We start from the raw sequence: 72,089 nt of genomic DNA, 5'->3' as shown, positions 1-72,089 counted from the left end.
TCCCATTCCCCATACCATATGGGTACTTAAGTACCCATACCCGCACCCATTACCCGCACTTTAACTATGGAAAAACAAAAAAAAAAAAACATCACAAATGAAATAAAACTAAGATCCCAATTTTTTAAAATTAACTCATAAAATAATATGAACCGTGGTATTTAGTCAAATAGAAAACATCCGAAATATTCCTAAAAAATTGTACATCGGCATGATGGAGTTGTTATTGTATTAAGTAGTTGTTTGGTTTAAGTTTAGGTTTAGGCTTAAATAGCTAAATAAATTAATTAATTACTAGATTTTCCACCCGTGCTGCCGCACGGGTCATATACATTGTAGATGTAGTAGATAAAAACAAATCTCAATGTATATCAAAGAGAATGAAATATGTGGTCCCAAATATATGCAGATGTTGGAATTCGAACCTCAGACACCACACTTATTCACCTTAAAAATATTAATTTTTATCAATCGTGTGTTACTTCATTCTTTTGTTAAAATTATATGTCAATGTTATATAATTGGTATGTTACTTCATCTTTTTTTTTTTTTTTGACAAAATGTTACTTCATTCTTTTGTAAAAATTGTATGTTAATGTTATATTATGTACCTAAAAATAGCTCATTCTTAACCTCAACATGTCAAATGTTTTATTTAAATCATTTTCCTTTTATCGAATATTTGGCCTTTACCGTAAATGATACTCTTTAACTGTTTGTTAAAATGTTTCTTCCACCTATTTATATAGATTGCAAAATTCTAGTGCATTTTGTGGTAGATATTTAACAAAGAGAGTTCAGTTCTAATTTGGATGAAAAGTGTAATATTAACAAAAAAAAATGTTGATATAATCTTTCAAAACCTTTTTATTCCAATAGGGCGATTTGTTTTGTTGAAGAAATAGGGCGATTTGTTTTGAAGAAATAGGGGAAATAAAGCGATGCCGATTTGTTTTGTTCATGAAATAGGAGATTAGGTATGAAAATTAGGGTTGTTCGTGAAAATAGGAGATTAGGTGTGAGCATTAGGGTTAAAAGAGTAAAATTATGCAATAGGGTTTAGGTTAAAATTAGGGCTTACGGGTTAACTTTAATATATAAGAAGATAAGAAGATTAGGTGAGAGCATTAGGGTTGTTCATAAAAATAGGAGATTAGGTGTGAGCATTAGGGTTAAAACAGTAAAACTATGCAATAGGGTTTAGGTTAAAATTAGGGCTTACGGGTTAACTTTAATATATAAGAAGATTAGGTGTGAGCATTAGGGTTGTTCATGAAAATAGGAGATTAGGTGTGAGCATAAGGGTTAAAACAGTAAACTTACGCAATAGGGTTTAGGTTAAAATTAGAGCTTACGGCTTAACTTTAATATATAAGAAGATAAGAAGATTAGGTGTAAGCATTAGGGTTGTTCATGAAAATAGGAGATTAGGTATGAGCATTAGGGTTAAAACAGTAAAATTATGCAATAGGGTTTAGGTTAAAATTAGGGCTTACATGTTAACTTTAATATATAAGAAGATACATAAAAAATAAATAAATAATTTATGATATTATATAAATATGTATATGCGGGTCTGCGAGTTTGGGCAGTATAGTACCCTTACCCGTGCCCATATCCATTTAATTTTGTGGATATTATCCGTACCCGTGCCCAGACCTATAAAAGCGGGGTTTTACCCTACCAATTGTGGGTATTTTTTGCGGGTATCCATTGGGTCTGGGTCTAATTGTCATCCCTACGTATAATAGAGCATCTATTTTCAATGGAGAAAATTACGACTACTAGAAATAATGCATGAGCATTGACATCCAATCGGTGGATATGGATGTGTGAGAAGTCGTTGTCTAGGGGTGTTTGCGGTGCGGTTTGGTTCGGTTTTAAGGGTAAAAGGTCATCCGAACCACAAGAAAAAAAAATGTGGTTTGGTTTGATTCAGTGACTTTAAAATTAAAATTCGAACCAAACCAAACCAAACCAGTGCGGTTTGAGTTAGATCGGTTGGTGCAGTTTTTTTCAAGACGATACAATTTTTTTTCCCAACATTAAAATCAAGTTAAAAAGCCGAAACACAACAAATTTTCAGCAATGTTTTAAATTTCATCAAATATTACAATTTCATTTTCATTTTACAATGTTTCCAACAAAATAGACCAAGTTAAAATCATGGACAAATCGTAATCCTATTTTGTAAGAAATGCAAAAGATTAAGATTTTATCATTCTATAAAATTTCAAGTAGCACATAAATATGTTTTTTAAATAAAAAACAAAGAAGGAATTAATCTAACAAGAAAAAAAAAAGTCATTTTATAAAAGTTTCCATTGAATTTCTATGAGTATTGGTCTAGGTGAGATATGTTTAATTAACATTTTTCTTATGTTGCGGTTTGGTTTGGTTTGGTTGGTAAAATGAAAATCGCAAACCAAACCAAACCATGCGGTTGAGCAAGAAAATGATCTGATTACATCCGAAACAAATACGGTTATTTGCAGTTTCGGTTTGGGTTGGTTCAGTTTTAAACACCCCTGCCGTTGTCAACGAGCGGTTTCAACCGCAAGTTGTTGCCAACTGTGTAGAATAATAGGTTTGGACATCCAGAATGCAAAATATATTTTTTATTTACTCTTTTTTGAAGAATATAAATTTTATATTAATATTAATATTACACAAACACGGGAAAATAATAGGTTTGATCCAAAATATATTAAAAAATTTAAAATTATTGTATGAAAATTATCGATTAATTTTGAAACATATGTAGTCATAATATTATAGATTAAATTAGTGCAATATATAAGATTAAAATTTAACAACCAATATAATAATGCAATATATAATGCTAATAAAAGAATAAATAAGTATTAATATTTATTTTTGCGGTTCGGTTTGGTTCGGTTTTGAAAAAGTGATTCGAAATCTGATCTGATATTAGTGGTTTTTACAAAACATCCAAACGCCTCCAAATACATTCGGTTTTTTGCGGTTTTCGATTTTTTGGATCGGTTTGCGGTTTTATTTTGGATCGGTTTGGATTTGAACACCCCTATTGTAAACAATTTGCAAAACATTGGTAAATTAATTTCAAACCATGATTGCCCTAATTAAATTTTAAGATGTATGACAAAGGAATGGTAACCCAAGGTTACCGCTATCAAGGAATCGCAAAATCTCAATGTGCTTAGCATGATCACACTCTTTGGAAAGCTAAAGGAACATGAGCATGAGATCACTCGGTTCAAATCTAGTGAGGAAGAGGGAAAGTTGAAAGACAAGAAACCGGTTGTGTTCAAGGCCTCTTCGTCCAAGGCAAGTTCATCAATTAATGGAGATAGTGACTCCGGATATGATTCACCTAGTGAAGAAGAAATGAGGTTGTTTGTGAGATGCTTTAATCTCTACATTCAAAAGAAAGGGTTAAGGCGTAGTGACAAAAGTATGGTGAACTCTAGGAAGACTCAAATCAAAAGGGAAGGTGCTAAGGAGGACAAAGGTCCAAATTGCTATGGATGTGGAAAATCCGCTCACCTAAAAAGTGAATGTCCTGAACTACTCAAAACAAGAGGAAAATCCAACTCAACGGATAAGTCAAAAGGAAGAACAATTTATATAGCGTGGGAAGATGAAGAAACTTCCTCTACACGAAGTGACTAGAAGAACGATGAAGTTGATGACCTATGCTTCATGGGACAACATAAACTAACAAGACCAAAGAATAAGCTTCTTAAGGTTAGTGATTCAGACTCCGACTCTAATCCCTCTTATGATGAATTTGAAAATGCTCTCATAGAAATGCATGGAGATTCTATGAATGCCTTTAAAAAGATTGGTTCCCAAAAGAGAACTATCCTCAAATTAGAATCTGAAACTTTGAAAATTAAAAAGGATTTTGAACTTTTCAAAAAGGAGCATGCATCTTTAATGAATGAGCAATTTGAAATTCCTACTAAAGATTCACCTAATATTGATGTATCAATAACAACTAAGTCTAAAGATATAGTTCTTCAAAAAAACTAAGTCTAAAGATATTGATACATGTGAACCTTGTCCTAAGTTACAAGAAGAGATCACCTCTCTAAAGAGTAAAATAGAACAAGCCTCAAGTGTTCCCATGACCTTTGCTAAAAGATCAATTAACTTTAACTCTCATTTCAAAAACCCCTCTAAGAGGAACTTATAATATTAACTTTGTTAAAAAAATTGAGAGATACTTATAATATTATAAATATGGTTGATTGAAAAGCATGAACCAAAAGTAGTGATAAAAAGTTTTAAAAGACTAAAAGTCGAAGAAAAGTTTTAAGGGGCAAAAACAAAAAGTTAAACTATTTATAGGGATAAAAAACACATATTATTATTATTATTATTATTATTATTATTATTATTATTATTATTATTATTATTATTATTATTATTAGTATTATTTTTATTATTACATCAATAAAAGAATGTTGTGTTTTAACCAACAACTAGTGATAAAAAAAATTATTGACTTTTAACTTTCGATCAATAGATTGCACCAGATGTACCTCTTCACCAAAGTCAAACGATGCAAATGAACCCAGACATAAATTAGTATCCAATTCAGTTGACTAGCATACTAATCATCGTTAAGATTGCCATCTTAATTCAGTTGACCAAACAAAAGTTTTCTTCCATATTATAAATTAATTACACAACATATAAATTAGTATCCAATTCAGTTGACTAGCATATTATAAATTAATTACACAATTTCAATGCATTAACTACTATATAATTTCCTTTTTCACATCCTTAACCAGTGCCCCGAAGGCACAAGTTAGCATTTCCCTATTAATATTAACTAAAGAAAAACCGCATCAAAGTGAAAAATCAAACACCACTGCACGAAGACAACTACACAAATAACATTGTATTGAGACTACAAAAATCATGTGACTATTTTATTTTTTTCATCATATGCTATGACTATTTTATTTGGTTACATAGGAAATCTTAAATTATTAGGACAACAATTTTCCATTGGAAATCCTAAATTATTAGGTCTCCACTAATCAAAATATAACAAATTCTAATCTTCTTGAATAACACCAGCAAATTATCATTATTATTCTCAAATTTGCATAAGTATATAATTGGAATGAGAAAACGTCAACAAAAAACGACATATTTCTTTATATATAGTATAGATATAGATAATAACATGGCGAAAAACATTTGTGAAAAAAACATGACGCAAAACATGCTGTGACTATTTTATTTGCTTACATCGGAAATCCTGAATTATTAGGCCAACAATTTCCATCGAAAACCCTAAATTATTAGGACTCCACTAATCAAAGAGATGAATTATAGATAAAGAAGCTATTACATTTACAAAAAAGATCTCATTGTTTCGATCTTGAATTGTGTCAAGGACATACTTCTCCGGTGGATTTTGAAGAGCTTTGTTACAATTATCACCTCCAAAACCAGCAGTTATTGCATCTTCTCTTGCACTTTTAGGGTCATTATCCAACTTAATCAATGCATTGTTCACTGCTCCAACGCTATTGTTAAATTCAGTTAAACATTGGCCAATAGCTTCATTGGTGGGAAAATATTTTGCCATTACTTCAAGATAAATATGAACTGATGTCACCTTAAATAATGCCATCTCTAAGATATAATGGGAGAGGTCATGATAATTTGTGGCTAAGGGGATATTTGGGTCAGTTTTCATAAGATTCAAACATTTTGGGATGTCTGCTTCAGGCTTGTACTCATTGCATAATGCTTCATACAAGCTTGTACATGATGATGGAAGAGGGGCATAAAAAATGATGCATAAGAAAAAGATGAACAACAAGGATGCTGGTGTTGTGGATTTCATTTTTCTAATGATGACTATGGGAACCTCAAATTGATTTTCTATGTCAATATACCAACCAGCAGTTAGATTTATAGATAGCTAGTTCAGATTTTGATGATACCATGTGTCAATTTTTTTATTTTTTATAATTGTGTAGACAAAATATAATTAGCAAATTGAAAGAAAAATTGTTTTTGAGAAAAATATTAAATGAGAATTAAAAATTTATAATATCTTTGATAAATATTAGTAGAAAATAATGATAAAAAAATAGTGTTCTTTGGTCAAAGAAATTTAATTTTTAAAAATATTATTTTTAGCAAATTAAAGATATTTAACTATATAATTGACCATCCTTCCTTCTAAAAAAACTATATAATTGACCAATATTTTGAAATAACTTTTCTTTTCGATCATTGTGAATTCAGCATAAGATCATCCATACATATCATAATCTAGAAAACTTAGCCATCGTTTGGTTCAACAGACGAGATGGGAGGGGAGGGGATGCATGGGAGATATTTTAATTAATTATATGTTTGGTTCAAAAAAGAGGAGGGGATGGGAGGGGAGAAATTTTAATTAAAATTGTGTTTGATTCACAAAGGGAAGGAAGGGATTTTAAAATTAATTTAATGTTTTACCCTTACATTTAATGTAATTTATGATAATGTTTCTTTCACTACAAGGAACATTGCCTTTTGCCAGGGGCAAAATCCCTGTCAAAAGGACAAAAGCCCTGGCAAATGGGACATTTGTGAGGGAAAAAACGAGGGGCAGATGGCCTGGCAAAAGCGCTCATCGCAAACGCTTTGCCAGGGGCTACACCCCTGGCAGAAAAACGAGGGGCAGAACCCCTGGCAAAAGGCAACGCTTTCTCCCTGGCAGAACCCCTGGCATGTCCCCTCACTTTCGTCTGCAGCTTTCCTGCACCACTGACACGACTGACACCTCTGCGCCGGCACTGACTGAAGTGACAACAGCAAAAAACGAGGGACAAAGCGAGGGGTTTAACCCCTGGCAAATGTCCATATTTTTTTTAAAAAAAATATTATTTTAATGAAAACGTTTTTTTTTTATTAATTAATAAAATATATTTAAATTAATTTAAAAATCGTTTTTTTTTTAATTGTTTTTTGTAATACAATTAAATGGTTAAAAAATCAATTTAATTAAAAAATATATATTTAAAAAATTAATTTTTTTTAAAACACAATTAAATGCATATCAATAAAGTTTAATCACACAAACACTAATAAATCTAATTAAAATGCATGAAATAGAAAGTGTACTTAATAATATTACAAACCGTGCAGGAAAATAAATATTGTGCCGGGAAGCATGGAAAACCTCCCAAAATCATACAAACCATAATATAATAGTAAAGAAAACACACAACAAGCATCATAAGCATCAATCATCCATCTCGAGGTCGTCGACATCATCATCCTCTTCGCCCTCACCATACACTTCATAGGGGTCATCCGCATCATCATCACACACTGGAGGAGCCCTCACACTCTCTCGGCTTCCACTCTGCTGCCCAACACCTTGCTCATTCATATTCCAGCCTTGCTCTTGCCTAAATGTGTCCAACTGAGAGTCTAGGAATTCTCGTTGCTTCCTAACCACCTCATGGATCAGGTCCTGCTGGGTTTGCATATGGGCAGCAAGCTGTTCTTGAGTCAACCTAGTGATCAGATCCCGCATTTCTGGAGTGAGCTCAGGTTGCCGAGAAGAGCCCTCCCCAGCATTAAGGGTCAACTTTAGAGTGGTAGCAACACCCTTGCGGTAGTTTCCAGCTAGGTTTCCTGCACCGTACAATCGCCCCTTCTTCTTCTCACCAGCAACTTTCGTCCATGCACGAAGTGTGAGAGCTTCATCAACAGAGCATCCACGGGAGAGCGCCTCCGATAGCTGACGATCATACTCCTCCTAAAATAAATAAGAATAAAAGTAGAAAAAGATAAATAAACATTAACAAAAAATTATAACCACTAATAAAATTAATTAAAATAGACTTAGGTAACAATTACCTGGCATATCTTGGAGCGATCATCAACATACTGGCCTGATCGATATGTGTGGGTCTTCTTGTGGAGCTCATTTATGTATGGCTCCCTACCCAGCTTCTTTGCCTAATTGACAAGAAACACAATTATTAAGTAGTTAGTAAAACATTAAACTACATTTAACCACAAAATATTTAAAAACATACATTCTATAAAATTAATTAACAGAGTTATTATTTTTAATTACCAGTCGACGGGCATGCTCTGCTGTGCTTATGCAGCCTCCCGTGTGGATGCATCCCCCTTTCTCTGATGCTCTGTTCTTCTTTGCCTTCTCTGATTTCGCCTTAAACTCTGGACTCCCCCAATAGTCCACCAACTGCCTCATAAGTGGCTCCCCGATCCAGTAGGGCCTCTTTCCAGCAGTTTCGTGACGAAGTCGGACATGTCGCAACATGTCGGAGAGGCGGGCAGAAGCTCTAATGTGAAAGTTCCTCCTTATCTGAGCATAGTACCTGGGGTTCCAGGTACACTTCATCTGCATATTTGTTAACATATTTTAGGAAATTAGTAAATTATAACATATGTGCAGATAAGTTAAAATATATTATGATAGGTATTAATGTTACCTCAAAAAGACCAAACCATGCATCCTTTTCATCATCTGGGATATCACCATAAGTCTTCCAAAATCCATGAAACCTTCCCTGGATGATGTCTCTAATGGCACTGGCGGCTGGCTTGCAGGGCATGAAACTACAAACAATAAAAACTCATATAGTTAAACATTACATAAATTTATAACAATATACATATTGAACAAAAATACATAAAGACTTACGAGTTCCCGCTAGGCACAATGATGTAACGCTCTTGTTCATCTTGCGGATAATCTGCCATCTCCTCATCATCATCATCAGCACCCTGTTGGGGTTGGGGTTGGGGTTGGGGTTGGGGCGGGGGTTGTTGATGTTGGGGTGGCGGGGGTTGTTGATGTTGAGGGATCATAAAGCCGGTCTGCCCATGAGGAAATGATGGTGGAGGAGGCAACTGGTAACCTGTAGGGAGGATAAAACCAACAGGTGCATAGGCACTAGCTTGGGATGACCCAGTCGATCCCTGGCTAGAAGAAGAAGGTTGTCTGGGAAAGGGAGTCAGTGTGGCAAGTGTGGCTGGATCCGCAATGTGTGTTGTGAACCGCCTCCTGGGGTCCTTGCTCTTGCCTTTCTCTTTTTGTTTCGGAGGCATTGTGAATCTGTTAAATAACAAAAAAAGTTATATTGTAAAGGACTCAAATATATATACATCATTAAATAAGCGATATCTTCATTCAAACTCAAATGTATTCAAGATTACAATAAATTCAAATTCAATCATTACAAGGGTGGATAACAATATACTTCAAGTGTTGTTATCAGACGCATAGTTATATTCATCTACATCACCATCATCAACTTGATTGTCTTGCTGGTCCCCTTCATTATTATCATCAACAACGTCTTCATTCTCATCTTCAACTTCATCACGCATCTCCAAAATAGAAGGATCAACCTGATCCCCTTCAACGTGAGAGTCTTGCCAACTTGTCACTTGATCTACTTCAATTATCTCATTTACATGTGTCATATCATCGGCTTGGTAAGCAACTTCTTCGTTTGGTTCTTCAGTCTCGATGCGGCCCCTCGGTTTTGTTTTGATTGCAACAGACCAACCTCGTTTGCGTGGTAGAGTTGGGGGATAAGGAACATAGTACACTTGCCTAACATTGTGTGCCATGATAAACGGGTCATATTCTTTATATTTTTTGTCGACTCGAATATCAACAGTGTTGCATAATTTATTAATTTTAGTCCATCTAGGCGAGGGATCAAACCAGTCACAATAAAACAACACAACTTTATTGTCATTATATGAAAGCTCATAAATGTGTTTGATCACGCCATAGAAATCATCTTCACCTCCATCTGTAACTCCTTTTACATAAACACCACTATTAATAGTCTTTTTGCCTTCCGTCCAAGAGTGGGTATGAAATTTATATCCATTCACGAAGTAGGTGTGAAATTCATTGGCACATTGTAAAGGACCCTGAGATAATTGCCGTAAACGAATGACTTCATCAGTTGGCTCGGCATTATACACTCTTTGTTTAAACCAAGCTGGAAAATATTCATGTATCGAACCAGCTGTCGATCCTTCACCAAACTCCGCATAAAAAGCAATAAATTCCCTAAAAAGCAATAAATTCAATACGAAGTTGTTAACCGCGTTAAAACTTATTGTTATATGGACTAGTAACAATGGGTAGGAATAAATTTACTTACTCAAGGTATGGTTTAACTTCCGCACAATTAATCAAAACATGAACATGAGCAGACCGCATCTCTTTCTGATCTACCATCCAATATTGAAGCACCTTGCCCGCGTGTCGACCATGAAGATTGAATACGGATAAGGTTGACGGATCCCGAACATCGTTAACCTCAACTTCATTTCTTGTATTTGATGGAGTAAGTAGACGATCAACGAAATAATGGCCGATAAAGTATGTGGTTTCCTTGGCGGTGTAAATAGCAACAATTGATCCTTCCACTTTGGCCAGATTTTTAACTGCTCGTTTTGAGTCACCCATGAATCTTTCAAAAGGGTACATCCACCTATATTGAACAGGTCCGCCAAGTATAGCTTCATATGCCAGATGCACAGGAAGATGTTCCATAGAGTCAAAGAAACCTGGTGGAAAAATTTGCTCCAACTGACAGATAATGATTGGCATATTCTTCTCCATTTTCTCAAGTTCATCAACTCTCAAGGTTGAAGCGCACAAATTTTTAAAAAATTGACTAATCTCAATAAGTGGATCTAGCACATGTTTGGGCAATGAACTAAATGCAATTGGGATAAAGTTCTCCATGAAAATGTGAGAGTCATGACTTTTCATCCCATGCAACCTTCCCGTGTTGACATCGGCACACCTGCCTATGTTAGAAGAATATCCATCGGGCATTCTCAAATCCTTCAACCATTGACACACTAATTTTGCGTCTTGGGCAGATAGGCTGTAGTTGGCTTTCGGTTTCAACAACTTCCCATTCGGTTGAGGTTTCAACTCCAAATCCTTTCTTTTGCAATATATTTGTAAGTCTTTTCTAGCCTTCTCATTGTCTTTTGTTTTGCCTTTGACATCCATCACTGTGTTAAATATGTTGTCAAAGACATTCTTCTCAATGTGCATTACATCAAGATTATGTCTGAGCAAGTTATCTTTCCAATATGGGAGGTCCCAAAATATACTCCTTTTAGTCCAGTGATGGTCTACTCCGTATCTTGGTATTGGGACAGCTCGACCATAATAAGTGACTTTTGGATAATCACAAACTCTTGTCCACACTTCTTCTGATGTAATTTTAGGTGGAGGACCAACAAAAACTCTCTCATCCTTCTTGAAACCATTCTTAAGTCTTCTAAACGGGTGATTATGAGGCAAGAACGGACGATGACAGTCAAACCACGAACTCTTCCCTCCACTTTCCAAAGTAAATGCCTTTGTATTTTCCATACAATGTGGACATGCAAATCTACCATGAGTACTCCAACCGGACAACATGCCATAAGCGGGAAAATCATTAATGGTCCACATCAAAGCTGCTCTCAACTTGAAATTTTGTTTTCTAGAAATATCATATGTCAATTCTCCAGCCCACAATCTCTTCAAATCATCAATTAACGGTTGTAGAAACACGTCTATGCCTGCTTTAGGGTTATCTGGTCCTGGTACAATACAACTCAAAAACAAGTATGGTTTTGTCATGCACATTTCAGGAGGGAGATTATACGGGGTTACAATGATTGGCCAACAAGAATATGGTTTTGCCGAGGATTGGACATATGGCTGAAAACCGTCAGAGCATAATCCAAGTCTCACATTCCGTGGATCTGCTGCAAAATCAGGATGTACTCGATCAAAGTGTTTCCACGCTTCACCGTCTGAAGGATGTCGCATCACTCCGGGAATTCCATTTGAATGATGCCACGTCATTTGACTAGCAGTTTTCATCGATGCAAACAGTCTTTGTAATCTTGGTATTATCGGCAAGTAAAACATTGACTTAACCGCAACTCGTTTCTGCTTGCTAATACCGTACCTCGGGCTTTGACAAAATTTACATTCCTCCAATGCTCCATCATTTATCCCAAACTCATTGTCATAAAACAACATGCATCCATTTCTACAACAATCAATCTTTTTAACTGATAATCCCAACTTCATCACCAACCTCTTCGCAGCATGATAATTCATTGGCAGATTATCTTTGAACGGAGTCACGGCCTTCAACATCTTCGTAATATCATCCATACCATCATCAGGATTAAGATAATTCGACTTATGAGATAAAAGCCACACACACATAGATAGCTTAGAGTGCGAAGACCCTTCATACAAAGGTGTATTACTTTCACTCAACAATCGGTAAAATCTTTGTGCCTTCTCATTCGGGGGTTGTTCCTCTTCATCATCTTCAACATCTTCACCGTAAGACAATTCCACCCCTAAAGCATCCGCAACCATATCATCCATCATGTTGAATTGTTCTGTGTTGACATCTTCATTGTATTCCACATTTGTTTCCACATTTGTTTCACCATGGCTAGTAGAAGCTTGTGCATTGACCCCTACCCCAAAATTCTGAAACATTTCACCATTATATGTCCAAACCCAATAATTAGGCATAAAACCAACTTTTTTTAGGTGTTTCTTCACATCTCCAGGATCGGTAATTATATGTCTACACCTACATTTTAGACACGGACATCTAATTCCTCCCTCATCTCTACATATTTCTTGCTCCCATGCCCATGAAATAAATCCGTCAACTCCTTCGACAAATTGCGGTTTTAGTCCAGTTCTTCTCGGAAACGTCCTATCGTACATCCAACGACGATAATATTCATAATACTCCATCTTCTACACGTTCCGCAACTTCATTGACATATTCCACGTCGTCAAAAATAAATTATTACTCGACGGAGATAACTAACATTACGCGCAAAAAAAAAAATCCCGCTCAAACAATAAAATATAAGTTTACGCGCAAACAAATTAAATTTTTAACTCGCAAATTAAACATATAATAATTAATTATTAAATAATTGTAACATAGTTTTAATTTTCATCGATAAACAACTTTCTTGTACTATACTATTTTTGAGTCCCTCCTTTTTAAACAATATGCATTATTATATTATATTGTTTTATTTTATAAAAATAATAATTATAACATTTTAGACACGAATATCAAACATATTTTAATTTATTAAAAAAAATTACATTTTAACAAAGTTTTAATTTTAAAAAAAAACTGATTTTTAATACACTATTTTAATAAATCGTTTTCCAAGAAATTTTTAGTGTAGTATTTTTTATGTAGTATTTTTATTTTCCTACGCTTTAATTAGTTTTAATTTATAAAAATAATAATTATAACATAATTATAATTTCAATATAAAAACAGATTTTTAAATATAAAAACATATTTTAATTTCATAAAAAACAGCATTAGGTTTAAAAATCTATTTTTATAATTTAAAAACTGGTTTTTATATGGTATTAACTAAACTAAATTATATTTATAAAAACCAGTTATTAAAATTTAAAAAAAATATATATTTTTAATAACAGATTTAGTTTAACAAACAATTTTACTTTTAAAACAATATTCCCTTATTTTGTTATTTTAAAACAGTACCGAAAGGTACACTTGCTAAAATTAATTAAATTGGTCCTATTTTTCTTTCTTATTTTTCTTTTAAACAATTAAATAAGTTTATTATTTAAAAAAAATACAGAATATAAGCAATAAGTGTTTGACCATATTTTTTTTAACATTCTACTACAACATACATATATATTACATTTTATAAAAAAAAAAAAAAAAAAAAAGACAGCATGCATATATTTCATTTTATCACAATAAAAACAACATGCATATATTTCATTTCATCACAAAAAATAAACATGCATATATATATTTCATTTTATCACAACAAATAAAAAAACATGCATACATATATATATTTCATTTTATTACAACAAATAAAAAAACATGCATACATTTCATTTTTTCACAAAAAAAGCATGGATATATTTCTCAAATTCGAATAAATAAACCAACAATATTCATGCATAATAATATATATGAAGAAAAAAAAATTTACATGATTATATTAAATATTTTAAATTTTCGGAAAAAAAAAATACCAAACAGTCATCATATATTTTTACAACATATCATCAAAATGTATAATTTTTAGGCCAAAAAAATTACCAAACAGTCAGCATATATTGTTATGAGGAAAAAAAATCACTAACTTGTTGAAGCTTTACACTAGAAGATCTCCAATGCAATCCAAAAACAACAACAGTTGAAGCAATAGCTGACCACAGGAGGCAGATAAGTAACACAACTGCAAATAACATAGAAAATAAATAAGATTAATAGGTGTTAAAAATTAATATCATGATAAAACATATAAGAAATGAAGTATTTTTTACCAAAGAAATGAAGTTTGATGAAAGTGTTGAGTTTTAAGAGAAGAAAATTTTCTAACTTGCTTCCCTGAGACCGGTGCAACTCTTATATAGGGAGGGGAAAAAGCCACGGCTTCTGCGACGGCCTGACCCCTGGTTTATCCGGTCAAATCCTACCCAGCTAGGCGCAGCGGTAGGGCACAGAACGGCTTGCAAAAAGCCACGGATTTATGCAATTTCCGACGGGTTCTGCCCCTGGCAAGCCTGCAGCACATCACCTTTCCCAGGCCCTTGTCAAGTCAACTGAAAAAGCAGCAGGAATCTTTGAAAACGCGTGCATCCGAGGGGCTTTCCCTCGCATAAGCCCTCGGTTTTTTTCTGAAATTGCAGAATTTGCACAGCTTTTGAAATTTCAAACTGGCGCCTAAATGTTTGCCACGACTTTGGACAAAAAACGAGGGGCAAAGTCCCTGGCTTTTTTGCCAGCGGTTGTCCCTGGCATTTTCCCTGGCAAATTTGCCAGGGGTTTCAAACCTTGACAAAATCCCTGGCAAAACGCAATGTTTCTTGTAGTGTTTTTACGATTTCATCGATTGCCGAAACACAATAATACATCTATCTAATAATAAAAGTTGTTAGAAGGATAATATAACCTAATAATAATAAGGTTTAATTGATATCCAGAAGTCCTAGCTCAACTGGGAAAATGCCGAAATTGTTAGGCTGGATGCCATGACCGGTGTTCGAACCCCGATACCTCCACTTGTGTGTGTGAGTTTATAATGGCTTTGCCATTTCGTCCATCTATCAAAAAAAAAAAAAAAGGTTTAACTGATCATCCGGTCCATTAACTTAATTCTTTATTTCACAATTGTCCCAGAACTGAAAAAAGGTTTCAATTTGATCCATTATGTCTTCTGTCGTTATCTCTTCTAGTCATCTCTGTTAGTTTTTAACATCAAATGTTTAAGGTGAACCATATTTAAAGGTGGTCCACATGGGCTTTAATAAAACCTCTAATTTTAACCCTTTGATTTTTTCTTTAAAAGAAGATTGTTGGATCATGTAGGGTCAATTGTATATTTTTGCACCGGATCCACCTATTCTCCAAAGTCAAACGATGCAGATGAATCTAGACATACACCATCCTATCATTATTATAAGCAAAAATAACATTTTAAATTTATTCATTAAATGATGCATCTAGTCTATAATAAAGATCATATACATCATTAATTAAATGAATTTAAGATGTAAACTTTTGCTTATAATAGTGACCGAAGGATGTATATTAGTATCCAATTCCGAATCATAACTGGCACACTAATCATCGTTATACTTACTCGTTCCAAAATAATCGAGTTAATTGACTGTTTGACGATTTACTCATTGATTTTATTCGTAATGATTTGTTAATTTTAACCAAACAAACACCGCATCAAAATTAAAACATTCAAACAACATTGCATCAAGACAACTGTATAAATAACATTGTATTGAGATTACAAAGACAAAACACGAAATCAAAATTCAATCCATACGAAAACCATTTATTTATATTTAAAGAAATAAAAAAATGTATGATTCTAATTTCTTGGCTAAGAAATTAACAGATCCAAAACCACCTTTTCTAATGAATGAAAAGAAAAACGGAAATAAGAAGTTTGAGTTTATCTCTCTAAAATGATAACATCATATATTATAAAAGAGAAATGCTACCAACACACATTTTATTTGCTTATATCGAAAATCCTAAATTATTAGGACGGCAAGTTTCCATTGGAAACCTGAAATTATTAGGTCTCCACTATTCAAAGAGATGAATTATAGATAAAGAAGCCATTACATTTACAAAAAAGATCTCATTGTTTCGATCTTGGATTGCGTCAAGGACATACTTTTCCGGTGGATTTTGAAGAGCTTTGTTACAATGATCACCTCCAAAACCAGCAGTTATTGCATCATCTCTTGCACTTTTAGGGTCATTATCGATTTTGATTAATGCACTGTTCACTGCTCCAACACTATTGTTGAGTTCAGTTAAACATTTGCTAATAGCTTCATTAGAGGGAAAATATTTTTCAATTCCTTCAAGATAAGTATGAACTGTTGTCACCTTAAATAATGCCATCTCCAAGATATAATGGGAAAGGTCATGATAATTTGTGGCTAAGGCGATATTTGGGTCAGTTTTCAAAAGATTCAAACATTTTGGGATATCTTCTTCAGGCCTGTACTCATTGCATAATGCTTCATACAAGCTGGTACATGATGTAAGAAGAGGGGCATAAAATATTATGCATAAAAAAAAGATCAACAACAAGGATGATGGTGTTGTGGATTTCATTCTTCTAATGATTTTGATGACTATGGAAATCTCAATTTGATTTTATATGTGAAGATACCAAACCAACAGTTAGAATTATAGATAGCTAGTTCAGATTTCGAAGATACCATGTGTCAATTTTAATTTTTTTATTTTTTATAATTGTGTAGACAAAATATAGTTGATATACTCTTAACTCAATTTTAATTAATTAGGAAATTGAAAGAAATATTGTTTTTGAGAAAAATATTAAATGAGAATTAAAAATTTATAAGATATTTGATAAATATTAGTAGAAAAGAATGATAGAAAGATAGAGTTATTTGGTCAAAGAAATTTAATTTTTAATTATTAAATAATATGATGTTCTTTAGTGATAAAATAATAAAAAAAACCTTTAATATGATATTTAAAAATATTTTTTTACAAATTAAAGATATTTGACTATATAATTGACCATCCTTCCTTCAAAAAAACTATATAATTGACCAATATTTTTAAATAACTTTTCTTTTCGATCATTGTGAATTCAGCATAAGATCACCCATACATACCATAATCTAGAAAACTTAGGCTTCGTTTGGTTCAACGGAGGAGATGGGAGGGGAGGGGATGCATGGGAGATAATTTATGCCTGGTTCAAAAAAAGGAGGGGAGGGGAGAAATTTTAATTAAAATTGTGTTTGGTTCAAACATCAAAAAAGGGTGACACTCAACCAAGCAACGCTAAAAAAAATTATATGTATTAGCGTAACAAAAAAATAGACAGACGAACATAAAGTATTGCTCTAAAGGCTAATGTGTTTGTGTATATATTAACGAGGTTGAAGAAAGGAAGTAAAAATATTTGGTATCATTAAATGACAGCGTGAATAAAAATATTTGTGAGGTTGTGATGATTAAACGATATTGAAATTAAATATATAAGTCTTGAGGGATTTTTTTTTTCTTAGTTTCTTCAAAAAAAAAAATTCATTCGAAAAAAGATAATAAAATTAAATGGAACCTCCTTAAAAAAAAATTAAATGGAACGTTTCAAAAAAATAAAATAAAATAAGATGGAAGAAAAAAACATATCGAGTGTCATCGACTAACGAAACACAAGAATACATCTAATCTAATAATAAAAGTTGTTACAATGATAATATAACCTAATAATATTAAAATTTGTTACACGGATAATATAACCTAATAATAATAATAAGGTTTAATTGATCATCTGATCCATTAACTTAATTCTTTATTTCACAATTGTCCCTTAACTAAAAAAAGCTTTCAATTTGGTCCCTTATGTCTTTTGTCGTTACCTTATGTCTTTAATTTGGTCCTTTATGTCTTCAATTTCGAGACCCCGAATCCTCGTCATCTTCATTCTTATTCATTCATTCTCCATCATCATCAAAACTCATTGTTTGTTCCTCAACAACAACAACCTATAATCATCATCTTAATTCTCATTCTTATTCATTCTTAAAGAATCCAAATTCAACCCTTTTAAGCTCCTTATCGTGAATTAAAAAGATGAATTTCTCCAAATTCTCTCATCATCAACACATCAAAAAATCAACAATAACAACAACAACACTAATGCAACAACAGTTCATTATATCAAACATGAGTTGATTCATGTTGGGGGTTTTTGGCGGTTCACGATACCGCCTCCATTAGTTGATATATTTGACATAAAAATCAATTTGTGTGGGACAGGGGGTTTTCCTAGCAAGTTTAGGGGCGAAAAATTCATTACTCCCTTCGTTTGAAAATGAGTGACGTTTTAACTAAAAAAAAATGTTTCAAAATGAATGTCACTTTCAGTTTCCAATGCAATAATAACTTTTTTTTATTTCAATTGTACCCTTCAATTAATACTATATATACACTACTTTCAAAGTATTATTTTTTTTCTTTAATGAAAAACAAACAATAGTTTATTAGGATAATTTGGTAAAATAACATTTCTCTTTCTTTTAATTAATGCATTTCTTAATATGTGTGTAAAAATCTTAAACGACATTTATTTTGAAACAAGGTGAGAAACTAACTGATGGGTTATTGTTTCCTTGGTTTTATTTACATTGCATCCTTTTTTTTTTTTTTTTGACAAAATATACATTGCATCCTCATTATCAAAATCAACATAGTTAACTTAAATATAGTAGTAAAATGTTTAAAATTGGTGAACTCTATAACAGCATATCATGGAAACACATAATTTTTTTGATTTTTTTTTTCTTTCTTTAAGCAAGGTGTGTGTAGAAAGGAGCTACAACACACTAAAATTCTATATCAAAAGAAAATTGGTACAAAAGAAGAAGGAGGACCAAATCAAGACCTTCTCAAGAGTGTGAGTAAACCAAAAATTAGACCAACCAAACCTATTTTTAACATAATCACTTCTAACTTGTAATTGAATAGTGCAATAATAAAAAAAGGTGTTCAAACTTAAACCTATATTAACTAAAGCATCAATACAAGTATTTCCTTCTCCATATACATAAGAGACAACAAAATTCATAGAGGAAATAATAGAAAGACAAGCCTAGCATCCTTTAAGGCTCTAATAACCCCCAGTTTTTCCAGTTTTTTGAATCTGCCACTTCAATAGATTTCATTGCACCACAAAGCTCTGCAGAGTATAATTCCCAAGACCAAGGCCTTCACTAAAACCCCCAAGAAAAATAGCTTCTTTGTTTATGAAAATTCTCCCACATGAAGCTATGTTCCCAGCATAAGCCCCATCACATCACAGTTACATTTAATCCAGTTGAGAATGGGAGGATTAATTTTGACATGAGAAGCCTTCAAAATTATATATTCTGACATAGCTGAGTTTGGATTTTACATGATTACAGTTATACACTTAAACAAATTTGCTTTTAAGAATGTTATATAATTAATGTTATTGATAAAGATAATTTTTTTTTATATTTGTTATATTATTGGTAAAAGATAAACATAGTTTATTACTATTTTTTTAGCGAAGTTTGTTACTGTTTAAAAGTCACAAACATGTATACATATAATTTTAATAAAAATCAAAAGTTCATAAAAAAGATTGCTTATAATTCACATGTGTTTCTATAAAAATAAAAAAAAGCTTACATGCGTAAACATAGTTAAAAACAGACAAACGGACACAAAGTGCATGTCTGAACGCTAGTGCTAATAAAACTATTGTAAATTATAAATAAATTAAATTCATATTCGTGTTAAGAGGTTTTGTCTTTCAAAATAAAATAAAATATTTGTTAAAAGTTCAAGAAAATTATATATTAAAGTAAATTTATTAAATTTGAGACATAAAAATATTTTAATATAAAGGTTTGAACCTTTATTTAATAGTTCAGAACCTTTAAAAATTATATAATAAAATAAAATATACTATTAGAAGGTGAAAATAAATTTATATAATTTGAGACATAAAAATTCCTCTTTCAAATACATTGATAGATATATTTAATTCGGTCAAATATATTTTTTCGGTGGTAAATAGACGAAATGACAATATCCATTGAAAACTCACATGTAAGTGGAGGAGGTGAGGTTTGAACCTGGCTCACGACGTCAAACCTAGCAATTCCAAAATTTTAACCAATTTAGCTTTGACTTGTTGACAAATTAATTTCTTTATCATTTAGTCAAAGAATACCACATTATTGAAAAATTAATAATCACTGTTCTTCGACCTCTATGTCAAATAAATATATAGTTTTTTTAGACTAAATAAATGTATTTATTTATCATTCTTTACTACTAACGTTTATCAAGACAATTAAAAAAATTCATTTTTATTTAATACTTTTCGATTTTAGTATAAATTGAATTTATAATAGTAAAAAAAGGATAACAAATTGAGATATGACTTGTTGACAAATTAATTTATTTTTATTTTTAAGGATTGTTGACAAATTAATTGTTTTATCATTGAATCAAAGAATGGCACATTATTTAAAAGTTAATAATCAAAGTTCTTTGACTTTTTTTTTTGACAAATAAAGTTCTTTGACTTATTAACTCTGCCAGATAAATATATTAAAAAATATTAATACCTTTAAAAAAATTCATTTTTATTATTATTAAAAAAATATTTATTTTTATTTAATATTTTCTATTTTAGTAAAAATGAATTTATAATAATAAAAAAAGATAACAAGAATAATATATTTTTTTAGAAATTTACTAAAATCTAAATGATTCATCATTGGACCAGGTTCATATTAGACATTTGCACGATATCATCGATATTTATACTAACTTTATAAATTTAATTTCTAGCTTATATATTGACATAGATAATCAATTTGTGGTTCCCATATTCATATTCATATATATCATAAGAAAAATGAAATCCACATCAAAATCATCCTTTTTGTTCATCCTTTTCTTGTGCTTCATATTTTATGCTTCTCTTCCAGCATTAAGTCTCTTCGTTGGTGTGTATGTAAAGGTATGTGCTGAGTACACTCCACTAACTGAATTCAAACATTGTCTTCAACTTCTACAAACTGACCCAAGAATCCCCAAAGTTGCAACATACCCTGAACTCTCCTTTTATATCTTGGAAATGTCGATAAATGAGGCTATGTCAACTCAAGCTACTTTTATCGAAATGGCACAACGTTTTCCAAGAGAAAAAGCTCTTAGTCAATGTGCAAATGAATTCTATAATGCAACAATTTCATCATTCAAAACTGCATTAGATATGTTGCATAAGGATGCTTTAAGTTCAAGAAATAATGTACAAGATGCTAGTAGGGCAGTTGATGGTTGTATGACTGCTCTTGAAAATACACATGAAACTTATGATCCTACAGTTTATGCTCGAAACAATGAGACATTTTTTCTAAGTGTAATTTCGTTTTTAGCTGTAAATCATATTCTTACATAGAAAAGGTTTAAAAAATAAACCATAGGAAATGGTTGTCCTAATAATTTAGGGTTTCTGATGTAAGAAAATAAATGAAATATTGTACTCGTGGTTCTCTAATTTAATTTCAGATTACTATTTCATTATTTATCCTTTTTTCACGTAATTCTTGTGTTTATGATCGGTTGGCACATAGATTTTTAAGTATTAAATCTAAAAACCATGATTGAAAGACCACAAATTTAAACATTAAGTGTTCATATCGAAATAAAATCATAGATATTTGAATATTGAAATCTCAATTCAAATTGATCAAAAGGATAAAAATAACATAAAAAACTAATAAAGAAAGAAATCGTAATCTAAAAGTAAGTTAAGAGACTACGAGATTAATTTTCCGAAAATAAATTAGTCACGCCATATATCTTGAAAATACAATTATGATTGGGCAAGTAAGATTGATATATCACGTGAATAATTCATTTTTTAGAAAAATTATTCTCGTCCTTAACTTACTTTTCATCATCTAAATATTATGGCTGGGATAAATTAAGTATTATATATCTAAAACTCAAAATAACTAATATTAGATGATATCATTCTTTTTAATTAAACAAATCTTTTTTTAAAAGATATTATATTGAGCTGATCCAAAAATTATATTGCTTGGTTATTTATGATCACGACATAAATAACCAAGCAATATAATTTTTGGACCAGCTCAAGTTATCTTATTTTCGTCCAATTTTATTGGTTGGTTATATGTACAAAATATTGGCTAAAGTATTTGCTAAAAGATTAAAATAGGTTATCAATAAGCTTCTCGTATTTAATGTTGACTTTTAGAAGGCTTATATCATGTGGAGTGGGGTTATCTGGATATGGTTATGGAAAAGATGGGTTTTTCTTGTGAATCGCGGCAGCAAATAATGGGATGTATTAGTACAAAGAGTATATCAACTTTTGTGAATGGAATCCCTACAGAAGAATTTAAAATGTTTAGGGGTATTCAGTAAGGGGATCCATGACCTCGTTTTTTATTTCTTTTTGGAGCGTAAGGGTTGAATTTGATGTTAAACTCTTTTATGGAGGCTGACATTGTCTTGTGCTATGGTGTGGGTTCTGATTCTTCGTTTTAGATTTCTCACCTCTAATTTGTTGATGATACCTTGATTATGGGAGAGAGAAACTACGGAAGTATTAGAGAGTTGAAGGCTTCTTTGATAATTTTCGAACTTAATTAGACCTGGAAGTGAATTTTCAAAAGAGCTTACTTGTTGGTGTCAATGAAGCGGAATCTTGGTTGATTGAAGTAGCTACTGTTTTGAATTGTTAAATCGCTCAACTTCTATTTATTTATCTAGGTCTTCTGATTATTGGGGGTCCTCGTCGCTTATCTTTTTGGCATCAGTTTATTGAAAGTATTCAAACAAAATTGTTGGGGTAAAAAAGTAAAAATTTATCCATAGGTGGTTCTATTGTGCTTATTAAATATGTTATGTCGTTGTTTTGGATTTTATTTTCCTTCTTTAATGCTCACAAATGTTCTATTTATATCCTTCAATCTCTTTTTAAATCTTTCGTATGGGGTGGGATGAAAAAGCTCATAGAATATATCAGACACATTGTGTAAAATATGAAGAATTCGCTGGAAAAATATGAAAAGAGGGTGCCATGGGGTTCAAACACACAACATTTACTTGCTTTAAAGACCGCAAGACCACCGGAACACAAATATATTTGATGTAATATTATGGCTAATATGCTATATATTTATATAAATGTTAGGGGTGCAGTGGCATCCGCCCCTGAGGATAATGCTATCGATAAACGAGTTTGGATTTATAATTCTACTAATGGTGATTGGCTAAAGGATTCTTATTACATCATCACTCAAAAGTATGTCTATGTATCTTTTTCCTTTAAATAAAGGATACCAAAAAAAGTTAATCTATCTCATCATGGAATGTTGCATGCAGGATCATTGCTGTGTTCTAAATGGTTCAGGAATGTGGAATTAATTAATCATTTTTTCTTGAATGTGATTTCTTGTTGGTGGGTTTTTCATCTTGTTATTAGATGGTTGTGAATTTATACGGTTACTCCGTCGGATGTTGGCGAGTATGCTTTACAATTTGGTGATTCACATGTGTTTGTGAAAGATATTATTTTTGTCTTCATGTAATCTTGTTTGGTTGTCTCTAGATTATTTGAAAGGAGTGTAATGCTTACATTTTTCGTATCACAAAATTAACGTTGGAGCAGCTATTTGATCGTATTAAGCTTCACTGATGGTGGTCGTTGAAGACGCACAAACCTAATCCTTTCTTCGACATTCATTCACGGTGGTCTAATGTGTTGGTTTGTATGGGTTATAATATCATGTAAGTTTAGCATTGTGCTTTGTGGCTAGTTTTTCTAGTTTTCTTTCTAGGCTTAATTCATGTATGGTCATTTATGCTTATTTTAGGTTTTAAGTCGGTCTCTTATGTTTTAAAAGTTTTATGTTGGTCTCTTATGTATTAAAAGTTTCAAGTAGATTCAAAATATTACTCACATTGAATAAGTTAGTCATTTATGTCACTTGACCGTTTAAAGATTCGGATTGACAATATTAATAATAGAATTTAAGTTATTTAGAAAAACAGTTTTCATTTTTCTTCTTCCATTTTTTTGTTTTGTAAAACTCAATATTATGTTACGGAAGGGATTAACTTATTCCAATATGAGTAAGGTTTTGGACCAACTTAAAACCTTTAAAAAACAAGGGACTAACTTTAAACCCAAAATAAACGCAAGAGATCAAACATCCAATTAAGTCTTCTTTGTAATAAGTACTCTTTTTTTTTTTTTTTTTTTTTTTTTATCCCTTTAAGGCACACGTTGTGCTTCAAAGGGTTGTTTTTTATAGGGTTAATAGGTCTTTACCCCCCCTGTAATATAGGTCATTTCTGATTTTTCCCCTTGTAAAATATTTTTTTTGATTTACCCCCTTATAATTTTTTTTTGTTTAGATTTATCCACCGCCAAATCAAACAGCCGCCTAAAACACACACTAAAAGGAGGACCTCCTAACCACCGGTCATTCCAAAAATAAGTATCCACACCATCTCCCACGTTCCGCGACACACACTTATCAAACCACAATCCGCCATCTACACCAACACCATCACGAATCTTCACTATCTCCCTCCATCAACAAGAAACACTCCGGCCCCCAACCACCAACACCATACCTAGCAAACACAACCCTATACTTCTCTCCATTAACAACCTCCAACATCACTTCCCTAATAAAGCATAATTAAATTCCTTCAATTGCCTAACCCCCCAGCCATCCATACTCCTTTCGTAAACAAACAAATCTCCAATTAATCCAAGACACTTTCCTATGATCCTCATCCCTCCCCCAATTTTTTTTATTACAAATAGATTTAATTGTATAGATTATATCTAATGGAGCCTTGAAGAAAGAATGAATATAAACAGGTAGAGAAGTCAGGACAAACTTAAGAAGAATCAAACAACCTTCAAAGGAAAGAAAACGACTCTTTCAACCAAACAATTTAGAATTAATGCTTAGGAAATCATAAATTATTAAGCCAATTCTCTCATTATTCAAAAAATGGCAATTATCTCATGTAACAAAAAAAAAATTATTAGGCCAACAATTTTTTGATATACGTTGTGATTATTTTATTTGCATACATCAGAAATTAATCTATGAAAAAAGATGAATTATAGCTAAAGAAGAAATTACACTTAAAAAAAAATATTTCATTGTTTCGAACATGGATTACATCATCGACACATATATTTTTGATATACTATGTGACTACTTTATTATGCCAACAATTTTCAGTAATTAATTTCATAAGCATCCACTATAGCTTCTTTCAAAACAGATGAATTATACCTAAAGAAGCCATTACACTTATAAAAAAAACTTCATTGTTTCGAATATGAATTGCAGGATCATGAACCACCGTATCATTTTGAAAAGCTTTATCACAATCAGCAGCTCCAAAAGCAGCAGTTATTGCAGAATCTCTTGCACCATGAGGATCATTATCCAACTTATCCAATGCACTATTCAATGCTCCAGTAGTGGTAGCATATGTTAAATATATACATTCACCAATAGCTTTATCACTGGGATAACGTTTTGCCAATAGTGTAAGATAGGTTTTAACTGAAAATGCATCTCTTGATGCCATTTCCAAGATATACTTTGAGAGGTCATGGTAATTTTTGGCTAAGGTGATTCTTGAGTCAGCTTTCAAAAGACTCAAACAATATGGGATCTCTTTTTCAGGTCTGTACTCATTGCATAGAGATACATACAAGCTGCCAGATATTACTGGAAGAGGGGCATAAAGTATGATGCATAAGAAAAAGATGAAGAACAAGGATGATAGTGTTGTGGATTTCATTTTTCTAATGATATTGATGAATATGTCAATTTATCAACCAAAAAGTAGATTTATATATAGTTATGATATGGTGATATTTTTTTATAATTTTGTAAGAAAAGTATTGTTAATACATTCTTCAATCAAATATAATTAACTAGCAAATTGAGTCAAAATTTGTTTTTGGGGAAAAATTTATTAAATAAAAATGGAAAGTATTTAATAGTTTTGAATAAATTTATAATAAAATAATGATAAACAAATATTTACTTGATAATAAAAAATATTGTTGATACATTCTTTACTCAAATATAACTTTTTTTTTGGTGTTGGTCGGGGTTTGAACTCCGGACCTTGCATATATTATGCATTGTTCATATCAACTGAGTTAAGCTCACGAGGACTTTATTCAAATATAATTAATAGCAAATTGAGTGAGAAAGTGCTTTCCGTTGGCATTAGACACTTATCTTTGTAACTTTGTCGAGAGGTTCTCTCTGCACACCTTGTGCGAGATGAATCTCTCTTGATGTTTAATATAATCTCATTTTGATTTCTTAAAAAAAAAAAGCAAATTGAGTGAGAAAATATTTATGGGAAAAAATTAAATAAAAATGGAGCATAATGAATAAGTTTGAAAATTTTTATCATAAAATAATGACAAGAAACTATTATTTGATCTTTATAGAGTTAATTGGTCAAAGAAATTTAATGTGATATTTTTTATTAAAAAATTGTGGAAAGGAAAGAGTTAGGCAATACTATTCCAGCCAACATTTATCTTATTTATTTGTATCACTTAGTATATTTATCTATTTAATTTTTTTTAATTAGATCCTTTATTTTTTTAAAGTGCACAATGTTATTTATGCTTTCTTCCATTGTTAGCTCAAAAACGCTAATGTGATTGTGACAAGTCAATAATTTTATCATTTAACTATTTATTTATTATACACTAATTAATTTTTTTTGTTTAAAAATAAGTAAAAGAAATTAACGTAGTCGTTTTTAATATTAGAGTACCGACCCTCTCTCGTGGCAGTGAGAGGAAGAGTATCTACCCGATGGCGAGTGGAAAGTTTTAGAATTTTCATTATAGCTTGATAAGGAGGATCTCTGGTCCTATGTATCCTTTTAAGGAATCAGAGCATACATAGTTCTCTTTAGGGGTTGCAAAGTGGGTCCGTCATAGAAGTAAGGAGTTAAGGCTTTTTAGGACAGTGGAGAGTGAGAAGTCGAGGAGCGGGAAGATTGAGGTTCCTCCGTGTAGGGGTTTTAGCATTTTAAGGTGACGTTAATGTTTCGTTTCGATAACGCTAGTTGATTTCGCCCTTGATAAGTTATTCCTTAACCATGCTATCTGAGATTTTCTCGTAGTATCGCTTATTTATATCTGGGTGGGGTTTAATCCATGAGCTATATTGTTGTTGAGGCGTTACCTCGTATGTTATCAATGCAAAACCTTTGGGTGAACTATTTTAAATTTCGCTGAACTCGTTTAATGGGCGGGACTGTTAAATATTATGCTTGTTGGGCGCCTGCTTAATTTAACAAGGTGAGCCCCCAACCTCTATGCTTGTTGGGAAGGGCCCCTGAGCATTGTGCTTTAGTGCTATACCTTTCATTTAGGAGTCACTGCTTAGGTAGGTCTTACCGCCTTTCATTTATGTCTTACCGCCGTGTTAGGTCTTACCGTGTTTGAGTTTAGGTTTCACTTCCTGGTTGGTTCTTACTGCCTTTTAGTTTAGCTAACTTCCTAGTTGGATCTTATTGCCTTTGAGTTTAGGTCTCACCTCCCAATTGGGTCTTACCGCCTTAGAGTTTAGGTCTCACTTCCTGGTTGGGTCTTACTGCCTTTTAGTTTAGCTCACTTCCCAGTTGGTTCTTACTGCCTTTGAGTTTAGGTCTCACCTCCCAATTGGGTCTTACCGCCCGGTTGGGTACTACCACCTTTGAGTTTAGGTCTCACCGCCCAGTTGGATCTTACCACCTTTGAGGTGTTTTTGTTCAAATTAAAATAGCAATGTCATTGCTTCCATATGCATTCTTTTTCCGAGGTTTATTTTTGGTATGCCTTCTAGAGAGCTCTTCATGAACCTCGCCAGTGGTGAGTTTGCTTCTTACTCTGACATGATCTATCTGAAATTTGACAATACTTAAAACTTTCGAAGTGATGAGTGAGTATGATAAATTATTATATATAATTAAATCTCATAATTCAAGATAATATTCACATTAACGATAGAGATTATAATAATTTGTTGTTCTTAAGAAAGCAATGCATCAAACATCATGAAAGCAAACACCATTCACAAGATATTTGTTCGTAATTTGATGCCATTCATAGACTGTTTTAATTATCTCACGAAAGCAATGCATCAATACAGCGAAAATTCCAGTTTGCATAATCAAGTGAAGTATATTGCTTAAGTCTCTGATCAATTCACAGTTATATTCGAAAATCCAAAATCAAACATCAGGCTTGATTTCTATTATTTATTTATTTATTTGTGATTAATTATTTTATTTTTTTAAGGAAAGGATAGCTCATTTCATCCATAATAGGTGAATACAATAAGGTGGATGATAGAAAATACCGGGACTAGCATGTAATATAAACGCTCTTGCAAGACTATGAGAAACTCTATTAGCTTGTCTCCTAATAAAAGCTAGAGTATAATTAGCATTAGATGAGAGTACAGTCCTACAAGTAGACAATAAACTTCCAAGTTCATTCGCTTATAAATTGTTGTTGAGGACAACATTCGCAACTACCTGACAATCGGTTTCGCAAGCAACTCGATTAAGACCTTTGTCAAGAGCAATTTGAATGGTTTGTTGTAGAGCGGTAGCTTCACATTCGGCTACTGTTGCAACATATGAAAAAGTCATGGAGTGAGCTTGGAGAAGGCGTTCAAGGTTATCACAGAAACCAATACCGACACCAAATTAACCTTTAGCTTCAAAAAGAGCACAATCCACGTTGCATTTGGTTCATTCCGTTGGCGGTTTAGTCCAAGTTTGATCAACAGTTTGTGCATCAACATTATGACGGTTGCACCACATATAATCTCGAACCGTATCTAAAGCTAAAACATAAGATATTTTAGCATTAACAAATTTTTGTTTCCATAAGCATGCATTACGAGTGCGCCAAATACTCCACAAAATAGCCACAAATCGTAAACGGTCTTCCACTTTAAGAGTTGCAAGAATGGTAAACATAATAGATATAAAACTACCACTTGATATCATGTGTGGCTCTAGGTCTCCCAAAAATAATTAGCTAACATTTGTCTAAGAAAAAAAACACGTTCTGTTTCAAACACATCGCACCACATTCGTGAAAAACTCTCACTCCTAATCTCACCATCGTCGTCGTCGCACGCGTCTATCTCCACTACCTCTCCGATCTACCACATTCCATCTTTCGTAGAAACTAGAGATGCTCAATCTGGCGAGTTTATCGGAACCTTACATTTCCGATTCATGCAAGTTTTCTCTCTCCAATACAAGCAAATTTATGATCTGTGTTTCTTCAGTAAGTGTAACACCCCAGACTGCTTTCAGGATTGCTGACTGACCCTACAAATCAACACGAGTCTTTTCAGCATGTTTTTGTCCTCACTCGCACGCTTACCGGGTAACTTTCCGGTAGGTCACCCATCCCAAAATTGCTCTAAGTCAAGCACGCTTAACTGTGGAGTTCTTATGGAATGAGCTACCGAAAAGAAGATGCATCTTGTTGATATAGGTAGTACCAAACAATTATTATAAGCCTTCCTTCAACCATGCAGTCTCATACCTGCACAGCCTCAGGATCCTTCTCATTCCGATATGATTCAGTTTTGCCTAGAAGCATGCCAGGAGCCGGACCACTCCCCGCCCTCATCAGCCTCGGGCGTTACATGCCCACCAAGCGGAGGCGTTACATGCCTACCAGTTTCCGCTTGGTTTGTCCTCGAACCACATCGTACTAGGAGAGGTATGCTCTGATACCATTTGTAACACCCTAGACTGCTTTCAAGATTGCCGACTGACCCCACAAACCAACACGAGTCTTTTCAGCGTGTTTTTTTCCTCACTCGCACGCTTACTGGGAAACTTCCCGGTAGGTCACCCATCCCAAAATTGCTCCAAGTCAAGCACGCTTAACTGTGGAGTTCTTATGGAATTAGCTACCGAAAAGAAGATGCATCTTGTTGATATAGGTAATATCAAACAATTCTTATAAGCCTTTGTGCTCGTGATTTTTGAATATCAAACCATTAATTGATTTGAATCGTCAATCTTTGAACTCACGATTTTTATTCATGGGAAGGGAAAAAAATGAGTAAAAACCCTTAAGACTTTGGATTCGGGGGTTGGTTACGGGAAGGGAATGTGCTAGCACCCTAAGCGTCTATGGTATTCCATAGGAACCTCTTGCCTAATTTATCTTGTGCTAAATTGATTTGCTTATTTGAAAATTATTATCTAAAAATCTAAGTGAAAGAATGGGGGGAGAAGAAGTATGTGTTTGGTTATTTTTTATTTGATTTGGAAGGATTGACTCCTTTGCCTACATACCCTTAAATGAAAGGGATCAAAACCAATGTAGTTCACCTAAAAAATTTCTTTTTGGTGGGTTAGATTGATTTTAATATTTTTGAAAATGTTTTAAGAAGAGATAAGAGGCCCCAAGGCATGAGGAAAAAATGAGATGAGGTTGGTCAAATTTTATTACAAGAAATTCAAGTCTAATATGGATGTTAAATTGATTAAACATTTGATTAAGAAAATAAAAGGAAAAGGCACTTGGGTTAAAATCCAAGGTTTACTAAGAAAATATTTTTGAAGTTTTGCATATTTGATTTTTTTTTTTGGAAAGTAATTTTTTCGAAGTTGAACGCAAACTAAAACTAAACGCAACGATGTAACGTAATAAAAAGCGAGAAATTCACAAAGGACGTTGGATCCCAAGCAAATTCTCAAGTGAGTGAACCTAAAATTACTAATAGTTTGATTTTAAGAAAAATTTTGAAGTCCGATAATTAACCTGAGTGTCACTAATTCATTTCGGTCCTCAATCGCGGTTATGACTTAAAACGGTAAAAATAAAGTGTGGTGTCGGTGCTACTTCTTAGTTATTGATATTTACAAGGGACCTAGATACATGCTAAAGTCTCAAGAGAAAATAAACGACAAGAAAAATAAAGTACACAAATTAAATTACATCAATTCCTAAATACACACTAAAAATTAATGACAAGAAATTAAAATATGCATGAAATGATTCTAAATAATAATGCAATTATAAAGTAAAAACAATAAAAAACAGTAAATAAAAATTAAAACTAATAACAATATTTTTGTAAACTTTGAAGAAATTTTTTAAGCAAAAGAGGTGCAGAAAGTAAAAACAGTGGTGACAATAGTAAAACAGTAGTGAATTTTAAAAAACATTTGGCTTAAGCAAAAAACCGGGTCGGTTCGGATTACTGGGCCCTAGATCTATAAACGAAGTTACGGAAAAAAAAAATACCAAACGTGAGCGGATCTAGCTTTGCTCTTCTCTTTCTTGCTCGATCGGTTCGGATGTACTTCGATTCACGCTCTGTTTTGCTCCGATTCACGCTCCAATCTTCCTCTCCGATTTCGGTTGGATTATGGCTTGAATGTGTTGGATTTAAGGTTTGGTATGGTTTTTGTGTGTTGATGATGATTTCGATGTTGTTGTCTGTGTTAGTGTGATGAACAGATCTGGAAAAAGAGAATTGGAATTACATTATGTGATCTTTCTGGATTTTTTATTTGATGAATGTTCTTGAGGAAATTTCTTTAAAAAACGGGATTGATTTGAAAATTGATGAGAGAGAAGTGGATTAGGGTTTTTTTTTGAAAAGACTGGTGCGGCTGCTGCCAATTGTCAGTCAGTCTCTGTAAAGTGATTGATTGTTCACTGACTGCAATAAATGCAGTGGTATTTATACAGCTAGAAAATAGGATTTCTGCAGGTAAAAATGATGAGGTGTCCCTTTGTGACTCAATAGGACGAAAATGTCCTTGCAGCTGGATGGAAATTAAGGACCGGACCGGACATAAAAAAAAGAAAACTATATTTGGACCTTAAACAAAGACAAAGAAGAAAATCTCTTTAAAGAGACTAACAAAATAAACGTGAGTTTAAGAATAGCAATAATAAAAAATAGAAACAAATAAATAGAAAAAGGAAATACATAAAATAAAAAGGGAAAGTAGATCAAGCGAATTAATAATAATAAAGATCAACTAAAAGAAATAATAAAAAGTGAAATTGTCCCTTTAGGTAACCAAAATGAGGTATTTTAAAATACCTCTCTGCCGAGATTTTGTCTGAAATAACGAAAATTCCCGGTTTTACAGATACGAATAAAATGGATAAAAATAGAGAAAAGTGGTCAAAATTTGGGGTATGACAGCCTTCCTTCAAGTTCAACCATGCAGTCCTATACCTGCACAGCCTCATGATCTCTCTCATTTCGATGTGATTAAGTTTTTCCTAGAAGCATGTCAGGAGCCGGACCACTCCCCGCCTTCATCAGCCTCGGGCGTTACAGTAAGAACCCTAATTTTTGTACTTTGACCTTAATTTTATCTATTATGTTACTTTCTTCAAATTTGTGCTTCTATTTTACTTTCTTCGAATATGTGTTTCTATGTTACTTTCTTCGCGGTCTATTTTAATATAATCAAAGTTTGAATGCATATTTTTTATTCACAATTTTATTAACATTTAATTTTAAATCTTATTATAGAATATGAAACAACATAAAATAAAATTAAAATATGTGAAAAATTACTAAAGTCAATATGCTCATTTTAAAGTGAATTTTTATACTCTAAATTACAAAATTAATAACAAAATATTTAAATTTAATTATCATTGATATGTAATAAAAAAGAAATGAATTTATTTTTCATAAATGGTAATTCAAAACTAGTATAGATCATAAAAATATTTATTTATGTTAAAATAGATTTAAGTGTAGTGCATATTTAATTATTAAGGGAGGAATTTGTAATTCAAACATCTCATAAGGGAGAAGAGTATAAATTTTACTATTCAAAATATGAGAGTATATATTTTAACATAAGAGAGAAAGCAAGTGTAATTTAAGCTTCTGTCAGGGAGGAGAGTGTAATTTACCCTTATATATTTCGTCGAAAAAATTGTTTTATAAAATATTAGTCTAGTACATAGATATATATCTATAAATTTGGAATTAAATTTCTTTGACCTATTAATTCTATATATAAAATTCCCTAAAAAAAAGTCTATATATGGAATAAATAATTTCTTTCATTATTAAATATTTTCATTTTTATTTAGTACAATTCTATTTTAGTGAAAATTGAATTTTATTAATTAAAGTAAAAATTATATTTTAACATTTACTAAAATAAGAGTCCACCGTTGACCCGATTCCATAATTGGACCCATGTATCATCAAATCAAACTTGACTAATTATTTATTTATTTTGACTTACAAAATCAATTTGAGATTCTCACTCACATTCATCAATATCACTAGAAAAATGAAATCCACAACTCTATCATCCTTGTTGTTCATCCTTTTCTTGTGCAACATAGTTTATGCTCGTCCTCCAGTACATGGCAGATTGTATGAATCTCTATGCAGTGAGTACAGGCCTATTGGAGATGTCACATATTGTGTGAATCTTTTGAAAAGTGATTCAAGAATCGTCTTAGCCAAAACTTACCATCAACTTTCCAAGTACATCTTGCAGATGGCAATAGATAAAGCAACATCTATTCAAGATTATCTTATCATAATGGCAAAAAAATTTCCCAATGATAAAGCTGTTGGAGATTGTGTACTTCCATACTATGATAATTGTATAATGTCATTCCACCATGCATTGGATGAGGTAGAAGGAGAGGAACCTAAAAGTGCAATGACAGATGCACAAGCTGCTACTCATGAAGTTTCCAATTGTAACAAAGCTCTTCAAAATGACAAGCCAAGTTTTGATCCCATCGCAATCTATGTAAGAAACAATGAGACCTTTGCTCTAGGTGTAATGTCTATTTTAGCTATACTCAAGCTTATGAATTAGTGGAAACTTATGAAATAATCATAGGAAAGTATTGGGCTAATAATAATATAGGATTTCCTATGTACGCAAAAAAAAAAATTATAATAAATAGTCACATAGCCAGCAAGCATGTATTTCTCTATGTTATTATTTTTAATAATAAAAAATATATGTAGTCATTTTACCTTTTGTCATCTAAATATTTGTTATCTAAATATTACGATTGCGCAAAATCAATTATTACTCAATACTCAGAGAGAACATAGTATTTCTGTGTGTGTTATTTTTTTAATTATTTTTAAGCAAAAAATAAATAAACTAAACATTTTAAAAGAAATTTTATTTAGCCTGCCCTAATATATTTTAGAGAGATAAACTCAAGCTCTTCTTTATGCTCTCTTTTTTCTTCTTAATTCATCGAAAAGGGGTGATTTTTGGTCATTTTTCTTGACCTAGGATCACCCCTCTATATTTTTCCCCCTTTCATAATATACATAAGTGTTTTTCACACATAAACTTCGCTTCTTTCCAAACCCTAGCTGTCACCACCTTTCTTCTTTTTGTCTACCGATTTAGGGTCAATATTAATCCAAAATAATCCATCCAAATTGAAGAATTACTTGATATGGATAATGTCGTTGATAGGACATTTGATTTTCTTTGCTGCAACTGAAATTATTTGTTAATTCTTTTTGTCCTTGAAGTTTTTTATTTGTATTTGCACGTAGTCAAAAAAAGACAAGTTGTACTATTTGTCTCTAATAGAGACAACTTCAGAAGAGCACAAAGTGTGACGTGGCTTCTGGGTCCCTAAGAGTCTTTTGTCTTTCAGAGTCTGGAAACTTAAGAGTTTGATGATCTTCAGGTTCTAATAGCATTCAAAGTCTTATGGTCTTTAGAGTTTGATGCAGATCTTCAACTTCCCTTGTTTCCAACTGTTGTTGTATATATTCATCCTGGATCAAGACTTGATTCTATACTTTGAATTTTAATATATGAGCATGCACACTTGAATATATATTAGCATATTCAACTATTCCTTAATACTTTTTATCATCAAAACTTTAAGAGTGTGTTTGGATGAGGTAATTTGGAAATTTTAAAGAATTTAAAATTCTAGACAATTTATCTCAAAGTATTTGAATTCCCTCGTAATATTACATTTCCTCAACATTACATTACATTCCCCCATCCAAACAATGAAATTCACCTCAAAGTATTTGAATTCCCTCATAACACTACATTCCCTCAAAACATTCCCCCATCTAAACACACTCTAAAAATATTGTACAAATTCATCCCCCCCCCCCCCCAAGACATTTGTTGTTGATTTAATTAACAAGTAGACTTAAGAGTTTGAGGTTTGTAAGCCACCTATGAATCTGATAGTCCACGGGGTGAGGTTTGTAAGCTCCCCCTAAGTCCTCTCCAGGAAAGTTAAATGTTCTTTTAAATGGGATAATGATAAATCAATCATTCAAAGTTTTGTTTAACACGTTAAAACTTTCAGGTTATGAGCTCATCAGAGTTTACTAATGAGAGGCAGACTTCGGTTTTAATTAACTAGGATTACAATTCTAAGTCACAAAAGCTAGAGTTTAGACTCGGACTTAAATACTTTCTATCAACTCCCCTTTTTGTCATCAACAAAAATTAAGCATAAAGCACATATAGAGAAATAGATAGAGAAGGAGATGTATATTGAATGAAAATAACATAGTTAAATTATACAAATCCAGACGTTCTTGTGCAAAGTAAACATGAAGAACACAACAGAAATTAAAGGGTAATCCTTGGGTTTCTGAGTGAGCAGCTACAACAAGATCTTTATCTGAATTTGCATTAAGGTTGATTGAGTCTAAAAAATCTCTTCCATCTTAGCTTCTAAAACTTCTTGCTTTAAACTCTGAGCAGCCGTTTCCTCCTTAATCAGAACCAAAGCACGGTTCTCATAGAGATCCTTTTTGATAAGAAAATTTTCAGCTTTGAGAGGAGGGATATCAAAATCAAAACCAAAGATATGTAGTTTGGCAAGTCATCAACCAGAGGCATCTTGGGAGCCTCTGGTTGTCTTCTGCGCTCATCCCGAGTTCCACCAGATCCTTATTCATCATAATGTCTCCTTAAGATGTCATGACATTATACTGCAAAAACTTGAGTGCTATTAATATTTCTAAGAATCTCATTCAACATAGTAGAACCAAGCACATTGACATTCATCATCATTTCATCACGGAACATGTTGAATATTAAGTTATGAACCATGAGTATGTAGCAAATGAACAACAACAGGCAGATATTTTAACTAAGGTGCCAAATGTTGTTCAGTTTGAGAAATTAAGGGGCTCTTTAGGTTTTTGCTTGTATGAGAGTTTATAGAAATTACAGTCGTGGAAGCATGCAAATGGATACTTTCTATTTACTATATCTAAAGATGCACAAGAAATATGGAAAATCATTGCCATTTTGAAAACCACTGAAAATGTAAGTTCTCTTGATGCTTCATCCGTACCGGCCAATGTTCCCACAAACCATTTTGATTATGTGGATAAAAAAATTATGATGTTACTGAAACTTCAATTATTGCTCCAGTTATTGCATGTTGAACCCAATGCTGAAACCCATAATTATATTGAACCTAATATTGATCTTGTTTTTAAAACCTCTGTCAAACAATGTGTTGAGTTTATGAGTCAAGTAGATCTTATCTCTAATAAGGTTGTTAAACCATCTAGTACACTTGATATTTTTGTTGTTTTTGTTGATGATGATGTTAATGAACCCCCTACCCTACAAAACAAACATGTCTTGTTTCTGAAACATCAACTGACCAAATAAATCAACAAAAGAAACCGCCGCTAATGATTTTGGACCATCCCATGTCCAATTAGATATTATCTTTGAACTTTCTTTTGAAAATGTTGTTGATGTGTCTGTGCTCTCTAAGCATCCCCAAATTGAATTGGTTGAGAACCAAAATATTAAGAATACAGAGGCTAATCAAGGTGTGAGTACTAAGATTGTGAATACTATGGAAGGTTGCCTGCCTAGTAATGTTGCTCCGAGGATCAACGAGAAAAAGAAAAGAAAAGTTGTTGAGAAACCTCATGAGTCCTCTAGAATCCCCAAGGAAGCAGGTTCCCTCTTGAGATACTGAGTCAAATGTTGAGGATGATGTCCTAGACATCATGTTCTCTAGTAGAAGAAAAGTTGTTCGGAAGAGGATCCATGTGAATGTCCCCACTTCTCCAATGGATATTGTGTCTGTTCACTCCAAATCAAGTGTTCAGAAGTGGAAGTATGTGTTTCAAAGAAATGGTTGCTTTCTTGTGCTAGTTTGAGTGTGAAGTATGGAATTCCAAACATGATCGGTGGAACAAATTGGGCACCTACAATACAACTGGGATGGCCATGCTGATTTTTCTCATAGGAACAAAGGCCAAACTGATTTTTGGTAAATATGTATTTGATCAAACTATTAAAAAAGTTGAAACTTTTGACTACAATACTATGTGTTTCTGATGTGCTTCATGTTGAGGAATCTTACTTTGATAGGATCTATTGACTGTTTAAATCCGTTGTTGCTATTTTCTGATGGATTACTGTTTATGAAGAGTTTTCTACTACCTTTGCCAAATTCTACTAACAAGGGGGAGTAGTATATGTGTGTTATGTCTTATGACTTTTGCTGGAAGCTGGTATGTTATATGCCTAGTAAGGTTGGAGTGAAACCAGTTTGTTCGTGGTGTGTTTTTCTTATTCTATGGTATGTTATGTATGATGTGTGTAGCAGATATCTGAATTTTATGTGCTTGTTCCTACACACATATTTTCTGTTGAAGAATGGTTTTAGCCAAAATTTGTCAAAGGGGTAGATTTTTGTGTTTTTGGTTGTTGAGTTGGCTTCATTTTGTTAAAACATTTTGTTCTAATAAGATGTTGTACCAGATGTCCTAGACATGTAGTACGACATGCATCCTTTATATGAAGTTGTGTCGTATTTAGCATTCTTGGAGTGATGTATTTTCACGTGTGATTTAAGAAGATTTGATTGAAGAATTGGTTTATGTTACTTGTGCTTGAAGAAGCGCGTGGTTCTAGAAGCTTTCCTTTGTCGGTTTATATTTTCCGTGTGTTTGAAGTTATTTCTGAAATAGATTTAGGAAAGATATATTTTGTGCTTTTGGAAGATTGTTGCTGAAAATATATTTATGGACATCAGATATATTGTTGTACTGTATGTTTCTAGAAGGAAGACTTAATGCAAATATATTTCTTGAAGGAATATTTGATGCAAATATATTTCGGCATGTTGAAGAAAAAGGCCAACACGTGGATGGCTATTTGAGAAGGCTTAGACCCTAGTTTCAATTCACGAAATCAAGCATTGAAAAATTGAGTCATTAGGGTTTCGTTGTTAAGTTTTGGGCTTTATTTTGTATATCTCTCTATGTGATGTCATTGATTATCAAATTATAGAGATGGTTTGTTTAGTTGAGTTGTAATTTCTCTTTGTATACCACTCTAGTGATTTTAGCAAGAGTTGGTTTGTTTTTGAAGTTGTTCTCCTAATCTTATTGTATTTGTGATTGAGTCAATCATTGAGATTGTGGTTGAATGAAAATGAGAAGGGATCTCATATTTAGGGGGAGTTCAAGTTAAAAATTCACGGATAGTATTAGGTGAAGAGACAATGAACAAGGTTTGTTCACATAAGATTAAGAACTGATACCATTGAGTGTGAACTTTCTTTCTTGGCATCGATGCCACATATGTAGATGATGTTGCTTCCGATATTTTCCTCTTTATTCCTGTCTATTGTTTATTGTGCTATATTGTCGTATCAATTGTCCAAGACATCGCATTGTTATAACTGTTGTCCAGGACATCGTAGAACATCTGTTCTACTAGTACTAAAATTTCACAACGTAGACTTTTGTGAATTTTAAAGTAGTGAGATTGATTAATGTCACAAGTCAATTTTATGATAGAAAAATTCTTCTATATATAATAAAAAAAAAACTTCTTTAAAAATAGTTTGAAAAATAGATGTTCACTCTCAATCTGATTCAAAACATAAATTGCATCCTCATTATCAAAATCAACATCCATTAAAAAAAATAAAAATCATCATAATAAAAATTAGTAGTAGTTAAATGATTAAAATTGATGAAATGTTAATAAAAATATTGTACTCTAGAAATAAAAATAAAATAAATTATAATAGGAATTTATATATTTTGTCTTTAAAATAAAAATAAAATATATTTTATTTTAAATTTATATAAATTCCTATTATAATTTATTTTATTTTATTTTTATTTTTAAGTGGTTATGTCTTTAAAATATATTTTAAAAGGTTCAAAAAATTATAAATTAAAATAAATTTATATAAATTTGACAAATAACAAAAAATTCCTATGTCAAACTTAACTCTTTTTTTATATATATATATATATATATATATATATTTTGTCACCAAAATAAAAATAAATTGTTTCTTGAATACATTGGTCAAACACATAGATAGACATCTTGAATTCAGTCAAAAAAATTAATTATTATATCATTGATTTATAGAAACTATTTAAAAAAATTATTATTTGAATTTCTTGCACCTATACTAATTCTATCACAAATAAATATATTTCTTTAATATCACTATTCACTATTAACCTAATTGTTAGTTTATATATTGACTTAAAATATCATTTGAGATTACCATCATCAATATCATTAGAAAAAACTTTTAGAAAAATGAAACCCACAAAACTATCATTTTTTTTGTTCATCCTTTTCTTGTGCATCATATTTCATGCTTCTCTTTGTAGTGCCAACTTGTATCATGCTGTATGCAATGAGTACAGGCCTAGGAGTGATTACAACTATTGTGTGAGAGTTTTGAAATCTGACTCAAGAATCCCCTTAGCCAAAACTTACCATGACCTCTCCAAACTTATCTTAGAGTTGTCAATAAATCAAGCCATGACAGTTCAAGCTTCTTTTATAGAAATGGCACAACATTTACCCTCAGAAGAAGCTCTTGGTCAATGTGCAGGTAAATTCTATGATGAGAGTATTGAATCATTCAACAAAGCATTGAGTAACTTGGATAAGGATCCTTTAAGTTCAAGAACTGATGCACAAGATGCTGGTGATGGAGTTATTGATTGTATTAATGCTCTTGAAAATACAAAGGAAATATATGATCCTAAAGTTTCTTATCGAAACAAGAAGATCCTTTTTCTAAGTGTAATGTCGTTTTTCGCTATAAATCATCTTACATAGTGTAAAATTGTTTGCCTAATAATTTAGGGTTTCTTATGTAAGAAGAATAAATAAATAAAAAATAGTCACATAGCCAAAAAGCATGCATGTTTTTCGCTATGTTATTATTATTATTCTAAAATATATTTACCCATTTCACTTTTATCAACTAAATTTTACCATTGCGCACAATTGATTATTTATTAATACTCATTGAAAATTTAATAATTAATAATATATACATGGTTCCTTCAAAAATATTTAATAATAGATGGTGTCATTCTTTGACATGTAAACAAATTTGTACCATTGTAAGAAATTCGGTCCGTGAGAAGCACGTGTTATCTCAAGAATAGCATACGGACTAGTCAAGAGCTCGGCCTGTGGACGAATAGGAGACAACTCGATGGCAGTCCGTTGGTAGTAACTCCTAACAAAGCGAGATCTCCATCCACACTTATTCGACACTCCCGTTTACCTAGAATTATGACCAAGTCTTCATGAGGAAGCACATGTGCCATTTGACAAGGGTGGCCTTAAGGGTAGTGGGAGGGGCAGAAACGCATGACACTATTTTTTTAGGGGCATCAAAATTATTATTTTTCCGTAGTAGTTATGGTGAATTCTATGGTAAGGGTGAAATTAAGTCACTCATCCATGAACCACTTTCAAGTGTAGGGTGAATTCTACTATACATCATCTATAGTAGAATCTTCCCATATTTTCTACCACATGCTATCAGTATGTGTCGAGGAAGTTGATTCATCGGGTTTCTTCCAATAAACACCAAACGGTCCCAACCAGCCTCTTCGACGTTAGACAGGGTCAACACAAATCCTTGCGTGAATATCTCACATGTTTCAATGATGCAACTATAAAGGTAGTAAACCCTAGCTAGGAGACGTTAGTCAGATCATTCCAAAATGGGCTGAACGATGGTCATTTGAGTGAGTGCTAGCCAAGAAGCCCGTTGGTTCAATAGAGGATATCATGTCAATTGTTGAGCTCTTTATATAGTGGGAGGAGAGTAATTCCCACAAAAGTGCTTGAGACGCCAAGGAATGAGATTCAATCAGAGCGGATTCTTCTATATTCAAGGCAAGAATAATTACCCTCAGTCGATCATAGAAATGAGAGCCTTTGAAACATTTTGCAAAAGGCAACTAGAAAATTACACGCCCATGAACAAAAAGCATGAGCTGATATGCCGGTAAATTTATCACACCAGGGTTCATCCAAAACTTTCAGCACCAAGAGCCGGGTTTTTGGGGAGTGAGTCCAATAAGTAATTGGTTAAAATAAAAGAGAGTAGAGGGTCACTATTCAGACGGGTGCTACTTCTTGAAGAGGAAAATAATGTTGTTAATCCTAGAACGACACTTAACACTACTAGAAACTCTCGATTTTCCTGCGGATTATGATGAAAATTCCACAGGTTTGAAAAGGATTCAAATACCCAAGTTATAGCTTCGTCGGTAATTGTTTCCTTAGGATTTTCGGATCCGCAGAAATACACATCTGCAGGAAATGTTATAAAAATCTGTAGGAAACATTAGGTTAGTGTTTGAGGAATTTTCCTGCCCAAACATACTCTCAGCAGAAAATCCGTAGAAACAACCGCAGGAAACATTTTGTAGAGAACAATCAGCCGCAGGTAAATCTGCAGGAAATGGTTTTATATAAATAAAAAATAGGCTTAAATATGTCTTTCGTCCTTGTAAATATAGGTCATTTGAATTTTCGTCCCTGAAGTTACTAATCCTTCCAATCTGCCCCTACAAATATTAATCATTTGACTTTTGGTCCTAATTAGATTTTTTTGCTGAGGTGGGCTGTCATTAGCGACGTGGTGCCCATGTGGCAAGTGATGATTGGGCTTGGTGGTTTGCTTAAATAGGTTTTTCATCCCTGCAAATATAGGTCATTTGAATTTTCGTCCCTGAAGTTACTAATTAGATGTAATTAGGACCAAAAGTCAAATGATTAATATTTGCAGGGGCAGATTGGAAGGATTAGTAACTTCAGGGACGAAAATTCAAATGGCCTATATTTGCAGGGACGAAAGACATATTTAAGCCTAAAAAATATAATACACTGTAATGCATTCCAGAATGATAAAAATATAAATTTTAAAAGATAGAGTCTTTAAACATTTCAACAATTAGAACAAAATAATTGTGTAGAACAAAAGAATGTTTAACAATTGCACTCATCATACAACATTTTAAGATTAAAAACCTCCAATATACCCAATTGCTAATGTCTCATACCTCTCAAAGCATGTTCCACATAGTAAATACAAGTATCATAGTTTGTTGTATGTTTTGACAAGTAGAACTAAACGTATAAATTGAGGAATTACAAATGTTGGAACTAAAAGTATATCCTATTGACGAAAGAGACACGACTGTATATGCAAAACTGTCATATTTGGAAGTGGTATGAAAGCTGATGATGAAATAGTGTGTAGGGGGAGCAGGTGGCTGTTTCATCTGAAGATGAAACATAATTCTCAGCAGTTAACTGCAGCTGGTTTTTGAATTCCCCGACAGTTAACTACCGAGGGGGCAAAAGCGTATTTTACTTGTGTGCCTCAGCCTTATGAAATGTGTCAACAACAATTTTCTAGTTATATTTTGAATTGGTACTATCATCTTATTTTTCCTTACTGCCACTTGTTCTCTTCTTTAATTTTCTACACCCTTCCTCTTTTCTCCTGTGCTTCCTCCTACAAAAATATTTGGGATGGATGATTTTTTATGGCTCAATAACAACAATGCAGCTCATGACTCGTTTTTTCCTTCCCCTCCAATAAATTTAGGTCATGACTATTCTTAATGGTCCACACACATCTATTTAACAAATTCTTCATCTTCTCCCAAGAATGTTGCAAAATCTTTTGCATGGTCATCTTCTTCAGAACTATAAAATTGCATTGGCCAAAAAAAACTTCAACAATCTTGATTGAAAAAATTTTCGCCGTCAATATTCAGATTGCTCAAAAAATTCACCAGACTATTGATTTTTGTCCGTGCTATTTAGCAACATCCATTTTCTTCTTCTTCTTCTTCAGAGTACATTCGTCTGTTATGTATGTTCCAATACTTACATAATAATAGACACTTATTTGTGTACAAGGCCAGAGACCGCTAGCAATTTCAAGTACACCTTCTTCTCACCGGGTGGCCGCCAAATGCATTGATTGTCCTCAGATCGTTCGTTGCCATGCATCCACCACTTTATCTGTAGCAAAAGGTATTTCTATTTTCTATAATCAATTTCAATTTCCTCAGTACTTCAACTGCTGATGGTGAAAGCATAGGAGGTTCTCAAATAAAGGATTATTGGCACAATTTCTAACTATTTTTTCTTTTCAAGATAATAAATCATCATCACTGCAATTTGAAATAAATACCAGATTTAGGAGTTAAATAGGTCTGTGCACTGAGTTAAATAACTCTCAATTTCTATGATTTAAATAACACTTCTCCCACCTGCATTTGCTTGTAGTTTTTGTTTGTTTCGAAAACAACAATGGCGAGACATAAGAACAACCAAAATGAAAACATGATCAGTAAAACTTAACTAATGAAATTACCATTCACATATTTCTTAAAGAAACTATAGCTATGAAAAAGGTTTCTCATTTTTTGTCACTTCAAATATGTCACCAAAAACTCATCCCTTCTACTGCAAAATTTGTCTTTGCCTCAACTTTTAGTGGTTGTGTTTGATATAAGTTTGAAAGGTTCCTCCATCATTTTTATTTCAAAATGATGGAGTACTCTTTCGAACTTATCGTGAATTTATATAGCATGGGCAATTTGTTGTATTTTTCAAAGATAATCAATCATCAATACAATTGGTTCGTCTAAAAACCCAACTTGGAATCAATCAATAGTAGATTTTGGAGATAAATAATGCTATGGCTCTATGAGTTAATAAAACTTTACAAATCCATTTCTCTCACAGATTCCTCAATCAAATATTTTATGTTTATATCCTCATTATTAGCAAGCTTGGGAAACACACCAAGTTGATCTGTAGCACCGATTCTGCTATTGGAATTTCCAGATTTATGATAATTCATTGCTCCACTTTCTTTTTCCGGACTACCAACTCTTCGTCTTCTTCTAAGAACGTAGCTTTGTTATTTGGAACGTTCATCTTCTTAACTTTAAATTGCATTTTCATCTTTCTTTTTTAACAGTACTTGCATTGGTCCAAAAAATACTTCAACAATCTCGATTGAAAAATTTTACCATCAATATTCACATTACTCACACAATACACCAAACTATTGATTATTTTCGGAGCTAAAATTATTTTCCAAACTATTGATTAATTATTTCCCGTATTAAATTCTAGCAACATCCATTTTCTCGTCTTGAGAATATGCACTTACGTAACTTATGTTTCAATCAATACATACATAATAATGGCTACTTATTTATGTACAAGACCCAAGACCAGTAATAATTTCACAACCTTCTTCTCGCAAGAAATAGAAATACCAGGTTGAGAAAAAATGACAACATTAGTTCTGTGTTAAAAACCTTAGAGGGGAACAATGAAGAAATATGCACATTATTCATACATGTAGATAAAGAAAAGAACTTAACTCCAATTATTATATGGCTAGGAACCTATCATCAAGTTTTCTCAAGTGTTACATCTTAGACTATAAATCTCCCAAACAGGGTTATAAGATATTTCATTCCGTTGGAAATTTTCCCGCGCGATAGATTGCGACGAAGAAGAGCTTGGTTGTTTCAAAAAAAACATATAAGCATAGATATTCCATTTGGGTAGGCGCACATAATCAATTGAAACGAACAAAAAAAAAACTTACTTCGAGGCCTGCCGTAGGATAAAATTATTTGATTAATAAGTCCATTTTTACGTTATTTCGTACTGTATTGTACAATTCCTTTGTTTGGGGGATTCTTTTATCACGCGATAAAAAATGAAATTTTAGAATGGATTGCTACCCATGCCAAATAGTCATATAGTTATGTCTAGCATGGTCATAACCAGATCCATGAAGAGTAATCAAAGAGCCCCAAGAATATGGTATAGCCTCCATAGAACGAGAAGGAGCGAAATTCTCATCGGCACTTGGATTCTACCATACAATTTTACAATGTCGGTAAAGGCAAAGCGTTAAAGTAGTAGCTCCACACTCGAAAACAGAAATGACAACCTCGTCCTCCTCTTGAAATGGATTTGGCAACTGGAATTTGAGTCTATTCTCAAATTTCTTACAGAAAGTGAATGCAAATAGCAATTACTTCGAGGAATTTAAGTTGTACATACATGTTCTAGGATGACTATTGTATAACCCTAGTAAGAGTGAGAAATAGATATGAAATTAGCATGGAACATATGTGAAGATTAGTAGAGGACATCTGATTCACCACTCCACGTTATCTGAAAGATAAGTATATATCGGAGTACAATAAAGGTTTACACAGACAACCTATGCATGCTTGTTGAAGATTCTTTGGATATATTATTGCATTTTTTACCCTGCCACTCTTTCTTTTATTTAGCGAAGTATGGGCGCGACGTTTTTTTTTTTTTGTGGTTTATTTCATAAGTTCGGTTTAGAATTAACAAGTGATTGTATTTCTACTTAATTGAATATTTTCTTTGGAACATGAACTTCACATCATGTTAATTTTTGAGTTCATTTAATCCAATTATTTATATACTTGTATGTTTCTATTGTAGATGGCTGTGAATTTCGATTGATTTTATTTTGGTTTGTAGGGTTTGGGATTTTGAATTTCTTTGAGGCTTGAAAGTGAAAAATAAAGAAAATGCAAAGCATTGTGGAAAAAGATAAATGTATGATGACACTAAAAAAGATGAAATCTGCAATGAATGATCATAGATCTAAACTAAACTCCTAATCATCTACTTACAAAGTGCAAAAAAATGCAAAGTTGCAGACAGAGTGCGAAACCAATTCTACATTAACGATAGATTCTTATGTTTTAGATGACAGTAATCTTTGAAGATGTACCACGGAAAAAGATAAAAATGTATTACTAACAAAGTGCGAAAAATGTAAAGTTGCAAACTCTCTTCCTCAGGTATAATCTACCACTTGAGTTTTTGCTGAGAGGGATAAGAAAATTTAATTTTCTTTCTTTCTTTCTTCTCTTTACCATTTGATCAATAACTTATCAATGTACTATGACTTTCTTCGCTTTTTAGAAAATTTTCTGTTAACTTTTAACGGGATTCTTCAATTGGCAAACGACAAACCTTCTTTTTTGTTGATTCTTTATACCTATGCAGACGATTTTGAAAATTCCAGAGTTCACGAACAATTCCTTTACTCATCTCCTGGCTGGCTTAGAAATGGATCTTTTCGATGTGGTAGATTCATTACCTGAAGTCTGCACTTGAGTTTTAGATGAACCTTTGATAGTAATGATAGACAACGAAGAAACGAACTAGAAGTCGCATTTTCATTACCTAAAGTCTGTGTAATTTTAATAGAACATACGGGAGGTGAGTGTAATTTTACTTATTCCTATCATTCTCGTATTTCTCTGCAATTACTCTGCTGTAACTCTATCAGTATTGTCAATTGTTATAAACTAACTATCTTAAGCTTTTAGGTGAAAGAAACATATATAACTTTTTGTTGTATGTGTAAGATGATCCCTTAGACAAGTGTTCTGAAATTCCGTTAGACAAATACATTTTTTGGTCAGTGATATGAGAACTGCTCGAACAGAACTGAATGGAGAAAAGGAAAACGACGGCTACGGATAAAATGAAAATCAGAACAGGCTGCAACTAAGGCAGCAAAGGACATATTTAACCTCCGTGTGTTCAAGGTTTATAACAAGAGTTCCAACGCCTAATGCTATTAAAAGAAAAAAAAAACTACGTTTATAAACTTGGATCATTATTGATTGATTTTTCTTTAAAAGAACTGATATTTGTAGTTTACACACAAATAATATTGATTGATTTATCTATGAAACCGGAACTTCTGTATGTTATTTAAAATGCATGTGAAAGCCCACTAAGCTTTATAAATTATACGGAAGCAAATAGCCAAAAACTGCTTCAAATTAAAATTTTGAAACACTCTTGCACTATAATCATAGAGTAAACTTTTAAAACTTCTAGGAAAATGACGGTAAAAAATTCAGTGAAGTCATTTTTCCGATGATGAATAAGTTCACACTGACTACTTTGCAGAAATATCTAGAAGTCAATAGATAACGCTATAACAGCAGGCATAGCAATATCTGAATGTCATTCCGTTGTTTTTTTGAGTAGCGGCCAAATAGTCGCTTCTACTACAGTCAAAATCAAGCATTGCGTATAAACTATTTGACTCCAAAGGCTAGTCCTGAATCCTGACCAGAATCTGTCTGACTCCATTCAAGACATTCTTCTTGTTCTTTCTGTCATTCCTGAGGTAAAACTATGTTACTGAACCATTTTCATAAACAATTTCACATTTTGATATTCTTCATTACTTCAACTGCAAGCTAACTTGGTTCGACAATTAATATCCTGCGCTGCTGCGAGAACTGTTATGAGGATGTTTTTATGATTTTCTTTTTCCTCCTCAGTAAGATAGTTGGATAACATTAAGAACCTCTGACTTCAATTTTCATATTTTCTTAAATTAAATTATTAGTCTTAATTGATTTTTATCGACGAAGATTCTTCTAAGTAGAATGCATGAGAAAAATGACACATGTATTTTTTACTTGTAGAATACACCACCAATGTTTATTGCATATGAATAAATTACAGAGAATACAAAATCTATTGCAAGTTCAACTCGATTCAACAAGAGACTATAACATAAGAGATAAATGACATAATCACATATTACAAAAACACATTCCAACAATCTATTTTCTAGAAGATAGTTTCTCTTCGGCCATCAAAATCTCTCAATTCGTCCGGATTACACGTTAATCCGGTTAACCACCAATGCACTATGGAGTACCCTTTAGTGAAGATGCCCCCTATATAATAGTTTAAGTGTTAAGGTCATTAGATATAAAGTCCAAAATATAAATTCCTAGAAAACTTGTAACTTGAAACACAATATCATGAAAGATAACTTTTGAACATATGGCTTACACTATCATGAAAGATAGATACAAGTAAGAAAAAATTCCTTTAAACTCTTCAAAATTTCTAACAACACGTTATTTAAGAAACTATAGAGACTAAAGATGAACAGTTTTAATAGAAATTATGTGTAAAATATATATTTTTAGATACCATACTTATATATTATGGTGACTACTTTATGTTAAATGTAAATATATATGAAATGTCTAGAGTTAAAGTATTATTACCAGTTAATCTTTAAGCCCCCATCTGCATTTGACGTAAATTTTATCCATTAAATTGTTCATGAACTTGAAATAAGCATGTCTCCAGGAACGCTTGATTAGGATTGATCCAAATACACCCCAAAAGCCTATAATAAATCCAAATGTCAGACTGATGTAAAATCCACGATTGAGAAGCAAATCTTCATCGTTTTGAACTTCTACTTTTGGATCATATGGTGGTTTCCCTTCAACACACAATTTTACAAGTGGTGGTCCACAAAGATCAAGATTATCTTCGTAACTTGACGGATTGAAACTTTGTAGTTGTGTGCTCAATGGAATCTCTCCAGATAATTGATTATGTGACAAATCTAACACACCAAGCCGATCTATTTGGGAAAGACTAGAAGGAATTGAACCTAGCAACTTATTTCGTGCCAAGTCAAGAAAGTCAAGTGATCTTAGTTTTCCAATATTTGAAGGAATTTTCCCTGTAAAATTGTTTCTTGATAAGTTCAAAGAGACCAATTGAATCAAATCTGCTATTTCAAGTGGAATCTCCTCTGAAAAGTGATTGCTTGATAGATCTATGCTTTTTAAAAGAAACAATCCATTGTTGTTGAACAGTTCTTCTACACCTTTCCAGGTAAAGAATGCACTCAAATCATATGTCTTCCTCGTATATTGGCCGATAGCATACTGATGACTGCTTAAATCTTGTGATAAATCTTTTTGAGTCATTGAGGTGAAATTTTTAATGCATTTTGGAATCTGTCCAGATAGATTGTTGAATGAGAGATCAAAGAGTTGAATGTTTTGTAGATAACAAAGTTCGAATGGTAAACTTCCAAAGAAGTGATTCCTTTGTAAGCTTAAAACTTGGAGCTCTTTTAATTCGCTTCCAATCCAATAAGGGATGAGTCCCTTTAATCTATTTTCTCTCAAATCTAGCATTACTAACTTTGTACAGTTCATTAAGGAGACAGGGATTTCCTCTGTTAAGATGTTTTTCCTCAATATTAATGCTTGAAGTTCTACAAGAGATCCCATTGAAGTAGGAATCTTCCAGGAAAAATTGTTGTGACTCAAATCTACATAAACTAATGACTTGAAGTTGCTCCAACAATTTGGAATTCCTCCCGAAAATTTATTATTCGAAAGGTCAAGTTGACGTAACATTATATCTCTACCGTTTGCACATAGGAAAGGGCGAGAATCAGAGAACTTATTTTTGGACAGATCAATAAATGAAGAACCTCTTAGAAATGGTGGAATGGACCCTTCAAATTCATTTGATGAAAGATATAAAAAAGAACAATGATTTTTTACTTGAAGATTTGGAATTAATCCTTTGAGATTGTTATAGGAAATGTTGATTCTAGAGCAGTCTTGGGATGATAGTTTAGACCAAAACCACTCTGGAACATTATCTGAAATTCCACCATTAGAAATATCAAGATTGTGCAGGTATTTTTGTGTCTGAATCCATTTGGGAAATGTAAGACCAAGTTTGCATGATCCCAAATCCATAGTGTACAGTTGGAAAGGCGGGACCCAGTTTTCTGTAAATCTCAATGCCAGTGAGTTGTCAGACAAATATAAATATCTTAACATTGACATACCAGAAAAATGGAAGTCGGAGATCACGCCATTCAAAGAGTTTGAGCCCATCTGTAGTAGCCTTAGAGTAGTTGGAAATCGAATATCTTCAAATATCTTCCCGTTGAGTCTATTTTCAGAAATATCGAATGTTTCCAAAAATGAGAATATTGAAAGATTAGGCAGTGTGCCGTTAATTTGATTAAATCTTAGATTTAATTGTTGGAGTGAATATCTAGCACATCTAGATAAGTGATGGATTAAGACTTGAAGCTCACCACTAAAACTGTTGTTGGACAAGTCCAATGATTTCAACTTACAAGCATTCATCCACAATGATTTAGGAATTCCCCCTTCTAAAGAGTTTGATCTGATGTGGAATTGTTCCAACTGAAATGGCAAGCTACTACCTTCAGGAATCTTTCCACTCAGCTTATTATAAGAAAGATCCAATGTTTTCATTGATGTGAATAGAGAAAGACCGGGTAAAGTTCCAGTGATTCCATTCCAACCGAGGTTTAGCACTTCAAGTGAATTTCTAACACAACCACTAGACAAATTGTGAATAATTAATTGCAGGTCTTCAGTTAAATTGTTTTCTTCCATATCTAAAGAACGTAAGGCGCATAAATTCATGAAGGATTTAAATGCCACACCCTTCAATTTATTATATGATAGGTCAAGTACCTGAAGAGACTGTATCACTGTGCCATAACCATGTGATGGGGGAGCCTCCAGGAGGTTTCCAGCAAGGTTAAGCTCAACAAGATTGGAACTTATATTTGACAATGACTGGAATATCATGAATGATGTGAAGCTGTTATCAGCTAGTCTTAGTTCTCTCAATTTTGGAAGACTACAAGAAAAATTATTTGACGGGAGATCCACCATTTGATTGCCACTAAGGTCAAGCTCAACAAGATTGGAACTTATGTTTGACACCATATGAAATATCAATGATGACACAAATTTGTTCCGAGAGAGATCAAGGATAGAAAGAGAAGTGGAAAATTTGAACTTGGATTGACTCAAGGAATGGACAAAATGATCAGAAAGGCCACAATTTCTTAAACTTAGTTCTATCAGTTTTGGTAGCTTACCAACTGTTTCCAACCAACTATTAAATCTATAAAGATTTGATATCGACGACATGTGAAGATGGGTTAAAGAGGTAAAATTAGACAGCCACTGACCTCTACTGTGATCTTCGTTGTCCATAGTCAGATCACCAAAATCATATCCTCCAAGATAAAGCTTTTGTAGGTTTGTAAGCTTTCCAAGTTGAGATGGAATATTTCCTTCCAAATTATTATAGCTGAGATCAAGAAATTGCAAGTTGGAGAGATTTCCAAGTTGAGATGGTATTTTTCCTTTAAAACTATTTCGGTGGAGATCAAGATATTCCATGTCGAAGAGATTTCCAAGTTGAGTTGGAATGCTTCCTTCCAAACGATTGTTCCTGAGATCAAGAAATTGCAAGTTGGAGAGATCTCCAAGTCGATGAGGAATAACACCATCTAGACGGTTGTTTGAAAGATTCAAGTATTTCAAATGAGAAAGAGACTCGAATTGAATAGGAATTTGTCCTCCAAGATTGCAACCTGAAAGATCAAGGTATCTTAGGTTTCTTAGAGATCCAAAGATACTTAGGATATAATTGCCTTCAAAATTATTTCCACCAAGGTTCAAATACTTTAATTGCTGCAACTCCATCAATGACTTGTGGATATCACCACTCATATAAAATTTATTGCCATCATTATAATTGTAATAATTAAAATCTCCATGAAGGTTGAGCATAATTACATGATCAGTGAGGTTGCTGCAACCAATTCCCTTCCATTGGCAGCAATCTTCTGTCGTCCAAGATGACAACATGCCATAGTCATCAATAAGGGCAGCCTTGAATTGAAGAAGTGCCTGCCTCTCACTTTGTATGCACCTGACAACTTTTTTTGAACAAACAAAATATGCTTGCAACACCAAACAGATGAGAAATATTGTTTGACTCAATTTCAAACAAAATGGATTCATCATTGACATTGTGGTCATGACAAGTTATGTATCAAGATATATTTGTAATTTGATTTATTGTTGTGTGCTCTTTCATTGCCAATAGCTGAATTTATAATAATTGTAGCCGAGTACCATTAGGAAAAAACGAAAAGTGTACTGACAACGAAGAAGACTTTAGAGTCTTCAATAAAAAATCTAAACGAAACTTGGAAATTTCAAAGTCATTATTCTAAAACCAATCAATGTTTTTTCGTTATTTGTTATTATATATATCAAGAGAAAAAGACAATTAAGCCGGCACCTAAATATTAATTAAATGAATAGAAAAATATACTTTGCAGGCGGACCTTAATTATTTGAATGATATTTAACAGGTAGATAGTAACCCCTAAACAAGTTTTAGAAGTTTAAGAATAACACAGTTTATAGGTTTTGTTTGTAGGTTGAATTTCAATCTAATATGAAATTTGAAATTCGCTTACCCATCATATACCACATCAAACTTTGCCGTATAGTAACAAAATTGTACTAGTAGTGAGTACGATTTATCAGACTAGGGTTAATTTGTCTAGGTCATGTTTTGAGAAGGCTCTCAAGGTTAGTATTTATAGTCATTAAAGGGTTAGATAAACCTTCTATTTTAGGTGTTAAGTTACTTGGATAAGGATAACCATCAGGGTTCCAGCCGATTCTAGAATGTACTCCTTTGCGATGCATGTAAAGGTATCGCCTTAGCCTGTTTCGGCCTTATAGATGGGGTGCAAAATCGCTTAAAAAAAATATAGAGGGATTGCAAAATCGAACAATTGATAAAAAGTGCAATTAAGCCGTTAAGGTACTTAACCTAGAATATTATGTAGAATATTTCTTTTGTAATTAAGTGTATAATCTCTTATATAATAGACTTTCCATATATAGTGCTATTTATTCAACATTGTATTTAGAGCATTTTGAGAGAGAACCCTAAACCCGGTTTACATGATGGATTCACTTTCCTTCGGTGAGAAAAAATTCTTGCATACTGTGTTTCAATTCCAGCCCCACCTCCACTGCCCTGACAATTTCAGACATCCGATTGGAGAAATACACTTGTAATCATGCGGATTTGACTTTGAATGTTTTCGTGACGTGATAACTACTTGAATTGGTCTGGTGGTATTAACTTGAGACATGAGAGTGTGCTCCCTCTCAAGGTCGGTTAATTTATCTTCTTCAAAATAAAATGTTTTTATGACGTAGTTGCATTCGACACGACCACAAAAAGATCAAGTACAACAATAACAAATTTCATTTTTTTTGGCTTTCGCACCGGTTTCCAACCCACCAATGGTGGGCGACTAATCTGGCTCGTGCGTAGAGGCATGTGCACTGACCAATCGTTGTTCCCCCTAGGAATTGAACCTGGTATTCCCCGGATACGTCCTTGGAAGGAGCTCCTTGCCACCAGAGCCCAAGCAACTTGGTTAAATTTCATTTTTCTTATTAAGATTTTATCTGAATTATTTTAGGTACCTATTTGAAAAATATTTTGAAAATATAAATAAGAGGAAAAATTGTACGAAAAAAATAAATATAAATAAGTGAAAAAAACATTAAAACCAATCGATTGAAATTTGCGCATTACATTTTACGTAAAGGACAACACTGATATTTTTTTTTTGAACAAGGGCAACACTTATATTTTATTTTTTTTAAGAAATCAAAACAGAATGTATTAATACCAACGGATTATCCCTCCAACACAAGGTGTGTCAAAGAGGATAGACAATAATTACAACAATGTTTCAACTGACAGAATAGCGATTAACCATTACCCAAACATAAAAATGGGTTCGTTCTGGCACCAATCATAAAATTTATAATAAAAAGCAATAGAATGAGCTTTAAATCACCTAAAGGAAAGAATCTTGATATTTTTCATAAGCTGATAAGGAACCCTGATATTTTATGCAACAAATGATATCTATTTTTTTTTTAAGAATAAATATACATTTTTAAGAAACACATCAAGTAAGAACATTTTTTCTACAAAAACGACAATTAATTAGTACTATCTCTCTCTTTCTTGTGTGGAAAAATCTTTATCTTGTGTGCAAAAAACTGAAGTTGCTTGACAATTGCAACTTTAGTTGGTCCTACACACTGTGCATAATCTCTGAAATTATTTCTATCTCTTAATTCATTTATTTGAGACTATATAAGGACACATGATGGTAGAAATTATATATGCAAAAGGAAAATTGAGTTATATTCTAAGTTTCCAATCATGAAGGTTGTTGTTCTTATAGCATTCTTGTTGATTACTTTATGTGAGAGTTAACTTAAAATCAGGAATTTGGAGAAACATACCACGATGGAGAAGCAACGTGCCACGATTGTTGAAGCAAGATCCAGAAGCAAGTCACTAGAAAATTCGTGCCACGATGGAATAGTAACGTGGCACGATGGTACCGTAACGTGCCATGATGTAATCGTAACGTGGCACGATGGTACGCTGAAGGAAATAACATAAACGTATTTTCAGTGAAGATTTGTTCTATATTTTAAGGGTTACTTTCCACTATAAATATAAGCCTTGTATCAAATGATAAAGTGTGTAGAAAAACAGGGTTTAGAAGCCAACATACAAACTAGGGTTTATAGAGAATTTATCTTTGCAACAACACTAGGGTTGGGATTGTTTTGATTCACCTTGAACAAAGCACTATTAGGATTGAGTCTCTTGGTCACGGGAAGAGGCTGTGACTTGGTAGAATTAGGTTTGAAGACTGATTCTTGTAACTCAATATCTTTGTAAAGAAACTCATATCATTATAGTGGAACGGAGAGCTGCTCTCTCCCCAGACTAGGTCATGATTAGACCGAACTAGGTAAACAAATTCTTGTGTTCTCCTTCTTCCTTTTTTATCTCTTACTGTTTACTTTTGTTTGAATCATTTGCTACCCGTTTGATTTGATTACTTGGTATTAATTTACTCCACGCATCAAATTTTTTATTGGTGTGGTTTTCACAACGAATTCACAACACTTCCATTATATTCCATTCCACTCTAGCTGCTCGATTAATGAAGAGTAAGTTCATATTGCAAATTCAGTAATTCCTCTCTACAATTTCAAACTATCAATAATTATTCTTACAAACTCTTCCAAATATTTACAATCACAAAATATTTGTATCGTTGAATAGAAATTTAAACAACTTCTTTCTATTTAAATATTACTATTTATAGATATATATTTATTTATTTTATTGTGCAGCTGAGAAGTTCGAATTTGATGCTGAAGATTGCACGAGTTCACTGTCAAATTGCCCGAAACCCTAATATATCAAATTACTACTCTCTCCATCCCAAAATATAATTAAGCAAAATAATAAATGTGATATTTTGTTAAAATAAAATAAATGTGTTAGATATATTATAAGTGGATGTTCATTTACTTATTGGGTCATACTATTAGCTAGCTAATTGAGATATATTATATTAGCTAATGCATATAGTTGTGCTTGTTTTCCAAGTCATTATATTTTTCTATAAATGAGATCTCATATATAACTTAATTGTATGATCACAAGAGAATAATAAAATACTTTTCTCTCTTCATCTCCTTTCTATTTTTGTTCTTATTTCTTTAGTTTTATAACACGTTAGCACACTCTAACTCTGAGAAGGTGTACAACTCTCTTTAATTAATTTATATTTCATATAAAAATATGTTTTAATTGTTCTATCAATTATAGGCTATACGTTAAGATTTCATCAAATTAGAATCAATACCTTATAGATACATTTAACATTTTAACTTACGAAACCATGAGTAAGTTTTGTTTTGATTATTGTTTTATATGATAATGAATCGTATGAATATTTTATATTAATAAAGATCAAATAATAATAATAATTAAATAAATAAATAAATTGACATCAATTTTTTGTGTATTTGGATATTAGAAATTGTCTAAGCTTCATGTTCAACAATTGTATGGCGATTTGTTTGTACTACATTTATACTAGTGCAATTGAAACACACATTGTAACACATTGATTTTTAATATTAGTTTATTAATATTGTTACTAGATAATATTAGGAATAATGCTAAACCTCGCGAAGGAAATCGAATGCGACAGCTTCATGAGGTGAAAAATGTCTATTATAATTGAAAGTTAATAGCAACAACCTACCGTTATATCCACCCAGCTGAAGTTGAAATTTTGACTCTTATGTAGCAAGAAGACACATGTTGTTCTTGAAAAATTCGGGATAAATTTGTCGCTTGCAAGCAGTGCTCTAATGTTAGATAGTATGAATTTAATTATTTGTATTTGTTTGGAGAAAAGGTAAGGAGAAAGTAGACGGGTTGGTTTGTCGGTTAAAGGGTGGGAGAAAATAATGTTTATCTCCCGTTCTTTCTAATCATTCCTTCAATTTATATCTTCTTTTTCTCTCATTTTAGAAATATTATGAAAAAGCAATCCACTTTGGATTTCCCTTTCTCTCCAAGAACAAATCTTTACTGAGAGTGCTTCAGAACACACTACAAAGAAGCGATTTGCACACCAGAGAAGTGGAACAGACTCAGAACACAATACAAAGAAGCCGTATATAAGCGACTCCACACCAAAACACACCTCAAAGAACGATCCCTGCCCTGCCCCAAACACACACCCTCTTTGCCAATACAAACCTGGGCACACATAAAAAAAAAAACATCTCCACCCCGCCCCAATCAACACCAACAAAAAAGCAGCGGCACCTGAGAACCACTACAAGCTATGAGTGACCCTCGAGCCACATAAAGCCTAAATCCAACCAACCACCCAAGCCAAGAACACCACTCGTAATAGAGGCAAGTAACAATCTAATAAGACTATCGAGATAAACGGTCTTTCGGGTTCCAGGACCACTCATCTTGAAAAGCTGAATTTTTCTCTAGAATAGTTATGTATATTTTAGAGTTAAATAATATTACACATGTTGTAAGAAATGTCATGAAGAATCTAGAAAGAAGCCTCTAGAATATGATATTTACACTATAAATAGGCAAACATGTACTCATTTGTAATAAATCTAAATTAATCCAATTTGGAGAGCAGTAAATCTATTCTTGCTCCAAGTCCTCACACTACTATATTCCAACTATCAACTAAAGCCTTCTTCACTATCAAACTACTAAGTGTCTAAACTAATCCTTACTATTCATTCCTAAAATACTAATTCCTAAAATTTCTAACTTTTTTTTTTTATCTAAGACTCCAATTTCAAATAAATACACTAGTTTTAGGAGTTAAATAGGTCTATGGCAGGTTAAATATTTATCAATTTCTATGATTTAAATTACATCACTTAACAATACTTTTCCACTTGCATTTGCTTGTAATTTTTTTTGTTTCTAAGACAACAATGGCGAGACTACATAATAACAATCAAAATTAAAACATGATCTGTACGACTTGACTAATGATATTACCATTCACATATTTCATAAAGAAACTATAGTGGAGAGGTTTCTCATTTTTTGTCACATCGAATATTTCATCAGAAACTCATCCCTTCTACTGCAAAATTTGTCTTCGCCTCAACTTTTTTATGGTTGTGTTTGATATAAGTTCGAAAGGTTCCTCCATCATTTTTATTTTAAAATGATGGAATACTCTTTCGAACTTATTACAAAAGCAACCATGAAAACGGAGTGGTTAAGCCAAATCTCACAGCAGAAGGATCGGTTTTTTATTGTATATTTGGAGTGAGGAAAAAGGATAACCTTTCTCCATAATAGTTATATTTACTTGTTTATATAGCATGGTTAGTTGTTTGTATACAATTGGCTCGTCTAAAATCCCATCTTTATTTACTTGTTGAAAACCCTTTTCCATAATTGTTATTGTTACTTGTTTATGAAGCATGGGCAGTAGTTACTTGCTTAGGATGAGGGAGTTATAAGAACTTATTTAAAACTTTTTTTTTTTGAAGGAAACTTCTTTAAAACTTAAAAAGCTTAAATAACTAATTTTGTATTTTTATTAAATTTAAAGGACTAAAATAAGTATTTAAACTATATGAAACATATGTTGGCCACTTGAACAAGTTGTCATGCTTCCTTCCGTGTAGCATATAATGTTGTGACTTATATAGAGAGTTGATGCATTTTAGTTTCATCACAATCACTCTCTATGGTACTTAACCTAGAATATTATGGAGAATATTTATTTTATAATTAAGTGTATATTCTCTTATATAATATATAGTGCTATTTATTCAACATGGTATTTAGAGCATTTTGAGAGGCAACCCTAAATCCGGTTTATCCAATGGATCCATTGTCCTCCGATGAGAAAAAATTTGGCAAACCGTGTTTCAACTCCGGTTTGTCCCTCCTCCACTGCATTGACACCTTCTAACATCCGATTAGAGAAATACACAAGTAATCATGCAGATTTGACTTTTGAATGTTTTGGTGACGTGATAACCACTCTGGTTAGTATGGTGGTATTGACACCTATGACTATGCTCCTCCTCAAATCTCACATTTAATATCTTCAGTGTTATAATTTGGGTTGGTTGATTTAACTTCTTAAAAAAATGTTTCAATGACGTGATTGCATTCGACACGAATACAAAAAGAACAGGTACAACAATAACAAATTTATTTTCTCCTATTTGAATAATATTCTGAAAATATAAATAAGTGAAAAAAACATTAAAACCAATCGATTGAATTTACACATTACATTTTACGTAAAGGACCACATTGATATTTTTTATTTTTTTGAACAAAGACAACACTGATATTTTATGCAACAATGATATACATTTTATTTTTTCTACAAAAACGACAATTAATTAGTACTATCTCTCTCTTTCTTGTGTGGAAAAAACTCAATTGTGGAAAAACTCAAGTTGCTTACAATTGCTTCTGGGTCCTACACATTGTGCATGGTCTTAATTCATTTGTTTGAGACTATATAAGGACACATGATGGTAGATATCTTATATGCAAAAGGAAAATTGAGTTATATTCTAAGTTTCCAACCATGAAGGTTGTTCTTATTGCATTCTTGTTGATTGCTTCTGCTATGTTCCATTCAACTCTAGCTGCTCGATTAATGAAAAGTAAGATTGATATTGCAAATTTAATAATTCCTCTCTTTTCAATTCAAAACTATCAATAATCACAAAATATTGGGTTAATAGTCTTTTACCCTTACAAACTATTCCAAATATTTACTATCGCAAAATATTGGGTTAAAAGTGTTTTACCTTTATAATATACTCCATCTGGTAACTATTATAAGCAAAAATTGACTTTTTAGGTTCATTCATTAAATGATGTATGTGGTTTATATATAGATTACATACATCATTTATTGAATGGATCTAAAAAGCAAACTTTTGCTTCTAATAGTGACCGGAGGGTGTAGGTCATTATTGTTTTTCCTATGTAAAATTATCTTTTCGGATTCCGACTTTGTAATTTAAAGATTTTTGGTTTTAGACCTTCATGACAAATTTTGTCCCTTGTAATTTGAGCAAATTTTGGTTTACCGCCTATTAATTTGAACTAATTTCGATTTAATCCTACCATATCATTGATTTTATACAGTCAAAATTCATGAAGGTTTAGAACCAAAAAGCTTCAAATTACAAGGACGAAATCCAAAAAACGAAAATTATATGGAGGAAAATCGAAAATGACATATATTACAGGGGATAAAACATTATTAACCCTGTATCATCGCATAGTAATTTAAATATCTTCTTTCTATATATAACTTTGAACGGTAGGTATCTACTTTTTTATATGATTACAAAAGACTGAAATTTAATTTTCTTCAATAAATACTTTATTTTTTAGAAATCTTAACATGTGTTCTTAGAACACAAGTTAACATAACCCTTTAAATATTACTATTTATTGATATATATTTATTTATTTTCTTGTGCAGCTGAGACACCTATCTCCGAGGACTCAAAAAACCTTGTCGGGCACACTATAAAATGTGCAGGCAAGAAGGATCAACCTCTTACAAGTTGCAAACCACCAATAACACTAAAACCAAGTCCAAAAGCAGACAGACCTTGTTTGCCTTTTCCGGGTAAACCGGGTTATCCTATTTGCAACCGACCACCGGCAAATCTCCCTAAACCCTAAAATATCAGATCACTACACTCTCATCCTAAAATATAATTAAGCAAAATAATAAATGTGTTATTTTGTCAAAGTATAATAAAATAAATGTGTTAGTAATATTATAAGTGGATGTTCATTTACCAATCGAGTTATTAGGTAATACTATTAGCACATGCATATTATTATGCTTGTTGTTCAAGTTATTGTATTTCTCTATAAATGGGAGCTCATATGAAACATAATTGTATGATCACAAGAGAATAATAAAATACCTTTTTCTCTTCCTCTCTTTTATATTTTTGTTCTTATTTCATTAGTTTCATAACACGTTATCAGCACACTCTAACTCTAAGAAGGTGTACAACTCTCTTTAATTAAATTATATTTCATATAAAAATATGTTTTAAATGTTGTATCGATTATAGGCTATACCGTTAAGATTTCATCAAATTGGAATCAATATCTTATAGATACATTTAACATTTTAACTTACGAAACCATGAGTAAGTTTTGTTTTGATTATGAATCTTTTATCCAGAGTAGTTTGCTTTATAATCTTTTATAAAGTAAATTACTCTGGATTTCCCTTTCGGAAAGCCAGACAACGTATTACGTAAAGGCAACTATGCAGTCTTTGGGCTTAAAGAAAAGGAATTGGGCTTTGAAATAAAATGGGTCAAAAAAATGGCCCAATTTTCCCTAAATTTTTTTAGACTTAAACTCGATAAACTCGGTCGAGTTTACTGAGTTTGACCGAGTCAAACTCGTCAAACATTCTGATTTTACCAAAAACCGAGTTTACCTCCGAGTTGACACGATTTTGATACATAAAAACGTAAACTCAGCGAGTTAACACTCGATTTGTGGAACATTGCATGAGATACATATTTTAACATAAGGCATTATGCATTCTAATTATAGAGTTCAAATCCGCTCAAAAGTGGTTGTAAATTGATCATTAGTTTCCACCTCGCAAGGCCTTCATATCAATTATATGCTCGATGCCAATTTTAATGAGTTAATTTGACTTTTTTAAAAATAAAAAAAAATTCATTAATTTCATTAATCTCAATTATGCTCGTTGCCAATTTTACTGCTAGTTTGACTTTTCAAAGTGATCATTAACATAATCTTAATCTATATACTACTATTAAAGTTGATGCCCTATAAATTTCCCATTTTGCCCCTAGGAGGGGTATTTTTGTAATTTTCTAATTGGTGGAATTGTGTTGTTGCCACCTCACCATTATATGGATGCATTTCCCATTTTGCCCCTCAATTTTTTAATTATTTTATAATTTTTATATTTTTGATAACTTTAACTATTTTTCAATTTTTTATCCCAAATTCAGTTGCTTCTACATTGTCGTTGTAGAAGATTAATGTATCGCTTGACCCGGTTTTTTTTTCAACTTTTCTACATTTTTAAGGAGAAGTTAGGTCAAACATAGTATCAATTAATTACTTACTAAAAAAAAGTAATTTTTTTGAATGCATAAAATTGAATGGAATGAGCTTTGGCCAAAAATTGTTGAATGTTACTTTAAAAACTACTTCTCGATAATTTATTTCACAAGCACCTCTTTTTAACTCACGCTGTTTACTTACTAAAAAAAGTAATTTTTTTGAATGCATAAAATTGAATGGAATGAGCTTTGGCCAAAAGTTGTTGAATGTTACTTTAAAAAAACTACTTCTCGACAATTTATTTCACAAACACCTCTTTTTAACTCACGCTGGGAACCTTTTCTTTTATTGTTTAATATTATATTTCAATATGTTTTTTTCCTTCCATTTAACTTTTTTTTTGAACCGTTCCATTTAATTTTTTAAGGATGTTCCATTTAATTTTATTATCTTTTTATCGCTTATATATTTAATTTCAATATTGTTTAATCATCACAACTCCACAAATATTTTTATTCACGCTGTCATTAAATGATACCAAATATTTTATTTCCAATTTTTATGTTTTTAACTATTTTTCAATTTTTTGTCCCAAATTCAGTTGTTTCTACATTGCCGTTGTAGGAGAATAAGGTATCGTTTGACCCGACTTTTTTTCCAACTTTTCTACATTTTTAAGGAGAAGTTAGGTCAAACACAAACACAATATCAATTAAGTACTTACTACAAAAAGTAATTTTTTTTAATGCATAAAATTGAATGAAATGAGCTTTGGCCAAAAGTTGTTGAATGTTACTTTAAAAAACTACTTCTCGACAATTTATTTCAAAAGCACATCTTTTCAACTCACACTGGGAACCTTTTCTTTTATTTTTTAATATTATATTTCAATATGATTTTTTCTTCCATTTAATTTCTTTTGGAATCGTTCCATTTAATTATTTTTAAGGAGGTCCCATTTAATTTTATTACCTTTTTTTCAAAGAAATTTTATTATCTTTTTATCACTTATAAATTTAAATTCAATATCGTTTAATCATCACAACCTCACAAATATTTTTATTCACGCTGTCATTTAATGATACCAAATATTTTTATTTTCTTTCTTCAACCTCGCAAATATATACGAACACACATATTAGCGCTTAGAGTCATACTTTATATGTGTCTATTTTTTTGTTACGCTACTGCGTATAATTTTTTTTGACGTTGCATAATGCGTATGATTATTTTTATTCTTATCTTCAAAAAAGGTCTAGATGCCTAGAAAAATTATACTTATATATATATTTTGCACCCTTATATTGTAACAAACTATGCATATCTTTTTCTTATTCGAAAAAACTAAACATATATGTTTCCATGGCACCAACAATGTAACAAATATAATATCATATAATATAAATTCTTATCTTTTTGAAAGACACCAAAATGTACACTAATAAGTAACATTGATAAATCATGATGATTGAATTTTAGCTCATGATAAGGTTTTGACACAATTGTTATTTTAACTTCTGGTACTGTGGTTGAAAAAAAATTGATGTATGTGGGTTATTTTAGTTTTTGTGAGTAATCATAAAGCCATAACAATTTTCATATTTGGTTTATTCTTTCCTATATGATTGAGCCGTACAAAAGTTGATTGGTGAAATTTGTTTTGGTCATATCATTGACGTCCAAAAAGTTGATGATTCAGAAATTTGTGCATTTAAGATCAGGTTGATTTGATGATACAAAAATTGATCACATAGGAATATGTTAGCTTCTTTCGATATCAGAATGAACAAAGGGAATACAATTAAATGATGTATTATTGTATCTTTATATAGGACTTTCGATGTCAAGGGATTATGACTACATTAAGGATCTAAAAAATGATTTGGACATTTGGAAAATAGGATTTGGAGTGCTGGATTCTTGGATTGTAAATGGTAGTAATGAGAATCAACATATGAAGCTCATTATTTGTGATGCAAAGATTAGATGAGTTGGTTAAGATTTGTTGTAATTTCCTTTATGATTTATCAATGTTACTTATTAGTGTACATTTTGATTTATTTACATTTTTTGGTTTCTTTCTCGAATTTAGGGTGATCGAGTTCATGTAATAACTCGGTATAGAGAATTGGAGCATTGAAAGGCTTTGATCGAGGAAAACAAGACTTATACTTTGTATAATTGTCATGTGTTTGATAATGACATTGTATTTAATCTCTTTAGGGTTGTTTTTTGTTCTGATACAAAGTTGCAGAAGTATGACAAGTTAACTAACGTTCTTACTCATGAATTTCGTTTTAAGTCATTTAAGGAAATTCAAGATGGAAAATTCAAATCTGACATTTTATATGATATAGTTATGTGCTTTAATTTATTTCTTTGTTTTCTCCGATTATAATATTATTATAGATGTAATATTTTTTTTAAGAAATCATCGGGCTTCTTCATGAGATTGTCAAGACAACACCAATTGGGACTAGAAAGAAACCGTTTACGAACATTGTGTTGAAAGATAAAAGGTATTATTTTCTAATTTGTCAACATCAGATGATAGAATTTTGTATAAGTTTGATAATGACCTGAAAGATGTCTTTCCTTATGCAGTGAGAATATAGTTGATGTAACACTATGGGAAAAATACTCCGAAGCTTGATCATTTACCATCTATTTACCTTGAGTTCTTCCATTTTGTAGTCATTGGCAACCCAAATATATGTAACAATTGGTCAGGTTTGAGGCTGCTCATCAACCTACATTATCCGGTTGTTGAGAAGTTTAAGACTTAGTAAGTTTGCATTATGATTTCAAAATATAGTATTAGAGTAACTTATTATTTCACAATCTGATTTGATTGTTTTTTGACCATGTTTCTTGAATTGTTGTCGTGACCTTAACACTTCTCAAGCTCAGAGTCAAAGTATCAGTCATAACTTAAGTTAGAGTTCGGCTTCTTCTCAACGTACTTTGTACAACGATTTTTTCAATCTGCCTCAGGTTAGGCCAATTACTGAATTTATAAACTTAGTCATGGTCTGCTTTTTTTATGCACGAACATGCTTTGAGTTTTTTGATGCACAAGTTAAAAATACATATTGCATTATTCTTTATTTCATGTGCATAATTTGGATTAGGATACATACTTCATCACTATTTGGAAAACAACTAAATTCAATCCTAACCAGTTTGGATGGTATTATAAGAGTTGCACCAAATGTTCGAAGACATCAATGTCAAATGGTGCTAGCTATAGATGCACATGTGGGAGTGATGCTTAATTTCCATTTGTTTCAACAATGTTAATTGGTCAACGGGGTTCATATAATGCACATACATGTATTTATCTAGACTTTATAGGAAGATAATAGGAAGATAAATTAGAAGTCATGATACATTTTCTTTAGCTTAAATCAGTTAAGCTACCTTTATTTTATAAATTATATGTAACTATATTCGCATACAGAGAAAGTATAAGTGTCGCCTCATTACCGCCGAAAGAGCAAGCTATGAAAAATACTTGGGTGGGCTATGGATCAATTTCTGCAGAGTACGTGTGATGATAGAAGGTGGTAAGCTCATATTTGGTCTCGAAAAGTCACCGAAGAACTTGCACGTTCGAGTTGTTCTAAAGTAGATATTTGCTGCTGAACTATTTGAACTTCTACTATTTTGACGTATCGCTTTGGACTGTAATCGTAAACTATTTTGACTTTGGGATGTCATTTGTTCTTTTCATTTTGTCTATGTAAATATTGGCAAAAATCTCTTTTTAGTTAGTCTTTGACACTTGGAGTCTCTTTTATAAACCTAACTATTATGTAACGTTAATCTGCACATTATTGGTTCCTTCATTGGTTCAAATTAGTATCATGTTAATTATAATGTTGTTTTCCTAATCTTTTGAACAAAATAGAACATGCCCTTTTTCTACAGCAGATCTTTATAATGCTTTGGAATCAACCCATACATATTTTATGATGAATTATAATGTTCCATCGTTTTAACATATCTTCTTTCGATTTTTTTTTATATCAAAAACGTTATTGAACCCGTGCGAAGCACGGGTTTGTAACTAGTTAATAATAATAATTTCTATTTCACTCAAAAAAAATAAACAAATATATATGTATGTACTTGCTATTGTCAACAAAAAAAAAAGTATGTACTTGCTATACTATATATAGACCTAGTAATTGGTCATCATCATCATCATTGTTCATCACTTGCTTGTGCCTCATATCTTATGTTGTTGTTCCAACATTAGGTCTCATATTCATCAATATTATAAAATAAAATAAAATGACACCCACCAAGTTATCATCATCATCATTAATGTTCATAATTTGCTTGTGCCTCATATCTTATGCTGTTGTTCCAGCATTAGGTCTAAAGTTGTATGAAGAGTTATGCAGTGAGGCACGAAAATATTCTCAAGATTGCTTAGATCTTTTGAAAGGCGACGACAAAATTGTCGCAGCCATAAATTATCAAGATCTCTCAGAAAATATCTTGGATTTGGCAATAAAGGAGTCAACATCATATCTAGGGTATCTTGGCGGAAAGTCAAAACAATTTCCCAATGATCAAGCTGTAAAAAAATGTGCAAATCAATTCTTAATAGGTACTCTTGCATCATTTGTAAGTTCATTGAGACACTTGATTGAGAAGAATCTTCAAAGTTCAATATCTGATGCACAAACTGCTACTTCAGGAGCTAATAGTTGTGACAAAGCAATTCAAGCTGAAATGCCAGAATTTGATCCCCAACTAATCCATATTCGAAACAATGAGATGTTTGTACTCAGTGTAATTTCTGTTTTAGCCATACATCATCTTACTTAGATCGGAGGCTGATGAAATCAACCATAGAATTAGGATTTCCAATGTAAGCAAATAAAATAGTCAAATAGTATATAAAAAAATAATAATAAAATAGTCACAACTATTTTCTTTACTATGTTATTATTGATTATTATGCAAAAAAATATAACTTAGATTGGAGGCTTATGAAATTATTGATGATTTTATTAAGAATAGTGATTTATTTAACAGATTTTTAATAAAATATATTTTAATATTTTCTGATCGTTTTGGCATAAGTTGAATTTCAAAAAGTTATTGGTTTTGATTTATGTACATAAATATTATTTAGTATAGTCTTTTGCTATCTCAGCAAGTTAGAATGTATAAAAAGCTTTGATGGCCAAACAGTTTTTTTTATCATGTTTAAAGACCATCAATTTCAGTTTTGTTTCTTGCCTTTCCTAGTTTCAACTTTCAACGGTTTTCAGCTAGAAACAAAATTAGTGGGTAATACTACTCATTAATATGGTCACATAATTATACGACTTTTTTGTCAAAATCACGGAAATTAACAAAGTCGATATTAGTATTAAATTTGTTTATAATTACTACTTATTGTTTTTATAATTTTATTCATGAGAGTTAGTTTATGTTTTCAATATAGTATTTATTATTGATTGAAGAAAAAGATACAGAAATAAATAGGGGTATGCTTGTAAAAATAATTAATGTAATTGGAAATATCAAAATAGTCTTATAAAAAGGGACAATTTTTTTCTCAAAATGGTTTTATAATTAAGGACGGGGTAGTAAAAGTTAATAAAATTGAAGAGGATCATCCTTAAATTATAGGATCAAAATTGCATTTAATCCCAAAATACATAGAAGCATATCTAGAAGGGTCTTGTTAACGAGTGTCCCCGGTGCACTCTTTAAGCATGCTAAATTAAGTAAGTATTCTTTAAAAATGTGAAAGTTTTCAATTTCAAAAGCACTAATCACACAAACTTTCATAAAAAATTACTTTTTATGATCCTTAACCAGTACCCCGGAGCACTAATTAACATTTCCCTATCTAAAATATTCCTTTGTTGTTGACCCATGAATTCTGCCTTGACAATTATTACCATTTAAGGGATTTGAATCCACATTTATTCCAATCCTGACAAATGTAATAATACTAAAATGATGCAATATAATTTGCTCAAATGTTAAAATATCATTTGATAGAAAATTTTAACTGACATTATCCCAAAACAGGAACTACAAAGTTGAGATATTCAGACTTTTTCAGTTACACTCTCTTTAATCCTGGTTGCATCCTAAAATGACAAAATTACTCTTCTATAAAATTTAATTTTCAAAAAATTTTTTTTTTTTTCTTGGTTACACCCTAAAATCTATCTTCAGTTTAAGTAGGTCATATAAACTTAGTTTCAGTAGGTCATGTAAACTGAGTTTAAGTGTACATACTTAAACTCAGTTTAACTAGGTCATGTAATTAAACCGAGTTTAAGTGTACATTTAAAAGTTCAACCTTGTTCAATGATTCTACGTAATCTCAGTTTAAGTATGTACATGTAAACTTATTTTAAGTAGGTCATGTAAACTAAGTTTAAGTGTACATACTTAAACTCAGTTTAAGTGTACATACTTAAACTCAGTTTAAGTAGATCATGTAAACTTAGTTTAAGTAGCTCATGTAAACTTAGTTTAAGTAGCTCATGTAAACTGAGTTTAAGTATACATATTTAAACTCAGTTTAAGTAGGTCATGTAAACTAAGTTTAAGTGTACATCTAAAAGTTCAACCTTGTTCAATGATTATACGTAATATCAGTTTAAGTACGTACATGTAAACTTAGTTTAAGTAGATCATGTAAACTGAGTTTAAATGTACATACTTAAACTCAGTTTAAGTAGGTTATGTAAACTAAGTTTAAGTAGATTATTTAAACTAAGTTTACATGAATCTACTTAAACTGAATTTAATTTAACCTCAACAATGTAAAACTGAAACTGTCGTACAATGCAGTTGAACAAGAAGAAGAAAATTGAAACCAGCGTTATTGAAAAAGAAGAAAAAAATCACTTATTTATGTGCAATCGAGTATGAATGAAAGATGTTTTGATTCACTCTTTAATCTTCCATAAAGATTAATTGAACATCAGGATTGTTTGATCCTTGGTGGATGAAAGAGAGTGAAATTTTAGATTGACAATGACCGAAATCAAGATTTTAAATAAATTTATATAAAGGACAATTTTGGTATTATCAAAAACTTTTTAAAAAAATTGGATGTAACCAGAAATATATAGGGTGTGAATAAAAAAACTCTTATTTTTATTGTAATTATAGAACTTATATTAGTTTATAGACATTAAAATATGAACAAATATATAAAAAAAATAAAAAAAACATGCAATTTGATTGACTTATTATATAAAAATGACACGTATCATTATAATTGGTTTAAATAATAAAATGTGTTGATTTAATAAAATTGGATTCGTTAATGTAATATGTAAAATTGGAGAGTAAATAGGTACACTAAATCGAATTTTATTTTATTTTGATTGAGCATGGTTATTTAAAAGTTAATTTTATAGTCTAAATGATAAAATTAATAGTAAAATATTTAAATTTAATTATCATTGACATTTAAATTATTAGGAAATTAATTTATTTTTCTTAAATGTTGGTTCAAAATTAATATATATCATAAAAATATTTATTTATGTTAAAATAGATTAAAGTATAGTACATATTTAATTATTAAGGGAGCGAATTGTAATTAAAACATCTTATAGGAGAGGGAGTTGTAAAGTTTTCTTTTCAAGGAAGTGGAATGTATATTTTAACATAAAAGGGGAGATGAGTGTAATTCAAACTTTTCTTAAAAGTAGGGAAGTGTAATTTGCTCTTGAAAATTTAAATGTGTCATCATATATGATTTTTTTTTTCCAGTAAATCAAAACAATATAATTAATCAGATTTTCCTCTTTATGTCTTTTTAGACATATGATTTGAAATCAACCACATGATATTGTTTTTCTCTTAATTTCTGAATCAAATATGAGCTATATGATTTTTTTTCAAATACTCATAATCTTTATATTATAAACAATAATTAAGGAAACAAATTAATAATGTGGACATGATCTCATGTACATTTACTTGTTACATGCTTTATAGATATAGATATAAAGATAGAGTTAGAGATAGAGTTGGAGATTCCTATGTTGTTGACCCATGAATTCTGGCTTGACAATTACTACCATTTAAGGGATTTAACTTCACATTTATTTCAATCCTGATATCCTCCATTTAGTAGATTTCATGTCATTATTTATTTTATAATCAACATCTATCAAGGGATTTTGATTTTGTTCCTTATCAGAGGCTCCCAGATTCATCAATATCATCAGAGAAATGAAACCGACCAAGTTCTCATCTTCATCATCGTTGTTCATCATTTGTTTATGCCTCGTATCTTATGATGTTGTTCCAGCATTAGGTCTCAAGTTGTATGAAAACTTATGCAGTGAGACCCGAAAATATTCTCAAGATTGCTTGGATCTTTTGAAACGTGACAAAAGAATTGTCGCATCCGAAAATTATCATGAACTCTCAGTATATATCTTGGATTTTGCAATAAAGGAAGCAAAATCTTATGAAGTGTATCTTGTGGGAAAGGCAAAAAAATTTCCCAATGATCAAGCTGTGAAAATATGTGCTACTCAATTGATAACAACTACTGTTGCAGCATTTGAAAGTTCTTTCAGTGACTTGGATAAGGATCTTCAAACTTCAATAGCTGATGCAGTATCTGCTGGTATAGGAGCTGATAAATGTGACAAAGCTATTCAAAATGAAAAGCCAGAATTTGATCCCAAACCAATCCATACTCGAAACAATGAGATGTTGTTGCTAAGTGTAATTTCTGTTTTAGCCATAAATCATCTTACTTAGGATTTCCAATGTAAGCAAATAAAACAGTCAAATAGTATATAAAAAATAAATAAAAATATGATAGTCAACATTTTCTTCGATTAGTTTTTTTTTTCTTCAAGTAATATAGTGACTGGAAATTCATCTTTTAAGTTGAATAAGTGCGGAATCCGATATTTGAATATCGGCCCTTGCATATATATAACGCAATGTCCCTGCCGATTGAGATAAATTTACGAGAATATTTTCTTCGCTATGCTATTATTGAATATTATTCAAAAAATATTTAGTCATCTAAATATTAAGGTTTCACAAAACTAACTATTATTTAATACTAAAAAATAACTTAATACTTGATAATATATGTTACCATTCTTTTATATTTAAAAAAAATTAAAATTTTTCAAAAATAATACTTATTAAGCCTGCCTCAATATTGTAGAGAGATAGCTCAATCTTCTCATTATAAGTTTTCTTTTTCTTGCACTAAATTGGTAATAAAGGGGTGGTTGTGGTCGTTTCTTGGCTTAGAATCATCCATCTTCGTAGCGGAAAATCAACAAAATAAAAATTCCTGACAACATAGAGTAATTCTCAACATGTCATGTGTCACTCCACGTAAATTCATCACCATGATACAATTATACTCATCGTATAAATAAATGGTATCAAAATAAAAAGGTCTCAAAGACCGACACTCCTACATCAGAGCCTAAATAGACTCTAAGTGGAAAAATAAACGAGGAAGCATCCATGCTAGTCCTCAAGCATCAAAAGAAAGTAATCACCTCAATCTTGCAAATCACCTTAAATGACGCGGTGGTCAACCAAACGACCACTGAGGGCTAGATATAGATCTCATAATCAATTATAATCAAATGAATAGCGTTAAAGAATTTCAACTATCAACTACGCATAAACATAATCATTATTCTATAACACTATTCTCATGTGAAAAATCAACACCATATAACTTACATAATTCACAAACATTATCAACAATTGTAAATCAAGTACAAAACTTGATTGCTTCCAAAACCAATCAACATGGCAGAATCACTCCTCTTTGGCGCGGCAGAGTCATTCATTGAAAAACTTGCATCCATTGCTGTTGATAAAGCTTCTCTAGCGTTTGGTGTCTACGACGTTCTTCAAGAAATAAAAAACACTGTCTCACTCGTCAAAGCAGTGTTGTTGGACGCTGAACAAAGGCAATGGCAGAACAATGAACTAGGTGAATGGCTGAAACAGATTAAGCGGGTCTTCTACGATGCCGAAGATGTAATCGATGATTTTGAATGTGAAGCCTTACAAAAGCAAATCATCAACACTTCAGGTAGCATCAGAAGGAAAGTAAAATGTTTCTTCTCGGATTCTAATCCTCTTGTTTATCGCCTTAAAATGGCACATCAAATTAAACATATCAAAGAAAGATTTGATAAGGTTGCTGCTGATAGACATAAGTTTGTTCTTCAAATCAATGATAGTGATAACCGTGTTGTAAAAAGGCGTGAATTGACACAAAAAATCAATGCT

At 31.9% G+C, this 72,089-nt stretch overlaps 3 protein-coding genes across 5 annotated transcripts; all 3 read right to left on the bottom strand.

Annotated features, from left to right (window-relative positions):
- Positions 1 to 7,112: 7,112 nt before the first annotated feature.
- On the bottom strand, positions 7,113 to 14,310 carry LOC120580890 (uncharacterized). 3 transcript variants are annotated; one of them, XM_039835104.1, is made up of 6 exons: positions 14,216 to 14,310; positions 8,687 to 9,100; positions 8,475 to 8,601; positions 8,093 to 8,383; positions 7,870 to 7,971; positions 7,113 to 7,768 (listed from the first exon to the last, which is right to left on the bottom strand). In XM_039835104.1, exons 2-6 carry the CDS (start codon positions 9,091 to 9,093, stop codon positions 7,247 to 7,249), a joined length of 1,449 nt encoding a protein of 482 aa, XP_039691038.1. In that variant the 5' UTR covers positions 9,094 to 9,100; positions 14,216 to 14,310; the 3' UTR covers positions 7,113 to 7,246. The 3 variants fall into 3 exon arrangements, with proteins under 3 accessions (XP_039691038.1, XP_039691036.1, XP_039691035.1); XM_039835102.1 differs by lacking the exon at positions 14,216 to 14,310 and adding an exon at positions 9,246 to 9,380; XM_039835101.1 differs by lacking the exons at positions 7,113 to 7,768; positions 7,870 to 7,971; positions 8,093 to 8,383; positions 8,475 to 8,601; positions 14,216 to 14,310 and adding exons at positions 9,246 to 10,075; positions 10,170 to 10,868 and having other exon boundaries at positions 8,961 to 9,100.
- Positions 10,855 to 12,808, bottom strand: LOC120575981 (uncharacterized). The gene is made up of 2 exons (XM_039826925.1): positions 10,932 to 12,808; positions 10,855 to 10,861 (listed from the first exon to the last, which is right to left on the bottom strand). Exons 1-2 carry the CDS (start codon positions 12,806 to 12,808, stop codon positions 10,855 to 10,857), a joined length of 1,884 nt encoding a protein of 627 aa, XP_039682859.1.
- A 33,819-nt stretch (positions 14,311 to 48,129) lies between the features above and the next one.
- LOC25496168 (receptor-like protein EIX2) lies at positions 48,130 to 52,402 on the bottom strand. Its single transcript, XM_013596440.3, has 2 exons — positions 48,674 to 52,402; positions 48,130 to 48,334 (listed from the first exon to the last, which is right to left on the bottom strand). Exon 1 carries the CDS (start codon positions 52,301 to 52,303, stop codon positions 48,677 to 48,679), a length of 3,627 nt encoding a protein of 1,208 aa, XP_013451894.2. The 5' UTR covers positions 52,304 to 52,402; the 3' UTR covers positions 48,130 to 48,334; positions 48,674 to 48,676.
- Positions 52,403 to 72,089: the final 19,687 nt, after the last annotated feature.

This window comes from Medicago truncatula, chromosome 6 (genome assembly GCF_003473485.1).
Source record: "Medicago truncatula cultivar Jemalong A17 chromosome 6, MtrunA17r5.0-ANR, whole genome shotgun sequence".
NCBI lineage: Eukaryota > Viridiplantae > Streptophyta > Magnoliopsida > Fabales > Fabaceae > Medicago > Medicago truncatula.
The sequence above is the reverse complement of the archived record's forward strand: the minus strand, read 5'-3'. Positions and strand labels throughout refer to the sequence as shown.

Excerpts from the sequence above, each read along its gene's own strand:
- LOC120580890 (XM_039835101.1), bottom strand. The coding sequence starts at position 10,852 with ATGCCCGATGGATATTCTTCTAACATAGGCAGGTGTGCCGATGTCAAC. Across the intron at positions 10,076-10,169 it reads GAAGTTAAACCATACCTTGA|GGAATTTATTGCTTTTTATG; the intron begins GTAAGTAAATTT and ends ATTGCTTTTTAG.
- LOC120575981 (XM_039826925.1), bottom strand. The coding sequence starts at position 12,808 with ATGGAGTATTATGAATATTATCGTCGTTGGATGTACGATAGGACGTTT.
- LOC25496168 (XM_013596440.3), bottom strand. The coding sequence starts at position 52,303 with ATGACCACAATGTCAATGATGAATCCATTTTGTTTGAAATTGAGTCAA.